Raw genomic sequence first — 72,089 nt, 5'->3', positions numbered from 1 at the left:
AGAGAGAGGCCTGTTGCCATTTCTGTCTTCAGTGAAATTTTTGTCCCCAAGGAAGGCAGGATTATAATTTTTTCCTAACAGATTGAGTTGGTGTAGTGTATTCTTGGCTATCAAAATATTCATGTAGTTTTGGGATTGAGTTGGTGAGTATTCACAGTGTGTGGAAAAGCATGATACAGACCATACGATCTCAGTTACCTAAAATGGATCGTTATGTGTACACAGGATTTAGGACAGTCCAACTGTACTGCTTGTGGCTATGGATGATTTTGTTCTTTGCTTCATGTGTTTGTTTCCTGTAATGCACATGTTAACTTAATAAAGGTTATTTTAAAAAACCTGAAAAAAAAATCCTCTATAAAATATAAGCAAACTTGATTCAGCACAAATTAAAAAGAATGACCCATCATGACCAAGTAAGATTTACCCCAGGAGTATAAGGGTAGTACAACAGGTGATAATCAATCATTGAACTACACCATATTAATAGAATGAAGAAAAAAGTTACATGATCATTCTGATGCAGAAAAACTGAGTCAGGCTAGAGTTAAGGAAAGTTTGGGACTCATAGGAAATATACGACTTAATATTATATTTCAGAATGAATATTTCTCTTTCTCTGAGCCTTCTATTCAATTACACATGTGCATGTAGGTTGTTCACGCCTTGGCTCAGAGATGGCTCAGATCACCCTCACCTGGCCCAGGGACTGTCCATGCCCCTCTCCACTCATTGATTATCAGTTGAGAATCACCAGGTTCCGCCTTCCCATAGGTTAGCAGAAGTTTTAAAAAGCACTGGAAAGGGCAGGCATGTGCTTTCCCTGCTTCCAGCTTCTACCTGGGCCCACTGTGGTCCCTTTTGTAATTCTTTTCCCTAACATTTAATAAATTCCATTTAACCCACATGTCCTGCCATGGATTCTTCTACCTAGGACACAAAGAATTTGGAAATCTTCTGATCAGACACTGCACCATTGCCATTAGCAAAATCACTTCACAAAAAATGCAACACATTTTTATTGTAAAAACACCCAGACTAGGAACAGAAGGGCATATATTAAGATATTTCCTGTTAGGAGTTGGCTTACACAATTGTGGAGATGGTTAAGGAAGTATGAAACTGTTAAAGCAATCTGGAAACCTGAGCAGAAACCGAAACTGAATCCATAGGCAGAATTTCTTCTTCAAAAACTCTGTTAGCTTTATACAGCCAACGCCTACTCAAAATTTTCTATGCATCCACCATCGCCATTCTTTTTTTCAGTATCTATGCAATTGTATCTAAGACTACATCCCCTTTCTACCTGAATAATTCACTTAAATATTTCCTTTAGTGTGTATGTGTCACTAAGAAAGTCTTAGCTTTGCTTGTAAATGCCTTTATTTCACCTGTTTGAAGGATATTTTTGCTGGGTATACAATTCTAGTTTGGCAGTTATTTTCGGAACTTTGAAAATATTTTCATCTTTTGGCTTCCACTATTTTCTGTTGGAATTAGTTCTCACTTTTATGGTTGTTCCTTTGAAGATAGTATATTTTTCCTATGGTTACTTTTAGGATTTTTTTTGTATTTAAATACAGCTTTTTAACTCTTCTCAAATCCAGTCAAGAAGGGTGGTACACATCTATAATCCCACCTACTCAAGAGGTGGGGATTGGGAAGTTCACAGTTCAAGGCCAGCCCAGGCAAGAAAGCTAGCAAAACCCCATCTCAATAAACAAGCCAAGCATGGTGCTTCACATCTGTAATTCCTACAATGGAGGTATAGATAAAAGGATCATGGTATAAGACCTTCCACAGGCCAAAACCACAAGACCCTATATGGAAAATAACTAAAGCAAAAAAGGGGGCTGAGAATGTGGCTCAAGAGATGGAGCACTTGCTTAGCAAGTGCCAGGCCCTAAGTTCAAACCCCACTACCACTAAAAAAAAATCTGTCTTGGTGTCTTTTATTAGATTTCAAAAAGTAGAGTCACTACCTATTCAAATATTGCATCTATCCCATTTTTTTCTCTAACTTGAGCCTCTGTAAATCCCATTTCACATATGTAAGAACTTTTCTCAACCCTCCCTTTTATCTCTAATACTCTCATATGTATTTTTCATTCTTTTTCTATCTCTACTTAACCCTAAATATTATGTTTAGATCTACCATTTAATACTCTTTAACTCTAATGTAGTTATACCCATCTCATGAGATCTTAATTTTTGTTTTTGAATGTTTTTCATTCTGGAATTTTCATGTGCTCTTTATGCTTCTCAGTCTTTATGCTTTTCATCAAAATGAAATTCCCTATTTTTTATTTCCTTTAAAACATTAAATATTTATTTTAAAATACAAAAAAAAAAAAGAATTTCTCCTTCATCAGGGAAACCTCACATTTGCATGTCAGCTTTTTTAACTTGGATTAGGCATATTCAGATTATCATGGATAATCTCTGTAGAATTAATAGATTGAAGATATTAACCAAATTTGCAAAATAACCTCAATGCAACACAAAAATATTGTTGATTGAATTACCAGGTACTGTAGCCCAGCCAAGGAGGCACATAAACCTAACCATCACAGACCACCCCTGAACAACTGGCACCATACCCATCTCCTTAAATACTATTTACTCTACAAATAAAGATTTAAAGCACTTCTAACATGACATAACCATTATAAAAACAACTCTAAACATTCTAACACTTCTTCTAGAAAAATATCAAATTTCTTGGGTGGTACTTGTTTTTTTTTCCGTTTGTCCTGTAATTTAAATAGTATAACACAAAGTTAACTATTATTAATACATCTTGTAATGAGGATATATGATACAGAACACTGTATACATATGTGTGTGTAATATACACACATATGTGTACATAAACATTCACAACAAATTAAGGATGAAATACTAATAATTATTATAGTCCTCCTTTCTACAACTGGTCACAAAGTCATAGCTGATTATTTTCTTTTTTTGATGCTTGGAATTAAGCCCAGGGCCTCATGCATGTTAAACATGGTGCTCTGTCAGTGAGTTACATCCCCAGACCATAGTCAATCTTTAAATATTATAGTTTTAATTATTTTAATTTAACATAAATTTTATGTATTTACGGTATATAATGTGATGTTTAGATATACACACACATAATGAACTGAATAGTTGAGTCAAGCCAATTAAAACATCTCTTCCCACAATTACCATTTATGTGCTTGTAGTGAGTACACTTAAGATGTACTCTCAGAATATTTCAAGTATACAATATATTATTACTAACTGTAGCCACTACACTGTAGAACTTTCTATAGAACCTATTCATCCAACATCACCAATTTTGTACCCTTTCATCACCTAATTCCCCCAACCACTCAGTAACCACCATTCTATTTTATGAGTTAGACTGTTTTAGATTGCGCATATAAGCAAGATTATATAGTGGTTTTTTTTCTGGGTCTAATAAGATACTCAGTATAATGTCCTCTGGGTTCATCCACATTGTCACAAATGGCAGGATTTCCTTCTTTTGAAAGGCTGAATAATATTCTGTGACGTGTGTGCATGTGTGTATGGGTATCTCAATTTCATTACCCATTTAACCACTGACAGACACATAGGTTGTTTCCATTTCTTGGTTATTGTGCATATTACTTCTATTTACATGGGGGTAGAGACACCCCTGTGAGGTACTGATTTCATTTCCTTTGGATATATGCCAAAAGAAAGATTGCTACATTACATGGTAGTTCTATTTTTAAATTTCTGAGGAAACACCATATTGTTTTCCATTATGCTTATACCAATTTACCTTTCCTCTAACAGTGAATAAGATAGTGGGAGTGGGGAGGGTGAATGAAGGAGATTAAGGTGAGGGTATATGGTTGTTGAACTTCCTATACTTATATGAAATAGAACAAAGAAATCTCTTGCAATTGCTTTAAGTGGGGATGGAGGGGGGTTGAGAGCAAGAGATGATGGAGGTGATCTAACCAATGTCTAATACAAGCCTAACCAGAATTGTCACTATGAATTCCACCCGTATAATGAATATATTCTAATAAAAAATTTATAATAAAAAACAGTGAAAAAAAGTTCCCTTTTCTTCGCATCCTGTCGAACACTTGCTACCTTTTTATCTTTTTGATAATAGCCATTCTAACAGAAGCAAAGTGATATCTCATTGTTGCTTTCATTTGCATTTCCATGAAAATCGGTGATGTTAAGCACCTTTTTATGCCATCTATTGGCTACATCTAAGTCTTGTTTAGATAAATATTTATTCAGTTCATTGGGTAATTGGGTTTTGGGTTTAAATTGGGTAATTCTGTTTTTGCGCTGTTGAATTTTATGAGTTCCTTATATAGTTTGGGTAGTAACTCCTTATAAGATATATTTACAAATATATCTTCTAATCCAATCCATCAGTTGTCACTTTATTCCGTTGCTTGTTTCCTTTACTGTACAGAAGGGTTTGTTTTGATGTAGCTGCACTTGTTTAATTTTGCTATTGTAGCTGTGCTTTTGATGTCATATCCAAAAAAAATCATTGCCAAAATCAACATTAAGAAGCTTTTCCCTTGTTTTATCTAGAAATATTATGTGTTCAAGCTTACATTTAAGTCTTTGATTCATTTTGAGTCAATTTTTATATGTAATTTGAGGTAAGAGTTCAATTACATTATTTTGCAGGTAGATATACAGAATTTTGCAACACCATTTGTAAAACAAATATCATATATTCTTGGTATCAGTTTGTTTCTGGACTGTCCATTCAGTTCTATAGGTTTATGTGTCTGTTTTTATGAAATAAAAAGTATAATAACCTACAATTTGTTCTTTTTGCTCAAGATATTTTTTAGCTATTCAGAGTCTTTTGTGGTCCCATACAAATTTTAAAATTTTGTTCTATTTATGTGGGGGAAAAGTCATTGAGATTTTGATAATAGAGACTTCTTTTTCTTATTGTTGTGCTGGGTGGAGACATATTGTGGAATTCACAAAAGTTCTTACATATATTCGCCCCTTCCATCATTCTCCTTCATCCCTCCTCTCCCATTCCTGGAATAGTTTCAACAAAAATCATTTTTCCATTTACAAACATGTGTACACAGTATTTGCACCATATTCACACTCCTTTACCATTTCCCCACCTCCTCCACCCTCCCATTGGTACCAACCCCTAGGCAGGACCTGTTTTACCCTCCTGTTCACCAATTTTGTATAAGAAAAGAAGAAGAAAAAAATGACATTTTTGGTTATTTAAGATAGCTACACTGGGAACTTCCTTGTGGCACTTCTATGTTTATATGTATTATAGCCCAATTTCAGCAATTTCACTCCTAGGGATATACCCAAAGGAATGTAAGTCAGGTTATAACAAAGGCACCTGCATACTAATGTTTATTTCTGCATTATTCACAATAGCTAAACTATGGAAATAGCAAAGATGCCCCACTACTGATGAATGGATCAAGAAAATGTGGTATTTGTATACAATGGAATTTTATTCAGCTGCAAAAAAGAATGAAATTTTGTTGTTTGCAGGTAAATGGATGGAACCAGAGAACATCATCTTAAATGAAGTTAGCCAGGTATGGAAGGCCAAAAGTCACATGTTCTCTCCCACACATGGAATATAGACCTAATACAAATACAGCAATACTATGAAAAACAGGTCACACTATGGGAGGTCACATATGAGAGTGGGAGGATAAAAGAAGGAAGTTAAGAAGGTGATTATGCTTGATGTACTCTTTATACAAAAGTGAATATAGCATTTGTAAACCAGTCAAAACCACCATAAGAAAGGGACTAACTTATAAAGAAGAAAAATAGACTAGATAATAGAGACTTCTTTACCACTGAAAACAGAATTGATTTCAGAAAACTCAGAGCCAATTAAGAACATTCATGATTAAGATTCTGTTATAGCTGGGCGTGGTGGTGCACACACATAAATCCTACACTGGGGAGGCTAAAGCTGTGGGATCTCAATTTTGAGGCCACCCTGGGGAACTTAGTGAGAACCTGTCTCAAAAAATAAAAAGACCCTACTATTCTGTTACTTCAGGATCACCCTCAATTCTAAAATCTGCATCAGGATTTTATTAGAGAAGTAGAATAAAAGGGAGATCATGTGTGTGTACACATGAATACATACACCAAGAATATATATGCCAAGAGTATATGGTTTTATTTATATAACAATATATATAATCTCTCATGTGCACAAGCACACATATACAAATACACACATACACATACAAATACAGGTGCCTCTTTGACATTATGAGCAATATAGGTTTGAATTATGCAGCTTCAACTGTACATAGATTTTTTTGAGATTTGAAACCATTTGAAAAAAAACTCAAAGATTAAATTCATTGCACAGAAATATTTTAAAAATTAAGAAAAAAGTATGCCATGAAAGTATAAAATAAGTATAGGTAATCTATTTCATTATTTACTAACAAAATATTCACAAATCTATCACTAAAAGTTTAAAATTATCAAAATATACACAGCATGAGTTTTATATGATGTCATTTGCAGTCAAAAGAAATGCAAAAAAATATAAAGATGCAGTATTAAATCATACCTGCATAAAGTTAACTGCAGTACACACTGTATTATTGTAATAATTTTATATCTACCTCCTGTTAGTACAATGGTGTGACCTCCAGTTTTTCAAATACCTATTTAAAATTTTGTGTGATGCTAATCACCTCCCCATGAGTGATTTAGTTTTTTGCTCTAGTAAATTATGTATGGCAGTACAAAACAATCATTTGTGGTTCTTGTTTATTTTTCAACATCGATAAACCATATAACATACAAAATATGTGTTAACTGTTCATGTTAATGGTAAGGCATTTGAACAACAGCAAGATACTAGTTGTTAAGTTTTTGGAGAGTCAAAAGTTAACCATAGGGCTAAGGGTATAGTTCAATGGCAGAGCTCTTGCCTAACATCATGAAGTCCTGGGTTCAATCCCCAGAAACACAGACACACACACACACAGAGTTACACATGCATTTTTCACTGGTGAAGGTCAGCATCCTTAACTCCTGCCTTGCTCAAGGATCAACTGTACACACATGTAAGTGTGGCTGGTGTGTGTGTGTGTGTGTGTGTGTGTAGGTGTGTGTTGTGTAGAAAGACAGAGATTTATTCCAAGGGATTGGCATATACAACTGTGGTGTCTGGCTAGGCAACAATGAAATCTGTAGGGCAGGTGGGAAGGCTAGAAATTCTCAGAAGCTATTACTACTATTTCTCAGTAGCCCATGAAAATTTCTCAATACTAGATCATATTTTAGGGCATAAAGCAAATCTTCACAAATACAAACAAAACCTGAAATAGCTTCCAGTATTTTATTAGACCACAATGGCACAAAACTAGAAATCAACAGCAAGAGAAACTATACAAACTTTTACATAAAGATAGAATAATACACTTTTGAATGATCACTACACTTCAAAGTATCACTATGCTTCAAAGTAGTAAAAGGGGAAATAAAAAAATTCCTAAAATCAAATGAAAATGAAAACACAATTAACCAGAAGGCAGTATTAAGATGAAAGTTTATACCTGTGATTGTCTACATAAAAAATCAGAGAGAAGCCAGGCATTGTGGCTCATGCTTATAATCCTAGCTACTCAGGAGGGGGAGATCAGGATGATTGTGCTTCAAGGTCAAGCCAGGCAAAAAGTTAGTGAGACCCATTCTTAAACAAATAAACTGGGTATGGTAATACACACCTGTCATCCCAGCTATGCTAGAGGTATAAGTAGAAGGATTATGGTTCAGGCTGTCCCAGGCAAAAACACAAAACCTTATCTATAAAATAATGAAAGCAAAAAAGACTGGGTACATGGCTCAAATGCCTGCTTAGAAATCACAAGGCCCTGAGTTTAAACCCTAGTACCCCCTCAAAAAAACTTCAGAGAAAACTCAAGTAAACAACCTAATGAGGCTCCTCAATCTCTTAGAAAAACAAGAATAAGCCAAACCCCAAATCAATAAATGGAAATAAATAATAAAGGTCAGGGAAGAAATTAATATACTGGACACTAAAGAGCCATACATAGAATCAATGAAAAAAAGTATTGGTTCTTTGAAAAGATAAACATGATTGACAAATCTGTAGCCAAGTTAAGCAAAAGGAAAAAGAAGAACAACTAGATGAAAAAAGAAATATCATAATACAAAATGAAATTCAGAGAATCATTATGGAATACTCTAAAAACTTATATTCAGGGATGGGTGAAACGACTTCAAGTGGTAGAGTACCTGTCTAGCAAGTGCAAGGCCCTGAGTTCAACCAACCCCCAATACTGCAAAAAAAATTCTTATATTCCAAATTAACTGGAAAATTTAGAAGAAATGAATAAATTTCTAGACACATATGACCTACAAAAGTTGAGTCAAGAGGACATAAAAAAACAAACATATCTACAATGAGCAATGAGACTGAAGCAGCAACAAAGTTGCCCAACAAAGAAAAGTCCAGGGCTATTGCAATATTCAACTGAGCCCTTTAAAGAAAAACTAACACCAAAGCTGCTCAAACTATTCCATAAAATAGAAAGGGGAGGAACTCTACCAAAATCATTCTTCAAAATCAGTATAATCTTATACCAAAACCAGAAAACAACACAACAAAAAAGGAAAATTATAGACAAATTTTCTGTATGAATATAGACACAAAAATTCTCAATAAACCAAACTGCACACTGAATTCAACAACACATCAAAAATATCATATGCCATGATCAAGTTGGTTTCATTCCAGGGATACAAGTATTGTTCGACATATGCAAATCAATAAATGGAACACAGCATGTAAAGAGAATAAAGGACAAAAATCGCATGTTAATCTCCATAGATGCATAAAAAGCCTTTGACAAAATTCATCCCTTCATAATAAAAGCCCTGAAGAAACTATGTACAAAAAGAATGTGCCTCAACATAATAAAGCACAATAAAACATAATGACACAATAAACCTATAGCCAACATTATACTAAACAAGGAAAAACTGAAAGCATTTTCTCTGAAGTCAGGAGTGAGTCAGGAGAGAGTGTCTACTCTCTCCACTCTTATTTAATACAGTACTTGAATTTTTAACCAGAACAATAAGGCAAGGGAAAAAAATAAGAGGGAGAGAAATGGAAAAGAAAACATCAAATTCTCCCTATTTGTAGATGATATATTTAAAAGACCCTAAAGATGCCAATAAAAAGATTCTGAGATCTGATAATATTTTCAGCAAAGTAGCAGGATGCATAATCCATATACAAAAACCAGTAGTTTTTCCATATGCAAATAAGAAATAAGGTGAAAAGACATCAGGAAAACAATCCCATTTATAATAGCCTTAAAAAATAAAACAGGAATAAACTTAACTAAGAAATGAAAACTATAAAACATTAAAGAAAAAATTGAAGATACTAGAAGATAAAAAGACCTCCCATGTCCATGGAGCTGCACAATTAATCTTGTGAAAATTGCTATACTACTGAAAGCAATCTACAGATTCAATGCAATCTACATTGACATTCTAATGTCATTCGTCACAGAAATAAAAAAACCCTAAAATACATATGGAGCCACAAAAGACCCCTAAATACCAAAGCAAAAAAGGAGCAGTACTTGAGGTATTATAATACCTGACTTCAAAGTATACTATATAGAGTAAACTATAAGTATACTACAGAGGCCTAGTAACAAAAATATCATGGTAACAGCACAAAAACAGACATAAAGACAAATGGGATAGAATAGAAAATTCAAAAATAAACCAATACAACTACAGACATCTGATTTTTGACAAAGGATCCAAACACATACATTGGAGAAATACAGCTTTTTAACAAATGTTACTGGGAAAATTGGATGTTCACATGTAGAAGACTGAAACTAGATCTCTGTCTCTCGTTCTGTATGAAAATCTATTCAAAATGGATGAAAGACCTTAATGTAAGACATGAAGCTTTGAAACTATTATAAGAAAACACTTGAAAATATAGGCATAGGCAACAACTTTCTAAACAGGACTCCAATAGCTCAGGAAATAAGAGCAAGAATTGACAAAAGGAAATGTGTCAAATTTAAAAGCTTCTGCACAGCAAAAGAAACAATCAACAATGTGAAGAGAAAGCCTACAAAATAGGAGAAAATCTTTGCCAGCTATTTATCCAATAGGAGATTAATATTCAGAATATATAAAGAACACAAAATACTCAACAACAAAACAAATAATCCAATTAATAAATGGCCAAAGGAGCTGAACAGATATTTTTCAAAGGCAGAAGTACAAATAAAAAAAAGTGCTCAACGTTGTTAGTGATCAGGGAAATGCAAATCAAAACTACACTGAAATTCCATCTCATCCAAGTCAGAATAGCTCTCATAAGGAAAACAAAAAAACAACAAATATTGGTGAAGATGTGGGGGAAAAAAAGGAACTCTTATTCAGTGCTGGTAGAAATGTAAATTCATCCAGCCACTATGGAAATCACTATGGAAGATTCTTCAAAAAATTAAAAAATAGATCTCTCATGTGATTAAACTATAATTCTTGTGAGTATTTACCCAAAAGAATCAAAGTCAGCTTACTATAGAGATACCTACATACCCACGTTATTGTTTCACTATTGGAAATAGCCAAGTTATGGAATCAGATTGGGTGTCCATCCAGTGATGAGTGGATAAGGACAATCATATACATGTGATATAAAGTATATCACATATGTGTAACCATATACATATATAATACACACAAAAAACATAGTATTACTTAGCCATAAAGAAGAATAAAATTATGTTGCTTGCAGGGAGATGGGATAGAATTTGAGATTCATGTTAAGTGAAATAAGCCAGTCTCATAAAGGCAAGCATCACATGTTTTCTCTCATACGTTGAATATAAGGTGGAAGAAGACATGAGAGTAAAAGGGGAACTATTAGCCATGTGGAAGGGACCAAGTGAGAGGGGAGGGGGATAAAAAAAGGTAATATCATACATTATATGTGTGTATGGAAATATAATAATTAAATCCCTTACTTTTTACAATAAATATATACTAAAAAGACACAATCAGAATTGCCACCATGAATCCCCTCTGTATGAAGAATATATCCTAATAAAAACTGAAAAAAAATAAAAAGACACAAATACAATCAGTATGTCAGAGGATAGGATTAGTGAACATGAGAACAGTTCCAGAGAATTTAACTACTCTGAATAATATAAAATACACTAAGAATATAATGACCAGAACTCAAGGGTCTGTGGGAAAATAACAATTGATCAAATTGTATCACTAGAGTTCTGAAAGGAAAAGAGAAAGAGAGTAAGACCTAAATCATATTCAAAGAAGTAATGACTGAATAATTCCCATTATTGACAAAAAATATAAACCTACAAATTCAAGAGACTGGGTGAACTCCAAATGAAATAAACCAAGCAATTCCACATGAAGTCATAGTAAACATTTGAAAAATAAATGTAAGTAGAATACCCTGAAAGCAGCCAGAGAAATAATGACACATTACCAAAAGGAAAACAGTATTTAAAAATTTTTTCCCACATTTTTATTAGCATATAATAATTGTACAAGAGGATACATTGTGATATTTACATATGTGCTTACAATACATCTTAGATTCACACACCCCCTCCACCTTTCTCCTTCATCTCCCCACACCCCTTCTTGGAACAATTTCAACAGGTTACATTTTTCTATTTTTATATATGAATACAAAATACATCCACCATATTCACACTCATTCTCACTTTCCTAATGCCCACCCCTTTTCCACTGGTACCCATCCCTAGAAAATACCTGTTTTTTACCCTCCTGTCCTTCATTCACAAATATATTTTTAAATGAATTAGTGAGCCTAATAAGTTTGCTCAAAACAATTTATATTTATACAAAAAGTTAGAATATAAAATTTTGTAACCAATACCTTTTACCATGGCGTCACAAATTATTACATATATCCAAATAAATCTAATGGAATGAGTGTATTATGTATATAATAAGGAAAACACCATTTTGAATGACATCTCAAAGCATGAAGGTTGGAAGGAAGTGGCACATTTTTCAAGTAGAGACAGTAAAATTTATCAACTGTCAATTTTATATGTGGCAAACCTTTTTTTCAAGAAGATAGAGGAAATACAAATTTTCATTATAAGGTAAGTGTTTAAAATTTCTGTCATTCTTAGATCTACCATTAAAGAATAAAGAAAGTTCTCAAAATAGAAAATTATCAAAGAAGTAATCTTGAAACATCTGGAAAGAGTTTTAAAATGAAAAAGAGCACAAATATGGGTAAGTATAATAAATTATTCTCATAATTTTTGAAGTGATATTGTATGATTGAGACAAAATTATAACACTATATAATACTGTTGATAGTGGCATTTAAAAGTTGGGAAGTAAAGGTGTATAAACAGAAGCCTCTCTCATTTTTTTTGAGGCAAAGTCTGACTATGGAGTACAGGTTAGTAAACAGAAGTCTTTTCAATAATTCATTCAAAGTGGTTGATTCCAGCACAGTGTGCTGTCTGTCAAAGCCACAAACTATCACTATTGAAACAAGACAAAACTGGCATCCTGAATATTCTATTATCATTACAGAATTTGAATTTGCAATTTAGAGGCTTCTCAAAACAAATCTCCAACTCAATTGTATCAACACAGAATTCACCCAAAAATATAAAGAAGAATTAAGATCAGTTTTATACAACATCTTTCAGAACATGCAAGAAGAAAGAAAACTTCCAGACTCAATTTGTGAGATCAATATTATCATGATGCTAAAATCAGGCAAAGACAATATAATAGAGAAAATATTTCTCAGTATCTTTCACGAACTTCAAAACAACATTCCTTAATAAAATATTAACTAACTAAATTGGGTTTAAATAATTATGCACCATGAGCAAGTGAGATTTATTTCATGTTTAAGGAAGAAAAAGCATGGTCATATCAAATGACACAAAGATATTTGACAAAATTCAGCACACATGCATGATAAAAAAAATGCACAGCAAACTAGCAATAGCAGAGATATTCCTCAACTTAATGAAGAGAATCTATAAAAAGTCTACAGCTAACAATATACTTCATTGTTAAAGAGTAAATGCTTTATCTTTAAGATTGGGAATAATTAAAGGTATCTGTTCTCACCATTCATGGAACCATATTACTGGGAGTTCTGGCCAGTGTAACAAAGTATGAAAGAATTTAAAGCATACTTTTAGGAAAGGGAAAAATTTAAAATTTCCCTATTTCTTTTCTTTTCTTTTTTTTGATGGAACTGGGCTTTGAACTCAGGGCTTCATACTTGCAAAGCAGGCACTCTGCTGCTTGAGCCACATCTCCAACCCACTTCACTATTTCTGAATGATGTAATTGTCTATGCAGAAAATCTCATAGTCTACCAAAACTAACTAGTAAATGATGTCAGCAATATCACAGAATATGAGATAATTACCAAAATAAAAATCACATATCTATATACTGACAATGAACATGTGGAAGCTGAAATTAAGAGCACGGTATCAGAAGTCCATAACATAAAATAAAATACTTAGGTGAGCACTTAACAATATGCAGTGTACAGAATCTAAATGCAGAAAATTACAAAATGCTAATGAAAAATCGAAAAGCTAAATAAATGGACAAAAATAATGAGTTCATGGATTCGAAGAGTAAACACAGTAAAGAAATCAAACTTCCCTTTATTGATCTATTGGTTTAATAAAATGCCTATCAAACATCCACCTATTGCATGGTGGCCCATGCCTATAATCAAATACTTGGGAGGCAGAGATCAGAATGACTGCAGTTCAAGGCCAGGTCAGGCAAAATGTTAGCAAGACCACCATCTCAGCAAATAAGCTGGGTGTGGTGGTGCATGCCTGTGGTCCCAGTAACCCAGGAAGTACAGGTAAGAAGATCAGGGTCCAATGCTAGCCAAAAACACAAGACCCTATCTGAAATATAACAAACAAAAAGGGCTGGGACATGGCTCAAGTGTAAGAATGCCAGGCCCTGAGTTCAAACTCTAGCACCACAAAAAAAAAAAAACCCAAACTCCAATGTTTTTTATATGTAAACAAGTTTATTCTAATATTTACAGGGAAATTCACATGCCCTAGAACATCAACCTGGAAAAATACTGGGAAAAAATTGCATAAAGATATGTCTTAGTCAAACTGGAGAATACCAAAGTGAAAAAACTGAAAGAATACAAATTTAAAGGCACCTCATGTACAGAAAAACAAAGGAACAAATTACAGCACATTTCTCATCAGAAACCACGTAAGCAAAAAGACTACCAAAGTAATTCTTTAAAATGTTGAAAAGAAAATCTACAAACCTAGAATTCTATGTCTAGAAAGAATTATCTTTCAAAAGTGAAAGACAGAGTGTTCTGAATAAATACAAATTGAGGTAATTCATTACTAGATGACCTGCTGTGCAAGAAATTTTTACAAGAAGTTCATCAATTGAAAGAAAATCTGTCAGGCCAAAAACTTGAATCTATATAAAAATTAAATGTATAAGAAAATAAATTACAAAGACAAAATAAATTCTTTACTTTTCTCTTTTAGGGGAGGGTCTGTTTTTGGCAGTATTAGAGTTTGAACTCAGGACTTTGCACTTGCTGGACAAGCACTTTACCACTTGAACCATGCCTCCAGCCCTTTTTGGCTTTTAGTTATTTTTAGATAGGGTCTCACCATTTGCCCCTAGGCCAGCCTCAAACAGTGATCCTCTTACCTATTCCTCCTGCATAGCTGGGATTACAGGTGTATACCACCAGGCCGGGATTGTTATTTGCTATAGCATCTCTCTAACCTGGGATGGCCTTAAGCTATGATCCTCCTTTCTCTGCCTCCCAAGTAGCTAGGATTACAGACATGAGCCACTGTGCCTAGCTTGTTGAGAGGCGCTTTTTTGATATAGGTTCTGTGTAACCAAGTAGCCCGGGCTGTCCTCAAATTCATGATCCTCCAGATTCAGACTCCCAAGTCCTGGGATTACAGGCATGCATCACCACTCATGACTTTATTTGTCTTATTCTTAATTGACCTAAACTATAACTATTATTTTAAACAATAATAGTATTAAGGTATTGGATAAATTGAGAATACTCTTGTTAAAATGCATTTGCACTATCTATGAAGTAATTTAGTGTTGTGTGAAAGTGTAGTTCAATTACTTAAAATGGATATTGTAAATCCCAAGGCAACCACTAAAAAATTTTAAAAAACAGCATAAATGTTACTGAAATCTTATAACAAGCTCAAATAATCCAAAAATAAGGAAGGAAAGAAAAATAAAGAAACAATGCAATAAATAAAAGATTTTTTAAATGTTTGTATTCAACTAAACAAATATTTGCTTTATTTATTTGTTTGTTTTTTACTAGCTAGCCATTCTTTTAGGTGGGGTACTAGTACTATGTCTTAAACCCAGCATGAGAAAGTATGAATTGTCTCACTGCCACTCCTGTCCACTTTGCCTTCTCTCTCTAATTCTCTTCACCCCATCTCAGATAGCCACAGAGGATAGACTCACCAGTCCACTACATGAGTAGACATTTGTCTAGGGAATTAGATATCCATCTCTCCTTGTAAAAAGCACACCAATTTCTAAGGGAGCCTCAACTAGCTCCTTCCTTGCTTGGTATTTGTGGTGAGGAAGCAACACTCCTATTTTGAGGGAGAAGAAAGAAAAGATATGGTCTTATCCATTTCAGGTCAAAGACTCTTGAATGTATGGCTTCTTCTCTTGCCCCTCCCTATACTTTTTTATTATTCTAAATATTCACTTTAAATGTGAATAGTCAAACACACTAGTTTTAAAAAGATATTGTCAGACAGAATAAAAAGTAAAGTGATTGAGGAGCATATACCATCCCAGTACAAAACTGGAGTAGCTATGTTAATTTCAGATTAAGAATGTTGTAAAATAAAAAAGATTACCAGTGCCAGATGTGGTGGTTCACATCTATAATCCCAGCACTTGGGAGGCCAAGACAGAAGGATCATGAGCTTGAGGTCAGCATGGGCTACATGTGAGATGGTGTCTCAAAAAACCAAGGGTTTGGGGTGTTGTTCAGTGGTACATCACTTGTACAGCAAGCAAAAGTCCCTCTTGCTTGCCTACAGCTGACCCCACAACTGTGCACATGCAAACAGCCAGCCCCCATTGCAACAAGTGTGCCTGCATTTGGTCACAGCCTCTTCCTCTGATTTAAGCTCTCACCATGGTTTGTGAACCTACAGGTCATCTCTGCTGCCATGAACATACTTGCAGCCAGCCTCCACACCACTGGCTCTGGCTTCCAACATTGCCATCCCTACTCCCAAGCCACTAAATGCAAAGCATACCTAAGGACTCCAACAGCCCTTGCAACCTATATGAGCCTCCCACAATTCATGCCACCGAGGACCCATACAAGTGCCAATGTCACAGACTTCAGTTGCTTGATATGAGATTCATCATCCCCCTCAGACATGGAACCACCACATACCACCACATTTGCTGTCTTGCCCACTAGACCCAGTGCCATATTACTCCCCAATGTGCCTCATTCCTTCCGTCACCTCTCTCATTCAAGTGAAGATCTTTACTTACCAAAGTCAGTCCATAAAGTCTAGAAGAAGTGACTGCGCAGAAACCTTTGTAAGGATAGCATAAGAATTAGGGAAGCATGACCCCACCAAAGAAACACAATAACCTTCCAGTAACTGACCGGAAGAATTGGAAATAAATTAACTCCTTGACAAAGAATTTAAAATAATTGTTCTAAATGAACTTGGAAAATTATAAGAAAACATAGATAAATAATTTAATAAAATGAGGGATTATAAGAACAAAATGAGAAGCTGAACAATGAGATAGAAAACATTTTTTAAAATCAAACAGAAATTTTGGAGTTGAAGAATACAGTGACTAACGTGAAAAATACAAGAGAACTTCAATAGTAGACTAGACCAAAAAAGAATAAGCAAACTCAAAATCAGATCATTTGAAATCATCCAATCAAAGAACAAAAAAAGAATAAAAAGAATGAAGAAAAACTATAGGATCTTTGGAATATTCTCAGGAGCGCTAAAATTTACAGAAAGAGAAAAAAGAGAGTTGTACAGAAATCTTACTTAAGGAGATAATGTCCACACCTAAAACTGCTCCAAAAAAGTCTTTTAAAAGTTTGTACATCAGAGAACATTATCAAGAGAACCTAAAAATGGGAGAAGATATTCACAAATCATGTAATTCATAAATGCCTGGTATCCAGATTATGTAAAGAACTATTGCAACTCAACAATCAAAAAGCAAATGACTGAAGAGAGGCACCAAACATGTACGTATGCAGAGGAAAGAGTACATGAGGACCCAAGAAGAAGGCAGCCACTTGCAAACCACAAAGGCCTCATAAGAAACCAAACCTCCTGACACCTTGATCTTGGACTTTCAGATTCCAGACTTACAGGGAAATAAATTTCTTTTGTTTAAGCCTTAAAAGAACAACTTATCCTATTTAAAATTGGGCAAATTGTGTCTACAAGATGACAAACTTTGACAGGGCATAAAGTCGCATCTAGTGTCATTATCGCCAGTGTGCCCCTCTCCTTCAGTGTTGGCCCCAAGCCTTCCTTTCCTTTTGAGTTCGGGGAGGGGCATAGTAGCAGCCAGCCTGGGCAAATAGTTTGCAAAACCCTATGCCAAAAAACACCCATCACAAAAAAGGGCTGGTGGAGTGGCTGAAGGTCAGTTTGCTGAAAGCAAACCCCAGTACCACAAAAAGAAAAAAAAAGAGAGAGATACCACTGCACACTTATAATAAGGATCATATATAAGATCCCTATAATGAAAAATGTAAAAACAGCAAGACATACAACACAACTACTGGTAAGGAAATTGAAAAAGTGTATTCTTCATATATTGCTGGTGAAAAAATAAAATGATGCAGCCATTGTAGGAAAGTTTCATTGTTCCTCAAAAAGTTAAACATAGATTTTTCATATAACCCCACAAATCTATTCCAGGTGTTACACTAAAGAGAACTGAAAATACATGTTCATAAATACCTACATAGAATATTCATACCAGCATTGTTCAGGATATTCATATTACTTTGATTCATATCCATAATTGGCAAAAGTAGAAACAATCTAAATATCAAATGATGAATGAATAACAAAATATGGTTTATCCATAAATGGACTATTATTCAGCTATAAAAGGAACAAAGTACCATTAAGTGTCATACATTCCTATCTGAAAACATTATGCCAAACAAAACAAAACAAACACCACACGTTGTGTCATTCTATCTTTATGAAATGCCCAGAGTACATAAATCCATATTGTAGATTATTTGTTGCCAGTGACTGGAAGAACGGAGTAATTGGGAGTAGCCATTAATGAGATGATGAAAACATTCTGAAATTAGACATTGTGATGATTTCAGAACTTTGTGAAAACACTAAAAATCAGTAAATTGTACACTTTAAAATAGTGCTCTTTATGGTATATTAGATATCTTTAAAAAATCAAAGATTTCACTTTGGCAAAAAATAAAGGCATCATAATTTTCTGTATTCCTCTCCTTTAGCACAACTGTAAGTCCTGGATATTATGTATAAGTCAAATATAAAAAGACTGAAATGTAGAGAGAAAAAAAGATGAGCTGGGGACATTGGGACCTAAGGAATAATATGGTGGTGAGTTCTCTGGGATTTTTTTTTTTTGCCTCATATATCCCAGACTTGGAGATGAAGAAGCCAGAATAGCAGAAACACTAACTAGTACAGATAGAAAAAGTTACCCCAAAAGCCTGTTCTTTCTAGCTGAGGAACAGAAAAGGGGCAGCCTGGCTAAATAGGAGACTTTTAGACAATAACCTATATACTAAGGACAAGCACTAAGAAAAAAAAAAAACCAAAAAACCTGAAGCTACACCCCCAACTACACCAGAAAAGCCAAGTTTGGAGCTTATAGTCCCATACTCCTGAAATTGTAAAGAAATTATGTAAAAGGACAATCAAGACTTTTCATCTTCACTCATCAGTAAAAAGGCCTTTTTATCTATAGGATCAGAGAAAATGACATGAGACGCCAAAACTCTTTCTTTATTCAACAGTAATAAGAGACCCTATTGGGTGCCAATAAGGCCTTGACTTTATCTACAACTCCCTTAAGGAAGCAATGTCAGCAGAAAAGTTCAAAAAAAAGGTTTAACTAACATCTATAATCTAATGATCTAATATGAGAATGTCTAAATTTTAATTGAAAATGACTCATCATACCAAACACAGAAATACCTCAAACTGAATGATAAAAGACAATCAATATATGCCAACAATCAGATAACAAAAATGTTAGACTTATGTGACAAAAATTTTAAAACAGCCATCATAAAAATGCTTCAATGAACAACCAGGAACACACTTAAAACAAATGGCAAAATAGAAAGTTTCAAAAAGGAAAAAAGAGAATATGAAAAAGTATCAATTGTAAAGTTTAGCACTGATAAAATGCAAGACCCAAAATTTAAAAATTCAGTAAATGGGCTCTACAATAGAATGGAGGAGACTGAGGAAGAAATCAGTGAACAGAAAAATAGAATGATGCAAATAACCAAATCTGAACAAAGAGAAAAATATACTGAAAAGAATGGCAATATGCTGAAAAACCATGGAATTATAAAATTCACATAATCATAGTGACTGAGTGTAATTACATGCCTGTAATTCTAGCTACTCAGGAGACAGAGATCAGGAGGATTGAGGTTGGAAGTCAGCCCTCGGCAAATACTTTGTGTGACCCTATCTCAAAAAAAAATCACAAAGAAAGGGCTGGCAGAGTGACTCAAGTGGTAAGGAGGAAAAAGGAGAAGGAGGAGGAGGAGGCAGAAGAAGAAGAAGGAGGAGGAGGAGGAGGAAGGAGAAGAAGAAAGAGAAGAAGAACTACACGAAGTTCTCTAAACGGAAAACAAAAAAAATCTAAGATCTAGAAATATCAGTAACAAAGAGTAAGCAAACTATGCATGAGTATAATAGACTTTCTTCTCCTCTTCATATTTATAAATTGTATTTGGTGGTTAAATTGTTCCACATACATTGATTAAAAGACAGAGAGAACAGCTATAATAAAGAAGACAGACATGAACAAGAATTGGAGAGGATGTGGAGAAAATGGAACCCTCTTAACATTGCTCATGCGAATGTCAACTAATGGACCTACTTCAGAAAACCAGTTTTGCAGCTTCTTAAATTCAACATAGTCTTAACCATATGACCAATCATAGATATCTACTCAAGAGAAATTGAAGCATATTTTTATACAAAGACATGTATGTGAAAGCTCATAGCAGCATTTTCACAAATATACAAAAGGTGAGAGCAATCCAAATGTCATAAACAGACAGGTGAGTGGATGAACAAAATGTGATATACTGCAACAATGGAATACTACTTATCAATCAAAAGGAATGAAATATTAACACACAGTATAACATGAACTAACGTCAAAAACATGCTAAGCAAAAGATGACAGACATCAAAGGCCACATATTTTATGATCCAATTTATTTGAAATGTCCATTAAAGAAATACAGAGACCAAAAGCAGACTAATGGTACCCAGTGCTGAGGATGAGAGTGGGGAGTGATTGAAAATGGGACAAAGTATTCTTCTGAGGCAATGGAAATGTTCTAAAATTAGTTTGTGGTGATTGTTGACAACTTTGTAAATTTACTAAAATCAGTGAATAATATGGTTTAATAAATAAATAATACAAAATTATCTTTTAAAAGTTACAATTTTTTTCAGCTATCTCAAGACTGACAACTTCTCACTAAAGCAGATACCTCAAAGCAACTGAGGCCAATAGGAAAAGGGGAACAGGTACTAGAGAAAAGGTTAGATCAAAAAGAATTAACCTAGAAGGTAACACCCACGCACAGGAAATCAATGTGAGTCAATGCCCTGTATAGCTATCCTTATCTCAACCAGCAAAAACTCTTGTTCCTTCCTATTATTGCTTATACTCTCTCTACAACAAGATTAGAAATAAGGGCAAAATAGTTTCTGCTGGGTATTGGGGGGGGAGAGGGAGGGGGCGGAGTGGGTGGTAAGGGAGGGGGTGGGGGCAGTGGGGAGAAATGAACCAATCCTTGTATGCACATATGAATAATAAAAGAAAAATGAAAAAAAAAAAAGACTGACAACTTCTCAGATCATTAAACTGTGACTGTGCCTCAGGTCCCCATCAAGTAGATGGAAGAATTATACCTATGCCTTCCTTAGCACATCAGCTAGAAAGCTGTATGTCCTGCTTTCCTCTCTATCCATTCCTCGGTTTCCTATTTTCAATGCTAAAATATCATTTAGAAACAAACCGTGGTATTTCTTGTGTTTGCTGTCAATGGATAAATAAAATGTGTTTTTCCTCACCTTGCCCAATTCCAAATTCTCCTATAGTTTGGTAAAACAAATTACCTTTGGAATCACACGTGTCTCTTCAATACAATGAATATGCAAGAAAACAGATGAGCTGATTTACTTGTACATTTTGCCCTTTTGGCATCTAACTAAACGTCAGGGATCTCTTTCCATTTTGACAGTGGAACTTCCCTCTTCCTCTTCTTTTCTCCTTCCTTACTATCCTCCATAGTCACAATTTCTTTACTTTTATGAGAGTTCCCGTATTTTATTTGCACTTGTCACAAAATCCATCCCCTTACCCTTTCCCTTTCTCTCCTTCAAATATCCCTAATGGCCTAATCTTGAGTGGTAAAATCAGAAAATGCCATTAAAGAAGTAATCAGCAAATTATTTTTCTCTGTAAACAATCACTTAGTGGGCCTTTACAGATAATACAAAATGTTCAGAAAATGTTTTAGTTTTTTTCTTCTTGAAAGGGAAGAACTGATGCAGAGTACTGAGTTAGATCTTAAGTCTAAAGTAGTTTACTTCCATAGTTAATATGCACATTTATTAACATTCAAAAAAATCAAAGATATGTATATGTCTTGCTAGAAGGTTATGATGAAATATTTTAAAGGTTGGGGGCATGGCTCAAATGGTGTAGTGCAAAGCCCTGAGTTCAAACCTTAGTACCACTAAAAAAAGAGAAATATTTTAAGATTCTTTTATTATAATTTCTGGCTAGTATATAAAGTTCTTACACTACAAAAAGCTAGCTTTTGTTGCTTATCAATAGTGTTACAAATTATTTTTAAAGCTCCTAAATAGTCAAGCTATTGAATATGATGGAAAAATTTTCACATTAGTAACATAAGTTTCTTAATAATAACAATGATTTGCTTCATCCCTCTTATAAAACTAATTACTTCCTCTCTTGTACACTCATTGTTTACAGTGTTTATATTGCTGTATTGCTAATACAATGCTAAATTTAAATTCAAGTGTGTTTATGTCTCTTTTCTCATTCTCACCATCTAATTGAAATGCAGCTGTACCATGTACCAGAAAGAGCGTGATGCTGGTATTAGAATACCTGGATTACAGCATCTGTTCTGTTACTTAACAGCTGTGTGACCTTACTGTCTTAATGACATAGATTTTGTGCTACTGCCAAGTATGAACCAGTTTCTTACTTTCTTTCAAAAGTCAAAATATGTGATCTCTATTATTTTAGTGGTGTGAAGAAGATAGAACATTTAAGATGGAAAAAATTGGACAAAATGTCAGTATAGACTTGAACAAATCACTTAAACTCCCTGAGATTTAGTTTTGTCATCTATAACAAAAATAAAATTATGCTTACCTCACAAGATTGTTTGGGTTAACTGAGATACTGTATGTGAAAGAGGATAGCCCAGTGTCTGGAACTGGGTGATGTTAATGTTACCGTAAATTGGAATGCTCTGTATAGTTCCTCCATCTTCACACACACACACACACACAAAACTCAAAATTCAAACCTACCTCTTCTTATTCATATTTTTGAGAAGCAGCTCAAAAGGCACCACTCTCCAATACCTTTCCAAACAACTTCAGTCAGCATAGATCTTTGGAGAAGAGACTTTCAAATTTAAAACCACATCTGCCATTCAGTACGTCTGTGACCTTGGACAAGTTACTTAGTCTCTCTGCATTTAGATTTCCCATCTCTAATGAGATTATCACAGTACACACGTGAGAGGGTTGTGTAGGAGTAGATGAGAGATGCACATAGAGCACTTAGCACAGTCCCGCCATAATTACTGCATAGAAGTGGTAAAAGAAAGTTTCCTCCTTAATAAAATGCTAATAAAAATGCTCATGCAGTCTCCCACCGTTATGACAAAAATCTAAAGCAAAAGTCTCTTCAACTGTAATACTGAACAAACATAGGGATTGGCATCTGCGAACACTGAGGTATTTTGGGTAAAGTTCTAAGTACACTTTTATAGAATATGCTTTCCTTTGACCGCCTGCACTGGAGGGAATAAAACCCAGCATTACTTAATAGGAAATAAAATCAGAAGGTACAGAAGCAGCTCACGCCCAAAGCGCCGCGTTAACTTCAGCACCCGCAAACCGGACCTCGATAATTCCCTGGAGTTCACCTCTAACGCCCCCCTCCCCTTGGAGCCGCGCAAGCGTACACTGAATTTACTCCTTGGTCCCTCATGCCCCCGCCTCCAACAACCCCCCTCGTCTGCCCAATACGCAGGCGCGTCTCCTCAAGTCCTATCCCTGCCCCCCTCCTCTTTCTCTTCATTTGGTTCCCCCTCCTCTTCCAGCAGCTCCGCAGGTTCAAACTCGTCTCTGTGAGAGTGGCTGTGATCGCGAGGTCACGTGATGAGCATCCTGCTGCCCAACATGGCGGAGTTCGACACCATCTCAGAACTGGAGGAGGAGGAAGAAGAAGCGGCAACGTCGTCGTCGTCGCCGTCGTCGTCGTCGGTATCTGGGCCTGACGATGACGAGGAAGATGAGGAGGAGGAAGAGGAGGAGGAGGAGGAAGATGAGGAGGAGGAGGAGGAGGAAGCGCCGCCCCCGCCTCGAGTAGTGAGCGAGGAGCATCTGCGGAGATATGCCCCCGACCCTGTATTGGTGCGGGGCGCCGGCCACATCACTGTGTAAGTGAGAGGGGGCCATGGGGTTTGAAAAGGCCGAGATTTGGCGACAGAGAAATGAGAAGGTGATCGAAGGGCCTGTGGATTGGGTGGGGGGAGGGAGCTAACTGAGGCGTACACTTAGGAAAGGACAACTGGTGTAAATGGAGAAACTGAGGGCAAATAGGTGTAAAGGAAGTGAGGAGAATGTGCGATGCACCAAAACCAAGTAAAAAATGAGTATAGGACATGGTAGTTAGGGGCTTGAGACCAGAGGCACTGGAATATGTATGTGTGCTGCCAAGTGAATAGTCTTCTAACCTGCAGGATGTACTAGAGGCCAAGATTGGTGTTTAGTGGAAAACAGCGAGTGCTGTGATATGTGAAAAAGAAGTAGGCTTGGATGCTTCAAAACAGAAATGTGATATGTTTTGTGAATAATGTTATAAATATCCGTCCACCCACATATTCATCCATCCATTCTTCCTATCTAATCCTTAAATGAATGAATACCATCCTTTCCTTGTTTAGAGCACTACTCACTCTGACGTTCCTTAAATGTATCATTAGATAATCAAGCAGCTATTGCAATGGATTGAGAGTCAGGGGTCTTGGTTGCTAGTCCCAGGTTTGCGTCTTACTGGCTCTGTGACCTTGGTTGGTTGCATCTTATTTCTGGGCCTTGATTTCTGTACCTGTAAAATGAAGGGTGTAGAGTACCTGGTATCAGCTCAGATAATTTAAGATACCTACAGGGGATTTTGTATACCCAAATACTAAATATACAAACATTAAATATATATATGGAAATTAGTCCTCCAGGAGCTGAGAATGGTTTCTTGAAAACTCATCTATGGTGACTTTTTTGAAAATTAAAATCTTGGATCATTTTGAGAAAATAAAATGGGGAAGGACTTCATAACATTGGTTGCAAAGCAAAAAAAGAAAAAAAATTGATGGTTTTCTGGGCTTTGAAGAGTGCTTCCTCATTTTTATTTGCCTGGATTGTAAATACTTGGAAATTTGAATATTGTGTTATGTTCATTCTTTTAACTATGTTTTTTCTGCAGTTTCAAAGGAGGCCTATTCTTTCCTATCATATGCTGTCTCTAATTTTGTTAAGTCTTACCTAACTAACCCCTTTGACTCAACCGATTTCATATTATATGAAATCACATAATGTGTACTAGCTCCTCCATCATATTAGCTTTTAATTTTTTAACATGTTGAGTATTTTGACTATAATACACTTTTGTAATCTTTGCATGAAAATGTATTAACAAAGATTCTGAAATTTTGGAAGAGTTTAGGGAGGTTTTTAGACCTGCTTTTTGATTAGGCATTTTTAAGGCAATTTTCCTTGGTCCAACAGTTTTGCAGATAGCCTACAGTGTTCAGATGCCAGCTTACTGCGCTGTTTTACTTCCATTCCTTTCCTCACAAGGCCGACAGTTTATTACTCAGACTAATTATAATTCTGGCACCAAGAATTCCTTTCATGCAGATTATTTTACATGACTAAAAGAGAGAAAAGTTATCTTATTCCAGTCCATACTTTTATACTTCAACATCCCTCCCCCATTATTTTTTAAAATTCAGACAATGAGCAAAGAATAAGGAAACTTGCTAAGCTCCATAAAACTTATTCATGGATCCATTCCTACTCTTCACACAACCATGGTGAAGTGCTTACCAACCTATTCGCTTCATTGAAAGCAGAGCACTGACACTTGGCCATGCCAAGGCCCATGTAATAGATGTAATGTCCCTCCTGGTTTAAAAATACAGGAGTTAGGAGTGTGAATGAGGTGTGCATCACTAAACAATGGTATAAAGTTTGGTAGTGTATTTATTTTTATTGTACACATGCTCTCGCCTAGAAAGCACATTTGATGTAAAATGGGATTTGAAAAAGAACCAAATGTTTAGGAGAAATTTTTTCTGGATCTGAGAAACAGGCTATAGTAATAAAGCCTTCCTTGTATCAAGTGAAGTAAAACTCTTAGAAAATAGTTAATCTTGGACTGAAGTATGGCTCAAGTAGTAGAGTGCTGCCTAGCAAATGCAAGGCCCTGAGTTTAAACTCCAGTTTGCAGAGAGGGAGAGAGAAGAAAATAGTTATTCTGATATATCTAAAATATCAGACTCTGTTTTTTCTTGCATAGGAATATCCAAGATACCTTAAACTATATGCCCTGTTTTGGTTTTTGTAATGCTGGGGATCAAATCCAGGGCTTTTTGCTTGCTATGCAGGTGCTCTACCACTGAGCCATCTTCCCAGCCTTATGCCCTCCCTGTCTGAATGATATATTTTTTATTCTCTCTCACCCTGAACTTTTTCCCTTCTCTGCACAGTCTTCATTCTATAGAAGACTTTGCTTCCTTTCAAAGTTTAAAATTTGAGAGCTATCACCTTCAACTGTCTACTTCAAAAAGTTCAAAGTATTTTGGAGTTTTTCATCATGAAAAAGTGATAAATGTTTAAGAAGATAGGTATGATAAACCTGATTCAAATTATGTATAGCTTAAACCCAACATTTTTTTCTTCCCTACATTGACCACATTTCCAGTTGCCCTGTTTCTGACCCCAATACCACCATTCTAATCTCCCAGGATGTTATTTAAAATCTTTGAGTCATTTTGGCTCTTCCTTCTCCTTGAATTGCCCTTTGCCACTCTTTCCCAGAATTATGTCATCATAGCTTTAAAATGTCTCTTAGATTTTTCATTTTCTCCGTTCCTATTTGGCACTACTCTACTTTGGGTTGCCATCATCCCCTGCTTGAATTATTGCCATAGTCTGATGCCTCTCCCCACTCCAATCCATCCTGCATGCTTATGCCAAACTAATTTTCATAAAACACAGTCTAATCATTTCACTTTCTTGCTGCAAACCTGCACTGGATCTTAATTAGATCTGAGTTCCTACAACTTCAAATTCAAGAAGACCCTCCACTTACCCAAAACTCATCCCTTCTCTTCTGCCCTCCATACACTTCTCTTCCAGCTGCCTCCTAGATCTTGCTCCATTGGCAACCCCTGACTCCAATGTTACCTCTCTAGGACTCTCTGTTAGTTTATCCTGTAGTCATATTCAGTTCCTCTGATTTTTTTCTCTTTTTTCTCCTCCACATTTCTTTCTTTCTTTTGTGGTACTGGGATTAGAACTCAGGATTTTGTGCTTGTGAAACAGGCACTCTATCACTTGAGCCATTCCTCCAGCCCTCCAAATTTCTTAAGAGTAGATACCTTCACCATATTTGTTTTCTCTGATCTGAATTCTGGTACCTCAACCACAGAGGATCTTACCTCAGTTAAAATCACCATGATCAGTTGGCTGAAGGTGTAATTCAGTGGTAGAGCCTTTCCATAGTGTTCTCAAGGCCCTGGGTTTGATCTCTAGTACCAGAAAAAAAAAGTTGTTGAGTTCAAGTCTATCCTGGGCTACATAGTGAAACAGTGTCTCAAAAAAAACCAAACAAAAATCACCATGACCCTCTTGTTGCTAAATCAGTGGACATCTTCCATTCTCTGTCTTCCTCTCCTCCCTGCTACATTTGACACTTATGATGACTCCCTCTTTCTTAGAGTCTTCTACTCAAGGATCACAAACACAAAGGCCTTCAGAAACAAGGCAGGTCACAGAAGATGGTATAGCATAGGTAGTGATAGGCCTAGGTGAACTGGAAAGTATATGTTTTTCTTAAAGGTTTTCAAATTCTGACTTAGAAGAAAACACTTTTGCCAGCCAAACAAAACTGGAAACTCCTTGACCACTTCTCTCTCCAGATTTTCTTCGTATTTTTCAGGCCATTCCTTTACCATCTCATTTACTGGCTCCTCTTCCTCTCTTGCCTATTATATACCAATGATCACCAGAGTTTTGTGCTAAGCTCTCTATTCTTATTTCTACTCTTTCATCTTACTTCTCCTGGTTTCAATTATCAATCAGATATCTCTCAGATATGTACCTCTGTACTAGACTCTGTTGAGGTTCTTACCTAGGCTATTTTTTGCTTAATAGTACACTGCCATCTTTAATTTAATATATTCAAACAGAACTCATTTTTCTATACCCCCAAACTCTCAAAAATGCCTTCTATTTTTATATTCTCCATTTCATTTAGATGCACCTCTATCTTTCCCATTACCCATCCTTGTTTCTCCTTCCCATTCATACTTCTCACAACTAAGCAACCAGCAGTTAATAATAATATATAACCTAAAAATTGCATCTTTTCTTCCTTACCACCACTTTCCTGATTCAGGCCCCTTTTATCACCCTATCTAGTTTTCTTGCCTTCATCTTTGTCACTCTGACATCTATCTCCAAGCCTGCTGCTAGATTAAGATATCAAAAGTATAGATCTAACTAATCTTAAATTTCCTGCTTAAGATTATTCTGTGGTTACCTCTTACAGAATAGAGTCTAAGCTCTATTACATGGCATATAGAACTGGACCCAACCTATCTATCAGCATCATCTGCCATTTCCTATACTGTTTCCCTTACTGCATGTATGTTTCTGTTCACAGCATACTGTTTATCTTACTGCCTCTGTTCAAGGTGGGGCCTTTATCTAAAATACAAATACCCACCTCCCTAGATTTCTGTATGTTACCACCTCCTGTAAGTCTTATTTGCCCCCACTAAATTGTAAGCTGCAATAGAAAGAACAATTTCTCATTGCCTCTGAATCCTCAGAGCATAGCACAACACCTGGCATAAAGTGACTGGAATGAATATTGGTTCATTTTAATAACTCTCAATATGCCCATTGTAGTGCAAGCTGCACTACATGCCCTCAACAAACACTAGTTACTTGAATCATGCTGTGAAGGGGACTTTTTTTCATCATAGATATGTAATAAATACAGTATTCCTAGTCTTGGTGGAATTTATGGCACAGCCTTACCTCTGAAATCTTTGTTAAGCTAGCCTGTATGTGTCAGAGAATCCCTTTCTACTTGTATCATCTTAATATTTTGGCTTCTCAGTTATTTTGACAAAATATTAGCCTTTTAACATGCATAATTTCATAAGAAGTAGAATCACTTAACCACCCTGATTGTAATTCCAAATCTGAAATGTGGGTCATAAATGGATATTTGGGGCTCCTTTTCAAAATTTTAAAAATATAGCTAACTCCCACAGGTTTGAGATTTTAGAAACAAAAGTAATGAGCTGTCTATTTGAAATACTAAATGTTTTAGAAATACTACATATCTGAGTGGTATATCAGTGTGTGTATCAGTTTTTCTTCCTGATTTTTTTTATTTTATCATTTTCTTCCTGATATTTTTAATATAAATATTTGGGTTCATTTTACTGAAATACAGAAAAAATTGCAACTCATGAGATTTTTTTTCCTTATTTATTGACATTTCCGTACTTTATATTACTTCAAATGTATGGATATTTACCCTTGATAGTACATCTGTATAGCAGTTAGTAGAGATGATAGATTACCAATTCTCAGGGACTCATAAAATTGTCTCATTAAAATTAATCTAAAAAAGCTTAAGTTATTACATGTAGAATTTAAAAAGATGACTAAATTTGCCTAGCAGTACATTTCTGCAGCAACTTTGCATTCATTCTCAAATCAGAGAATGGCATGCCTTTTCTCACAGCTGTCTTTGAGAAATTACAATGTTACATAGTTAATTGATGTTTATATAAGGTGAATATAAGGTTTCAGGCTTTCAGAATACTGAAGTTACTTATGGTGACTTGCCATTGTACAGTGTGGTAAGACGATTATTTCCATAAGAAAGATTAAAGAGCTCTAACCAGCGTCTTTTTTTAAAAAGTCTTTGTATTATATGGCACAGACTTTCCTTTTCCTTGGCATAATAAATAGAGTTCAGTGCATGTGTTTCAGAATCACTATTACTACTGAGTGCATAGTTTTCTAACAAAATTGTGTTTCTTGTAGGCAGGATTTCATTATACTGTTTGCTTAAATAACATGAGCATGAGCTTTAATTTGTGCAAGATTTCAAAAAGCTGATACACAATTTCAAAAAGTGAGAGGTGTGGGGATGTAGGGAAGAGCAACTAAAATAACCCATTCTTCTTTGCCACAATTACCTCTGTGCTAAAGAATTGTTCCAAGAAATTAAAATTTGGGGCATTGAAGACACTTAACAAAGAAAATGCAATAATTGTAAACCACCAGTCGGTCAACTTCAAACACATAATAGATTCTATATTTAATTAAGTCAATGAAATAACAGTGTGAGCAGTTCCCAAGTGCCTGTTTGTCTAATGCTGAAGAGCCCCATGGCTTGGCTAATGTCTGTTGCTTATGAGTAGTGAGTAGAAGAGCTTGTCAACTTCTGTGGATTCATAGTTCTTAACTCAATGGTTTGTTTATGAAACAGAGCTAAGGTGTTTATTTAGCAGCAACCATTTCAACTTTATCCTTGTAGCTACTAAGTGAAACTCTTGGGCCTAAGGTTATTTGAGATAAGTATTCCTTTTATGTGCTTATTCTTTTAAGAAGAAAGTTTAACAAAGAAATCCCAAGGGCTGATGGAGTGATTCAAGTGGTAGAGTGCCTGCCTAGCAAGCATGAGGCCCCAGTACCTCCAGAAAAAAACCAAGAAAGAAATCCCTGGTAGGCAAGAACAGGATAGCTACTGCCTATTAGCCAAAATTATGGAGAATATTGGACCTGGTTTGCTTTTCTTCATCCTTTTTTGAAGTTTGATTTTGAGATAGGATCTCCCTATCTAGTGTAGGCTGGCCTCAAACTCATGATCCTCCTGCCTCAGTTTCCTGAGTACTGGAATTATTGGTATGCACCACCATGCCTGACTTCTTCATACTTGTTGAGGTGAATATACATTTAGCCTTCTGTATCAGTAGGTTCTGCATCCACAGATTCAACCAAACTGTAGGCCTATACTGAACACATAAAGGCTTTTTCCTTCATCATTATTCCCTAGACAATACAGCGTAACAACTATTTATATAGCATTTGTGTTGTATTAGTTATTACAGGTAATCTAGAGATTATTTAAAAGGTACAGGAGTATATAGGTTATATACAAATACTATGCCATTTTCATATAAGAGACTTGAACATCCAAGGATTTTGATACACAAGTTAGAGCCTGGAACCCATGTACCACAGATACTGAGGTCTATGCGTAGGTGATAGAGGAATATTTTAAGGAGTAAAACGGTACTTTTCTACCACTTCTAATATATTTTTGATGTTTTAGAAGAAAATTTTATATTAAAAATAAATAATGTTAATACAGAAAATTATTTCTTGAGAACTTGAGTACTAGAACCAAGTACTGTGAAGACTATAGAAAAAACAAAGTATAAAACTTGCTAACAGGAAAATTGCCTTTAAGATACTGATTTGGAGCAGCAGAGAATAAAAGACAATATTTTATATTAATATAGTTAATAGTATATAATATCTAGCATAATAATATATCAATATTTAATTGTATAGTACAGATTAGAAGTGGCTGTGAAAGTGTTCAGAGAAAAGAGAAGCCATAAAGGCTTGAACATTCAAGGTTATTACCATGGGAGTTGGAACTTGGCTTGAACCTTGAAGGCTATTTAGAATTTAAATTAGGGAGAGGAAGCACGTGAACCATGGAAGCAAAAAAAGAGCCAAAATGGCAATGAAGTGAAAGAATCACTATGAGGATGATTTCAAAGGAGCAAATGGTAAGACTGAGGGACCATCTGGTTTTAAGCAAGGTGCAAAAAATAGGAGAGAAAGGTACAAAGATTATATTAAGGTCTAGGTTAAAGAAGAAAGTAATGTACATTGCCAGAGATGAAGAGTTTTAAGGGAAGAACTGGTTACAAGAAAGGATAATGATAATTTTAGACATTTCATTTGAAATTGTATTATTTTGTGGCAAGATACATAAATGGAAGCTTTCAGTATGCAGTTAGACATATACATATTTTCAAACATGCTCTAGTCTTATTAGAGATAATGGATCTAATGGTCATCAGAGTAAGACGTATTGTCAAAGCTACTAAATACAGATGAATTGTTAGAGTTCCTTTAGAAAGAGAAGCAGATAAACTAAAGCTAGTTGCTGAATGCAGAGTCTTTGAGCCCTATACTAGAGTTTTAATAATTGGATTCTTAACATTTCTGTAAAGTGACCCAAAGCCCATAGTGTCCTAAATCAGATGTATCAAACTGTACAGTAGCTTATTATTTAGCAAACTTTTATTAAACACTTACTAGATTTCATTATGCTCTTAGGTATAATGGAAAACAGCAAAATAAATAGTCTGCAATTTCTCAAGAAGTTTAATACAGGACAGAAAGGACTTAGGGGTCAGCATTTGAATTTTAGTTCCTCCCACTTCTTAACTAGGTGGATACATGACTTTGGTCCAGTCATTTAATTAATTTCTTTTTAAATTTTTTTTCTAAATGTCAGCCTCCTTGTCCGAAAAATGGGGATGACAATACTTCTCTCGAAGGCCTTTAAAGTTTCGAAGTAATGTAGTACTAAGTAACTACATTACTTAGCACAGTGTCTAGCTTGGTAAGTACATAGTTATTGGTAGCTGTTATTGTTATTGCCTTCCTCGCATGGAGTTCTCAGTAAATGTTTTTTCCTTTTTGTTTATAACCTGTCTATCATCCACTAACATAAAATTGTAGTCACTAAGATACGATATCTATTGAGGGGTATTAAGGTCTCCCACTATCACTGTTAGCGAGGTTAGCCAGACTCAGAAGACCAAAAATCGTATGTTCTCCCTCATATGCGGTCTTTGGATCTAGGGCAAATACAGCAGTGTTGTAGGACTTGGGTCACATGACAAGGGGAGAACATATACGGGAGGTATGGGGTTAGATAGAAAACCGAAAACATGAAAGCATTTGATGTCCCCACTCTAGAAGAATTAATACAGAAACTTTAAAGCGACAGAGGTCAACACGAGAAGGGAACAGGAACCAGTGTAAAGATCAGTTGGAGATGAATCAACCTGGGTTATAACACATTTGTACGTGAAAGCAATGCTAGGAATCTCTCTGTATAGTTATCCTTATCTCAACTAGCAAAACCGCTTTTTCTTTCTTATTGCTTATTTCTACTCTTCAACGGAGCAGAACAGATTCTGCCTGGAAGTGAGGGGAGAGGGAGAGAGGGGGGTGGAGGCGGGGCGGGGGGTGGCAGGAGGGAGAAATGACCCAAACAGTGTATGCACATGTGAATAAATGAGTAAAAAAGATATGATATTATCCAGCATTCAGAAAGTGACTGTTGTCCCTGCTGAAGTCAAAAAGTAGGTGAGCAAAGGCTCATAAAATTCATTTTGAGACCAGAGGCATGGCTCAAGCAGTAGAACACCTGCTTTGCAAGCATGAAGCCCTGAGTTCAAACTCTAGTCCCACCAAAAACATAAAATTCTTTTTGACTTCTTATTACAGATTTTAGTGAGCATACTGGAAGAAAAAGTCTTAGAGACTGGGATCTCTTCTCAACATTGGTTGAGCACATGAAAGCCATTCATAAAGATGAACCCTTGAATATCTGAAGAGTAACTGGTCATGAAGTTATCAAACTATAGTTCCACAGGTTACATCATGGGGGAGGGGGTACTTTTTATTAGGAATATTCTCATACATGCACAAACGTAGAAAGAATAGTATAATGCATTCTCACATACTACCACACATAATCCAGCTCCAGTGGTTATCAACTAAAGTAGGTTTTAACAAAGAAACATTGTAGTCAAAAGTTACATCATTTCCAGCTCTATTATAAAATTTGTTTCTTAAATTTACTGGTTTTTAATCCTGTATCATGGGTGCAGTAAGAATCCCACTTTAACATTTGCTCTTGTTAAGCTTCTTTTACTATATCATATAAAATTTTATTCTGGATATGTATTTTCAATTTAATGTTATTTTTAGGATTTCTGTATCTGTTTTTTAAATTAAGTTTTGTTTTTAACTGTACATAAAACATAAAAAACATACATATTCAGGACATATTTTTAAATCAAAAGGTAAAAAGAAAAGTGCATGGGTTTGTAATGTGTTTTTAAGAAAAGAAAATGGTCAAATATACTGGATAGAAAACATTTTGTTCTCTTTGTTTTTAAGGTTTGGCTTGAGCAACAAGTTTGATACTGAATTTCCCTCAGTTCTAACAGGGAAGGTAAGTGAGAGTTTGCTTTGAACTTTCCAATTCTAATGCACTATTTTATGACTTACTCAGTGTTATGACAAATGCTTTGACTCAGTGGTAATAAAGTCAAATAACAGGTGACCTCCATACTTGAAAGGTGTGTTTGTCTCCATGACTACCAACCTCTGACCAGTTATTATGTCTATTGTTCATTAATGCTGGCCATTATTTATTTATCTGTCCAGCTTTTCCAGTTTTGCCTTTTTCCCCAGTATCTATAATTGTTTTCATTTAAGTCAGTATTTTTCAGTGTTTTGTTACCAAAGTGATTTTAACTGTATCATTCTATTACTTTTAAATAACATAGTATAGTTTGTTTTACAGGAACAGCATCAAATTTTGGTTAGACATTTTCTGTCTTTTAAATAATTTTGAGTTTCTAAATTGGACTTACAGCAATAAATCACTACCTTTCTATTTCCTGGTTCTTCTACATTCAGTAGTGTATTCTGTTATTCAACATTGAGGCTCAAAATTCATACTTCCCAGGATTCAGAACTGTAACTCTAGAGACAGTAATGATTATACATAATACCACTGTCTTATATGCTAGAAATTTGCTCTAAGTGAGTAGATTTCAGGTTCTGTTAACACAAAAGAAAAGGTAACTATGTAAGGATACTCATATGTTAATGTACTTGACAATGGTAATCATTTCACCGTGTATATCAATATCAAAACATTATGTTGAGCCTCTCATGGTGGAGCAGGTCTGTAATCCCAACTGAAATAGGAGAAGCATGAGTTCTAGGCCAGCCTCGGATACATAGTGAGTATGAGACACTGTCTCAAAAAAAATTCCATTCCCTAAAGGGCTTTTATACTATTTTGGTGTTAATTTTTTGCATATCACTAGAAAATCAAGATACAAATCATTGGAAATAGTATTTATAAGAAATGGTAGAGATAAGCACATTGATAATTATATTTTGCCTAAAACAATTCTACAAATATATATATATATATATATATATGTATATATATAATTATTGCCTTTAATAGAAAAGGAGAATGAGATGGATGAGGCTGTTTCTGGATATTTTTTAGTCTTCTTTTAATTTTGAACTATGTGACTGAATTACCTTTTGAACCTTAATTTCCTTTTAATTTGTTCTCTCTCATTGGAAAGTCTTTGAGAATGGGATAACATATTTCTACTCATATCACCTCTTTTTTATCAATGATGTATTTTCCTGCCATTTACTGCCCTTACTTTTGGCCTAACTCCAGTCTTCCCACCAGCCACTTGAGGGGTTGAGGAAAAAGAAAAAAATAATAATAATTAGCAGACTTACTTCTTTTTTCAAGAAGTATCTCTGAGATCATAAGAAATTCTATTTAATTTAACTCTGAAAGGTAATTTATACTTTGTTTGCCTCATTTTCCCCTTGAAAAATGGGAGCCAGTTTGACACAGAATAGAGTAGTTAAATAAGATTTGTAGTCAAATCTGGATTACAATCCAAGTTCTGTCACTTACTGGCTATGTGGTCACTTTTGAGCCTTGGTTCTTACGTGAAAAATAGAGGTGATGCTCACTTCTTGTTTTAAGATCACATGAGAGAGTATATATGCAGTCCTAGTGCATTCTCAGATACTTGTTAACTTCCCCATGTTATTCTTCTCAGTGTCTCCCAGTTTCAACTTGATTGCTTTTCCAGTTTACTCACTAGCTCTCTGTTTTTAATTGTTTTACTTCTTTTTCTTTATCTGAGTAATGATTTATTCTCTGGTCCCACTGCTAATTTGTTCTGTTCACTGGTGACCCTTTCTCTGTCTTCTGAGGTATAATGTCAATTTTTTCCATAGAAAATTAAACAAAGTTAGCATTTGAAAATATGTGGCCATTTAATTTTTTAGCATACAAAAAAAAAACCCTTTGGTGTGAAACTTTGGCCTCAGTTTCTAGTATATTGTACCTTCCTATCCTGAAGTATTCTAAATACTTCATCAGTTGAAGCAGTAGCTTAGAATTAGATTCATTTTATATAAATTAGTCAAAAATATTTTCTCAAAATGCATAAAATAGTGATGGAAATATCTCTTGAATAATAACATTAGTTAAAAAAAGATGGTAACTTTAATACTAAGATTAAAGAGAATGTAATATCGCTAATAGAACGTATATTCTTTATATTTCCTTTGATGCTACTACCGTGTGTTGTCTGGAAAGTTACATTGAGCTTTAGAATTGGCTTGGGTTTTTAAAATTTTGAATTATAGGTCCAAGAAATTCTAGAATAACTTTAAAAATATCAGTGAATATAGTTCCCGACATAATCCATTTTTTAAGTTAGTCTGTTTTATGTGCTCAGGTAATGTTTGGAATATCTTTTCACACATCCTCATTTCTTTCCAAGCTTTCTAGAACTAAAAATTTCACTGACCCAAAAGATAGTAAAATTTTTAAAACTGGAGGAGTAAGAGTGGTAAGCTGCTTTTGGTGTGCATTCACACAACCTAAATGATCTACATAGGAGCTGTTCTTAAAGACATCCATTCTTTTCAGGTGACCATCTTTATAGCACATATAATGATGTATGATATTTATTCAAGTGTGTATTACTTATTATACAAATTTTATCATGTATTGGATAATGAATAAATGACACTGATGTTTTTCTTGGTGTATATTTGGTAATGAGAAAAACACTAAGAAAATGCTAAAAGTCTGATATTTACTTATTTTGGTACTGGGGATCAAACCCAGGGTCTTAAGCATGATAAGCATGCACTCTACAACTGAGCCGCATCTCTAGCCCCTGAAGGTCTGATTTTTTAAAGTTAGCTGGTTATAACATTAGTTTCATTCATTTTTTTCTTTAATAAGAAAATCTTTCTTAAGTAGGTACTGTTTCATTTGTGTAGTTAATTTGAATTATCAAAAAGCTTCTCTAGTAACTGGGGAGAAAATACCTTAAGAGTGTGAAAAAATTAAAATAAAAAAGGTCTGAATCCCAGACTTAATATTCCTGTGTTAAACTATTTAGAAATGAGTAAGTGCAGCATCTAAAATAGAAAAAAAACTTCCCTTTGTAAAATCAGTCTTCCAGCATGAATTAGATTCTACTAGCTTTTAGCCTCCCTAAGGTAAGCAAAATTGCATGAATTCCCAAAACCTAAAAGGTCCTTTTGACAAGACTTGTGGCTCAGTATTGTTTTTTGCTTCTTTTATGTTAATGCTTACAATGCAAAAACTAAGGTAATCTTTTATAAAGTGCAGAAAAGACTGCTTTCCCTGTTTCACTAAAGATAAGTCCTCCTATCATGATAGGACATACCAAGCAGGTATATGCTCACAGATTCTGGTGACCAGAAAATTAGACAACCACAGAACTTTAGAAAAGAAATTAAAGCTTCCAGCCCTCAGCTTGAAATAATTAAATGGTGTTATGAGGAGATTAGTGTTCAGTGTTGGGAGTCACAAGTCATAAAAATTGACCTTTCCTATTGTGATCCAATATGACAAGTGATTGATAGGGTTGTGTTCCCCACAACTGAAGGAGGCAAATCAGTCCTGCTGGGGTTTGCTTAGATTTTCTTCTGTTTGCAGAGCCTCCTGCATCCTGTTATAAAATATTATGACCCTTTCCCCCACCTTTATGATGTGGTTTTCTTTTTTCTTTCCAAGAGAGTCAAAAGGAATGAAATGTTTCTTTACAACCAACGGTTCAGCTAGAAAGTAAGGGGCTTCCACCTAGCCTTCATTACTAGAGATACTCAATTATATGGAAGTGAATGAGTAAAATGTTATTAACTCTGTTTCTACACAGTTAACTAAACATTTCTTTGACATTGTTTAAAATTGAGAGTTAACTAGTTCTCATTTCCTATGCCTTTATCTCTGTTTTATGACTTTCACTGTTATTCAAATACAGGGTTGGGTTTTTTTTCAAAGACAATCCTGGCCTCTTTTTAAAGTCAAAATGTAGATTTTACTTTGTTGTTTGAAATTCCACTAAAACTTTCTTTTCAGTATCTTTGTCTTATGATCAAGCATTTGAATTCTCATTTTTAGTAACTTGAATATTTTAGTTTTTAGTTTGTTGATGGTAAGAGACTATAAAATGAGATTATTTGTTAAAAGTGGAAGGTGTTGGTGGGAAAGAAGGAAAAGTGCCAAATTTAAAGAATGTTATTATTTTTACTTCCAGGAAGACAAGTTTTATAACTACTTTTATATACCTTGGAATAAAGCATTCACAGTGTTTTAAATCAAAAGCCTCTTTCCATTCATTCTCTAGCTTTAGTCTCTCGGCCACCCATTCATCCCTAATAGAAGCAGAAGCAAAATTTTAATTGTAAGCCTCCTTATAAACATATTTTTCTTTTACACTGACTCATTTGCACATTTAGCCTCACCCTTCACTTTTAATTTCTCATCTCTGCTTATGTACTCACTTTTAAATAAAATTTTCTGATTACAAGCTCTTAAACTTGTTAATGGGCAGAGTTAATAATTTTAGGACTCACATGAGTTTATCTCATAATTTGCCATATTTTGAAATGTGTTATTGATTCTGGATGCACAACTTAAAGAAATTTGATAGTAATGTTGTGTTACAGATTAAAGCTAAACATATTTTTCTTTATTTTAAATTCTATTTTGTTACTCAGTGATTCCCTAGGAAAAAAGAAGTTGAATATTGCTGTTTTGGAGAGGAAAATCTTTTTTTTTTGGCAGTACTTGAGTTTGAACTCAGGCTTTTGCACTTGCTAGGCAGGGGCTCTACCACTTGAGCCACACCTCCAGCCCTTTTTGCTCTTACTATTTTTGAGAGAGAGTCTCACATTGATGCCTGGGATCACGATCCTCCTATTTACACTTCCTGCTGTAGCTGGGATGATAGGCACAGGTCACCACTCTCAGCCTGATCTGTTGGGCTCCCAAACCTTTTTTTCTTTTTGGCTGGGGCTGGCCTGGAACTACAATTCTCCTAATCTCTGCCTCCGAGTAGCTAGAATTACAAGCCTGAGCCACCAGTGCCCACCTGGAGAGGTAAATCTTTAGATTATAACTTGACACCTTGTTTTTTAGAAGAACTTCTACAGGTTTGGGCTGTATCTCAGTGGCAGGACATTTGTTTAACATAGGCAAGGCCCTGGGTTCAGTCCCCAGCACAGAGAAGAGAAGAGAGGGGAGTGAAGGAAGAGAGGAGGAAAGGGGAAGGCTGGGAAGAGGAGGGGAGGATAGGATCTCAAAAGAATTGAAAAACTGAAGAGCATTTAATCTACATTCCAAATGTAGCAGATTATCTTTTTTTGGTTTTTTTTGTTTATAATATAATATATAGCAAGAATTGTATATTAATAATTACCCCTTGCCTTCGGATGAGAATCCACGCAAAAGAGAGCATTTCTTGTCTTTCTCCAAATCTACTCTGAGACATGATTTACAAACTTCCCTTTCCAAAGTATTCCAGTCAGGATGTTCTTTCTAAGGTATAATTTCCATTCCCAGTGAGTATATAAAACAAAGATTATTATTCCATTTTATAGGAAACTGAAACTTAGAAAAACTCAATCATTTTTCCTGGGATTTTTCAGTTAGTAAGAACTAGAATCCAGATCGCTAGATTTATTATGTAAGAGTCTAGCTTGTTAGTATCTTCTATTTTCAGTTATGAGGCATGATTCTCTGAACTTATTTTCATATTTACCCCGGATATTTTGTCACTTAGCTGGAATTCTTTGTGCAGACTGACAGTCATTGTACAATGTACATGGAGAAATAAAATTAGTTTGTCTTATGTAAACAAAGTTTTTGAGCCTCACAATTTCACAATTGTTGATTGTTAGGACAAAAATTACATTCATGGGCTAAGCAATTAACCTTATTTAGTGACACAGACAATTCTAATAATACTTATATATAGTTAATATTTTAATCATGATAGTGCTAAATTCTGTTGTGTAATAGTATCTGCTAATAGGTATGTTTTGTAGTGTTAATGTAATAAATTGATTCCACTAGTACAATTTTTTAAGAGTAAAGTGCTATATTTGTGATACTTAACAGATTAATGGGGCTTTTATTTTACAACAGCTTACTTTTCCTAACAATAACATACTTACTGCTTTTACAGCCAAATACTGAAAATTTTCCCATAAATTTTATAGTGTGAAGATTTCTAAATAAAGGGGAATCATTTTTTAATCTAGGAATGTTATTTCACTGAAAACAAACTATTTTAGTACTCCTTTTAATATAACATTCAGGCTGAATTTTTGTATAAATGTAATTATGCAGGTCATGCTCAGGCCTTTGAACTTGACTTTGTCATTGTTTATAGAGGGACACAAACAGCCACTTTCAGGAACAGAGATAGTAACTAAAAATATTAAATTTGTTTATTTAATGACCTTTCAACTTTCAGAACTTACAGCAGTTATGATTCCAATTTGTGCTGAATATTAAGATAGCTTTGAATATAATTACCAAGCATTGTCTTTTGTAAGTATATTTACCTGCAAACAATGACAAACCTTAAATTGTTTTATTGCAATTTTTCCAGGGAGAAAAAGTTTAAGAATTGCCTTTTAAAAAGTAATCTAGGAGTATTTCCAAAATCTAATTTTAATTCCATTTCCTCTGGTAGTACTTGGATCTTTATTCTTGACTTATGAGTCTAACCTTATTCTACTTGAAGTCAGAGTGCCTGAAGTCTAAGAGCAATATTGACTTAATGACAATATTTAGTAAAGAAACTGTTTGGTGGATATCCATACCATCAGTTTTATTGCTGACATTTTATTGTTGGTCATTTCAGAAGACTTTGTGAATATTAAGCTATGTTCTGTGAATATGAAATTATATTGTTTTACTTTCTAATGTCGTCAAAGAATGTATAATATATTTATGGGGGATGGGAAAGAAATATATTGAGACATTTGTAATTCCTTAAGACATTTTCTTCAGGGTTAAAGGTAAATAGTGGGAGACTGCCCACAAACTGTTAAAAGATAGTACCCTTGTTGTAGGTGGCTCCAGAAGAATTTAAGACCAGCATTGGCCGTGTGAATGCATGTTTGAAAAAGGCTCTCCCAGTCAATGTGAAATGGCTCCTGTGTGGATGTCTCTGCTGTTGTTGCACACTGGGTTGCAGCCTGTGGCCCGTTATTTGTCTCAACAAAAGAGTGAGTATAACCACTCTATTGTAAAGCTATAATAAGAGCTGACACTTACTGTACACTTACTGTGTGCTAGAACTCTTTTTGTGTACTTCACATGATTTATTTAATTCCCATAATAATGCTAAACTTATTTTAGAGATAAAGACACTCGGGGGAGAGAAATTAAGTCATATGTCCCATCTTTATATACTTTATCACTTAATATGAGTTTCTATCACTTAATATGAGTTTCCATCATTTTAAATAAATGCAATGAAACTGAAGTGCTTAAGTAAATATGATTGTAGGTAGACAATTTTTTCTTTTTATAAAACCTGAAGCTATGACTTAAAGTATTTCCAAGCTATAGGTATATGTGAGAGCTTATGATTTGAAGGCAGAAGACAGAGTAACCTACAAAGTGGGGAGGAAGGAGATTCTTTTTTTGAACATATTACAATAACATTATAACATAACATTAGTTATGTCATGAATTTAAGGCTACTGTCTTAACCTTGTCTTCTTTAAAATTTCATTTTGTCTCCAGAAAGTTTCCCTACCCTCAGTGGAAAGACATCTTTAAAATTGTGATTGAAGCCAATGAGTAAAACTAATTCACTTCACCCAAAGTTCTATTCCCAGTACCACATTAATGATTTCACTTAAACTTTTAAATAATGATTAGCCTGTTCGATTTAAAATTGCTGTACCTTGTGGAAGAATAATTAGTGGTACAGTTGTTTCATTAAGGTCAAAAATATTCCCAAGAAACACTCATTATTTTTCCTCTCCATTTTACTCCTATTTTCTTCTGTGTGTACTTTAAAAAGACAAATAATAAAATACTGCCAACCTTATGACTTTTTGAATAGAAAAATTAAGCATTTTATTCATTCCCTTGGTAACGACCATTAGGTCAGAACTTTACTTTAAATATAGCTTAATTTGTTTGTCAAAGCATGTACATTATTCTTAACTGGCTTTCTGTAAGATAAAAAAAGCTGACAGCATAAATTTCTTTTCTTAATTGTCATGTCTTTTAAAAGTTATAATCAATAACTCCTACCCATCTCCACTATTTTAAAAGCCTCAGTGTGAATTAATCATGATTTGGATTTCCCATCATGTAAGTATAGCCAATCTCAATTACTTAAAAACAGATTTTTTGGTTTTAATATTATCCAGAATCTTTCTTCTTTGATGACCTATGTATGCTTTGCCTCTTCCTCAATACCTCTACCAGAGGACCTGAAATAAGGAGAAGGATTTTTTTCAATCATTTGATTTTACAATAAGCACTTCTAATAGAATATTTAAGGGAAAATAAGGTAATACTGTTATGTTATGATTTCTTCCTGTCTTCTATTACTTTGGTTAATTAAGAATTTATACCAAAGTTGAAGTATTAGTGTATTCTCTTTCACTAATCTTTTAATTTAGAAAAGGTAATTCAGTGCAGATTTGCAAACTGTTGTCCAAGAAGCCAAATCCAGCCCACTCTGTTTTTAAACATTTGAATCAGCTGAACACCCGTGGCTCATGCCTGTAATCCTAGGCAAATAGTCCACAAGACTCTATCTCGAAAAAGCCCATCACAAAAAAGACTTGTGGAGTAGCTCAAGTTGTAGGTCCTGAATTTAAGCCTCAGTACCACAAAAAAAATTTTTTTTGAATCAGTTGTCAGCATTAAAAATCAGAATATTGGGGCTGAGGTATAGCTCAGTGGTAGAGCACTTGCCTGTCATGTGCACATTCCTTAGGTTCTATCCCCAGAACCAAACACAAAAAAACCCATAAAATAATAAAATAAAATGAATATTTAAAATAAAATTTATGATACCCTGCCACTCATAAAATCCAAAGGTCTGGCAGTACTGGATCCACACACCTGTCAACGATAGGTTCTAGCTGAGTGGAGGCTGCCCCCTTTAAGTAGAACGTACAGTTTCCAGTTCACCACAAAATCTTCCAGCATTTACATTATCTGCCTTTCCCTGTAGGCATTGTAGTTCACTGCCCCTGACTTTGTACTTACCATGTTGTCAACACTACACTTGATAATGAAACATGAAGCATATCCTAGTAACCTTGTGCAAGGCACACCCTTCTGAAGCCTCAGTTTTCTCACCTATAAAATTAGGGTGGTACTTAATTTTAAGGTGGTTGTGATGATGATGATATTTAAAGCACCTCAAAATCATCTTAAAATGCAATTTAAGAATTTTTATGTCTTCATTATTGCTATAAATTATATGTTTAATTGGAAAGATGATTAGTATTCATAAAGCCCAAATCCCTTATTTTGCAGGTGTGGAAACAGATCAAGAGAGGGGAAGTGACTTTCCCAGGGCCACATAGCAAATGGCATAGCCATACAAATAATGCTTGTTTTGTTTTTTTCTCTCTAACACTGTATTCTCTCCCTAACGCTGTGTTCTTATCATGTTTCTTTGTCAAATTTCCTATTCCTGAAACAGGAAAACCCACTGGGTTTTAATTATCCAGTAACAATCAGAAATCATTTTCATAAACAGCCAGTTAGTAAATATTTTAGTCTTTGTGGCCCAGGGTTCTTTGTTGCATCTATTTAAGTATGAAGTGCTGTGTTCCCATAAAACTTTACTTACAAAAATAGGCAGCAGAACAGATTTGGCCTAGGGGTTATAGTTTGCTATCCTGCTCTAGCCATCTTTAATTGAGAATCTAGCTCTATTGAAGTCATGTCTGTTTAGCCACAAAATAAAATAGAAATAATATGATTACTCTGTCCTATGTCATAAAGTTGCTATGTAAACCAATTATAAAATGCTTCCAAGAAAAGAAATAATCTTCTTTGTGAGCTATTTTTAATCAGCAAAATTCATAGACATTTTCGCTAATGAGTTAGGTTGAGCTCCCCAAATAACCCTTAGCTCTGGTGGTCCGGAATTCCATAGCAACATAATATGTGAAATTAGGGTTTTCATTTATCTGTTCTTAAATCTACCATTGAAACAACTGTGATATCATAGTCAATTTTTAGGCCTAGTCATGCCACCACCCTTAAGTTTGAAATTATTTTTAACCTTTCCTTTTTTTAGTTTAATATTTGGTAAATAAGAGGAATATTCAGAAGGAAGGGACTATTCTTTGTCTTACAATATGAATATGATTTTGTTTTAGGAGATAGAACTTACAGTTCACTGTTTTATTTGATTCCATGTTTTTGTACCTGATTTTAAAAAGAAGGAAACATAAATGTTAGAAACAAAAGCCTCATCCATACATTATGCCATATGGAAAAGAAAATCAGTCACTGTAATAGGGGACAAATAGTTCTGCTAAGAGTTATACAAATTACATGTAATCTCTATTTAGGTCTTTTATTCACAAAATACATTCTGTGCTCTTGAGTAAAGATAACATGCATAAAGCTGATGCATAACTTGGTCACAGCCTGCCTTTACCATACAGTCTTTGAACCTTTTAATTTTTGTAACAAACTTGAGTCATTTGACTGAATGATAGTGTTTATAACACATAAATACTAAAGACTGGATAAGCTCGCTTCCTTTGTTTTTGTTTTTTTGGTATTTTTTGTCAGTTTTACTGGCCAACAGCTGTACTGCATATAGGATTTTATCCGCTCTACTAAATACAGTGATCAATACAGAGCTAACTGTGATACTTTCCTAGTCAGTTTGACAGTCACTAATCTACATTTAAAAAAAATTTTTTATTCATTTATTCACATGTGCATACATTGTTTGGGCCATTTCTCCCCACTACTCCGGCCCCCTCACTCTCCCCCTACCACCTCGCTTCCAGACAGAACCTTTTCTGCTCTTATCACTAATTTTGTTGAAGAGAAGACATAAGCAATAATAAGAAAGACATCGTTTTTGCTAGTTGAGATAAGGGTAGCTATACAGAGATTCCTAGCATTGCTTCCATGTATAAATGTGTTACAACCCGAATTGATTCTTCTCTACCTGACCTTTTCACTAGTTCCTGATCCCCTTCCCATATTGACCTCTGTCGCGTCCTCTGCAGTGGGGACATCAAACACTTTCAAGTTTTGGGTTTCCTACCTATCCCCATACCTCCTGTATGTGCTCTCCCCTTAGCATGTGACCCAAGTCCAACAACATTGCTGTATTTTCCCTAGACCTAAAGTCCTCATATGAGGGAGAAAATACGATTTTTGGTCTTCTGAGCCTGGCTAACCCGCTCAGAATGATGTTCTGCAAAAAACTGAAACTAGATCCATGTTTATCACCCTTTATTAGTATCAACTCAGAATGGATCAAGGACCTTAATATCAGACCCGAAACTCTGAAGTTAGTACAGGAAAGAGCAGGGAATACTCTGGAAGTAATAGGTATAGGCAAGGACTTCCTCAACAGAACCCCAGCAGTTCAGCAACTAAGAGAAAGGATAAACAAATGGGATGTCATAAAATTAAAAAGCTTCTGCACAACAAAAGAAATGGTCTCTAAACTGAAGAGATCACCCAGACAGTGGGAGAAAATATTTGCCAGCTATACATCAAAGGACTAATAACTAAAATCTACATTTTTAATACTTTATTGACAAATAATTTACATACCACAGACTTCATTCATATTAAGAGGACAATTCATTCAATTTTATTATACTTACAAGCAGTGATGGTATAACCATCACTGCACTCTACTGTTAGAATATTTGTATCATCCTGTAAAGGAAACCTTATGACCATTTGTAGTCACTCATTGTTTCCTCCTCAGTCCTCCCTAAACAACCACTAATCTACTTTCTTTCTTTTATTTCCTTTCTTGGACATTTCATATATTCCATCCATTTAATATATATTCTTTCATGATTAGCTTTGAAACTGAGAATGATTTTTATTTCAGAAAAATACACATAACAAAATTTGCCAGGTAAACCATTTTAAAGTGAACATTTCAGTGGCATTAAGTAGATTGACAGTCTCTATACATGTATGTTATGTATATGTGATATTTTATAATTCAGAATATTATCAAAATTAATTTGTTAAGAGTTTTATTCAATTGGGTTAAAAAATAAGTGCTTTTAAGTCAAGCATGGTGGTACATGCCTGTAATCCCAGCACTCCAGAGGCTGTGGAAAGAGAATTGTGAGTTTAAGGACAAGTTGGACTATAGTGAAACACTGCCTCAAAAAAAAGTACTTTTATAAATTAAATATTCCTAAAGCTCCCAGAAAAATAGAAACTGACCCAAATGCCTTTCAAGTTTACATACCTTGGGTAAACTTTGGTAAGAATACTGTTGGTTCCAAGAGGGAAAAGATGTCTTCAGAATTGCCTGCATTGACTAAGAGAGTCACACAACTTTCTGTATCTAGGTTTACTAACAAAACAAACTCATGTTATCTCTGTTGGAATAAAAGTAGATCCACAATGTTATGCAACCATCACTATGTAGTTTCAGAAGAGTTTAAGAAAGATTGATATTAATTTGTCTTTAAATATTTTGGGAATTTACTTAGTAAAGCCATCTGGTTCTGGAATTTTTTTCTTAGTAGGTTTTTAATTACTCAGACTCTTTACTTATTACAAGCTTATTCAGATTTTTTATTTCTACTGAGTCGGTTCTAGGAATTTGTCCATTTCATCTAGATTGCCTAGTTTGTCAATCTACAATTATTTAGTATTCTCTTATAATCTTTTTAATTTCTGTGAAACTGATAATAATGTTTCTGATTTTAGTCTTTTTTTTGTTCTTTTTCTTTTCTCTTAATCCATGTAGAAGGTTTGTCAAATTTGAGTCATTTCAATGAACCAACATTTAGTTTTGTTCATTTTTTCTACTGCTGTTCTTTTTTATAGCAGTACTGGAGTTTGAACTCAGGGCCTTGCTCTTGCTAGGCAGATACTTTACTACTTGAGCCACTCTGCCAGCCCTTTTGGGTGGCTTACCTTTAAGATAAGTCTTACTTTATGTCTGGGCCAGCCTGGACTATGATCCTCCTAATTTGTGCTTCCCCATGATTGGTTGAGATGGCCTCGCTGGCTTCCAATCACAACCCTCCCCAATCTTCACCTCTGGAGTAGCTAGGATTATAGGGTTGAGCCCAGCCCTGTTTTTCTATTCTTTTTCTCTACTCTTGTTTTTTCTTTCTTCTGTTATCCTTGGATTTAATTTGCTCTCTTTTTTCTAGTTCCTTAAGGTAGAAAATTAGGCTATTGATTTGAGATCTTTCCTTTTTTCTTTTTTCTCCAGTACTGGAGTTTGAATTCAGGACTTCATACTTGCTGGACAGGTGCTCTAACCACTTGAGCCATGACTTCAGCCCTTCTTTCTTTCTTAATGTAGTCTTGTGCAACTCTCCACTTCCTTCTAAACACTGTTTTAGTTACATCCCATACGTTTTGGTGTGTTTTATTTTTGTTTTTATTTATTATTTTCAGATTCCCCTGGCAAGTTTTTTGACCCATTAGTTTCTTCAGAGTATGGTATTTATTTTCTACAATTGTGAATTTTCCAGTTTTCTTCTCTTATGATTTCTAGTGTTATTCCATTTATTAGAAAATGTACTTTATATTATTTTAATTTTTTTAAATTCACTGAGACTTGTTTTAACATATGGCTTGTTCCAAAGAATCTTCCATGTACACATGGAGGCATTTGTATTCTATTGTTGTAGGTAGAGTGTTCTATATGTCTGTTAGGTCTAATTGGCTGATAATATTGTTCAAGTTCTGAATTTCATTATTGATCTTCTGCACAGTTGTTTTATCCATTATTGAAAGTGGGATATTGGCATCTCTATTATTGTAAAACTATTTCTCGCTTCAGTTTTGTCAATTCTTTTTCACATACTTTTGCATGTGTGTTTATAATTGTTTCTTCTTTATGGATTTGTCCTTTTATCAGCATATACTGTTATGGACTGAGTTTTTATACCCCTCTTCAAATTCATTCTGTTGAAACCCTAACCACCAATATGATAGTATTGGGGCCTTTGGGAGGTAATTAGACTTAGATAAATTCATGAGGGTGGGGTTCTTATGATGAGATTAATGTCCTCAAAAATGAAAAGACTGGAAAGCTCTCTCCCCTCTTGTCCTTCTTCCTTCCTCTCTTCTCCCCCTCTCCTCCATCACTGCCTTTCTCACTGCCATGTGAGGATGCAGCAAGAAGGCAGCTGTCTACAAGCCAGGAATCCAACCATGCTGACTTCCTGATCTCAGGTTTCTCAGAACTGTGAAAAGGAATTTTATTTTTTAAACCAGTCATTCTATAAATTTTCTTATAGCAATCTGAACAGACCAGTGTGTGTGTGTGTGTGTGTGTGTGTGTGTGTGTGTGTACACTTTCCCTTTTTATTATTTTTTGAACACAGGGTTTCATACTTGCTAAGCAGGCACTCTACCAATTGAGCCATACTCATACCTTTTTGCTTTAGTCATTTATCAGTTGGAACCTCTCGTTTTTGCCCAAGGCTGGCCTCAGAGCACAATCTTCCTACCTATACTCTGGGGTAGCTGGGATTACAAGCATGTGACACCATGCTGAGCTTGAGATAGGGTTTTGCTGACTTTTTGCCCAGGCTGACCTTGAACCCCAATCCTCCTATCTCTACCTCCCAAGTAGCTGGGATTATAGGCATGAACCACTGTGTCTAGCCTTTTTCTTTTGTATTTGTTTTACCTTAAGTCTGTTTTATCAGATATTGACATAGGTACCAGAGTTGGAGTTTTTTGGTTACTGTTTTCATGGAAGGTCTTTTCTTGTCCTTTTACTTTCAATGTATTTGTGTCTCTAAATCTAAAATTGAGTCTCATTGAGACAACAGATCTCTGCCTTTTGAATGTTTATTCTATTTACATTTAAGGTGAAAGATGATAATGGATTACTTTGCTAATGCTTCTGTGACAAAGTACCACAGACTAGGTGGCTTAAACAACAGAAGCGTATTTTTTCTCACAGTTCTGGAGGCTTGAAGTCCAAGATCAAGATGTTTTCAGGAAGCTTTACTTTTCTAAGTCTTTTGGCTTATACATGGCCATTTTCTTCCTGTATCTTCACGTGGTCTTCTCTCTATACATGTTTGTGTCTTAATCTCCTCTTCTTATAAGAATACCAGTCATTAGATTAGGGCATAACCAAAAGACCTCTTTTTCATTTAATTACTTCTTTAAAGATCCTGTTTCCAGGACCCCTTACACACTGTTGGTAGGAATGTAAATTAGTACAACCATTATGGAAAGCAGTATGGAGATTCCTCAAAAAGCTAAAGATAGAACTGTCATATGTGATACCACTCCTGGGCATCTACCCAAAGAAATGTAAGTCAGGATACAATAGAGACACTAGCACACTGATGTTTATTGCAGCACTGTTCACAATAGCCAAGCTATGGAAACAACCCAGATGGCCCTACAATGATGAATGGATTAAGAAAATGTGATATAGTTAGATACACACACACACACACAAATGAAGTTTTATTCAGCCATAAGGAAGATGACACCATGTTGTTTGAAGGTAAATGGAGGCAATTGGAGGACATCATGTTAAATGAAGTAAGTCAGGTTTAGAAAGACATGTTTTCTTTCATAAGTGGAAGATAGATCCAAAAGATAAATATATACAAAAAACCCATGAATATATACACATTTGTAGGTAGAACGTGTTTGTAATAGTGGAACTACTCTATGGAACTTGGGGGAAGAGGAAAAAGAAAAGAGAATGATAAAGAGTCAGCAATACTGAAATACATCACATCTGTGCAGGTAGAAGACCTAACAATATGTATTGAAAGCTGTTGAATAATGGGGGCTGGGGTAGAAGGGAACCCATCCCCCAAACTGACCAAAGTTATGTATAATCACAACCAAGATACATTAGGAAACCCCTTTGAACATCGACTTTGGAGTTAAAAATTAAAGATGGGACTATAAAATAGGTGTGTGTGGGGTATTTGTGAGATGGGGAGGATGAATGGAAGAGATGAAGGTGAGGGAATATGGTTGATGGGCCTCATATACACACATGAAATGGAACTTGAAACCTCTTGCAATTGCTTTAAGTGGGGCAGGGAAGGGGTTACAGGGGAAATGGTGGGTCAATCTAACCAATGTACAGTGTAAGGCTATTCAGAATTGGCACAGTGAATCCCCCCTGTACAATGAATATATGCTAATAAAAATGAAAAATAAATAAATATCCTGTTTCCAAGTAAAGTGAAATTTGAGGTGCAGGGGTTGAGATTTCAACATAGGAATTTTGAGGAAATAGAATTCAGTCCATAACATAAGGAAAGGCTTGCTTCTTCTATTTTGTTATTTATTTTCTATCTGTCATAACTTTATTGTTCCTCAGTTCTGCCATTACCTCCTTATTTTATGTTTAACTGATTTTGTAGTGGACCATGTAGTTTCTCATTTCCTTTTTGTATATTTTTTGTTATTTTCCTATTTTCACACTAGTTTGGATTAATACCACTTTAACTTCAATAGTGTACAAAGCATGCTTCTGTTTATCTCTACTTCCCCATTTTGTGTTATTGTTACAGATAATAAAATATCATGGGTCCATTAATGTAAATACATTCTTTTCAATTTTTTTGCTTTGTCTTGTAAATAATGAAGGAAGAAGAAAGTTCCAAAACAAAAATGCAACATTATTGGCTTTTTTGTATATTCATGTACTTTTGCTAATGTTATTTACTTCATCATATAAGTTACTGTGTAGTGTCCTTTCATTTCAGTCTGAAAGACTCCCTTTAGAATTTCTTATACCAGTTTTAATAGCAGTAAACTCCCTCATCCCTTGTCTGTCTGTGAATTTCTTAATTTCTCCTTTTTTCAAAGGATAATTTTGCTAGTATAGAATTCATGGTTGGCAGTTTTTCTTTGAATACCTTAAGATATGTCATCCTACTGCTTCTGACTTTCATGGTTTCCAGTGTGAAATTAGCATTGACCTTGTTGAGGATTCCTTATAAAAAGTTGCTCTTTCTTACTGCTTTTAGGATTTCTGTTTTAGACTTTTAATAGTTTAATTATACTTTTTCTTCATATGGCTCACTTTGAGTTTTTACTACTTGGAATTTATTTGGCTTCTTGGAGTTTTCTTTTTCTCTCTGTGTAAATTAAAATTAATGTCCAATATCACTTGGCTTCAGCCTGAAAAGCATCGTGTAGTATGTTTTATAACATACTACATATAAAGGCATGCCTTTATTTCATGTTTTTATATGTAATTTTTAGTCCATAGATTTCTTACAATTTTAGGTTTACAGAATAAAATGAGTAAAAGTACAGAGTCCCATAAGCCCCTACCATTCAGTGCCTTACTATTAACATCTTGAGTTAGTGTGGTGTAGTTGCTATAACTGATAAACCAATATTGATACACTATAATTAACTAAAGCTCATAGTTTATATTAGAGTTCATTTTTGTATTGTGTATATTGGGACAAATATTTAATGACATTTATCCATCATCTTAGTATCACAAAGATTAGTAGTTTCACCACCCCAAAAACCTATTGTACTATATCTACTCATCCCTCCCTCCTACTTCCAAATCCCAAACAGTAGTTGAACTTTTTGTCTCCATAGTTTGCTTTTTCTGCAATGTCATGTAGTTAGAATTATACAAGGGATAGTCTTTTCATGTTGCCACCTTTTACTTGCCAATATGCTTTTAAAGGTTCCTCTATGTCTTTTTCTGGCTTAGTAGCTCATTTCTTTTTATCACTAAATAGTATTCCATTGTTTAGATATACCATGATTGTTTCACCAATAGGTGAAATGATAGGACATTGAAATGAAGGACATCTTGGTTGCTTCCAAGGTTTGGCAGTCATAAAGAAAATGAGTCAGCAGTTTTCAACACATTTGGGTAAATACCAAGACGTGTGATTGTTAGGTCATATGGTAGGAATATATTTAGTTTTGTAAGAAACTGACAAACTGCCTTCCTTAATAACTATACTGTTTTACATTCCTAACAGCAATGAATAAGACACAAAGTCCACATTATCACCAGCATTTGGGTGTTGTCAGTGTTTTGGATTTGGGCCATTCTAAGGAACTTAGTATATAGTGGTAACTCACTATTATTTTAATTTCCAATTTTTCAAAGTTATATGATAATTGAGCACCTATTATGTGCTTATTTGCCATCTTTATATCTTTTTGAAGAGGTTTCTGTTCAGATCTATGCTCTTACTTTTAATGGCAGAGGTGTGAGATGCTTTCAGAAGGAAAAGAGGCCTTACCCACCTATTTCTGGAAGAAACTCTAACAGGGCAGAGACCAAAGTGCCTATGCCCACTTTTAAATTGTGTTGTTTCTTTTATTGTTGTTGGTTTTTAAAGTTATTCATATACTTTAGGTACCAGTACTCCACATGACAAGTGTTTTCTCCCAGTCTATTGCATGTCTTTTTGTTTTCTTAGCAGTGTCTTTTGTATAGCAGAAATTTTTAATTTCATTGACTTCCAACTAAACCAACTTTTTAATGTATCATGTCTTTTATCATTGTATATAAGAATTCATTGCCAAACCTAAAGTGACCTAGATTTTGTTTCATATTATATTCTAAGAATTTTATAGTTTTGCATTTTACATTTAGGTAGGTCTGTAATCCATACTGAGTAATTTTCTGTAAAAGTGTAAGGTCTTTGAATAGATTCATTTTTTACATATGAATGTCCAGTTGTACCAGTATCATTTGTTGAAAAGACTCCTTTCTCCATAAAATTGTCTTTGATCACTTGTCAAAGATCAGATGGCTATATTTATGTAGATCTATTTCTGGCCTCCCTATTGTCTCTCATTGGTCATTTAATCAGTTCTTTCACCAATAACATACTATCCTGATTACTGTAACTTTATATTAAGTATTGAGGTCAGGTAATGGCCAAACTTTTCTCCTTAAATACTTTGTTGACTAATCTGGCTCTTTTGCCTTTCCTAATAATCATTAGAATCAGTTTGTTAATACCAACATGATAATTTACTGGTATTTTGATTGGGATTTCATGAATCTAAGGATTAAGTGGGAAATATCAGATACCTTGACATATTGACTCTTTTTCCTATCCATGTTTGTGAACTATCTCTCCACTTTTTTTAGGCCTTTTATTTCTTTCATCAGAATTTTGTAGTTTTCCTCATACAGATCCTGCACAAATTTTGTTTACATTTTCCAAAAATTCATGTATTGAAATCTCATCACCAGTGTGATAATATTAAGAGGTGGGATTTGGGGAAGGTGGTTACCTCATGAAGGCAGAGCCCTCATGAATAGGATTAGTGCCCTTTTTATAAAAGAGATCCTAGAGAGCTCCCTCACCCTTCTGCCAAGTGATGACATAGCAAGAAAATGGCTATCTGTGAACCAAGAATTGGTCCCTTACACAACGTTGAATCTACTGGCAACATGATCTTGGACTTCCCAACCTCCATAACTGTGAGAAATAAATTTCTTTGTAGCCCATTTAGTCTATGCTATTCTTTCATAACAGACTGAACAGACTAAGACACACTCCTGTCTACCTTTAATTTCTTTCTTATCTTACTACATTAGCTATGACAGCCACTGTGACTTTGAATAGGAATAGTGAAAGTGGACCTCATTTGCCTTATAACTGATTTTAGCAGAAAAGCATCTAGTTTCTCACCTTTAAGTATGATGTTAACTTTAGATTTTTTTATAGATGTTTTTGTAGATCTAGTTAAAGAAATTCCTTTTTATTCCTACTTTTCTGAGAGTTTTTATTATGGATGAGTGGTTTATTTTTGTCGACTGCCTCTCCATCTATTGATATGATCACATGATTTGTCCTCTTTAAGCTTATTGATGTGATAGATTACATTAATTGATTTTCAAATGTTGAACCAGCCTTAGAAACCTGGAATAAACCCACTTGATTGTGATACATACATTGTTGTATTTGATTTGCTAATATTTTGTTAGGATTATTACATCTTTGTTTATGAGAAATACTAGGCTGCAGTTTTGCTTTTGTGTAATATCTTCATCTCGTTTTAGTATTAATACTAACCTTTTAGAATGAGTTAGGAGGTATTCTCTGTGTTTCTGCTTTCTGGCTGATATTGCAAAGAATCAGTATAATTTCTTTTTAAAAAAATATTTTTTATTGTTGTGCTGGGAGTACATTGTGGCATTTACAAAAGTTTTTACCAAATATAAAATGTATCATACTTGAGTTCACCCCTTCCATCATTCTCCTTTATCCTTCCTCCCCCATTCCTGGAATAGTTTCAACTGGTCTCATTTTTCCGTTTACATACATGTGTACACAGTATTTGTATCATATTCCTACACCCTTTCCCCACATCTTCCCCCCTCCCATTGCACAACTCACCCCCCCCCAGACAGGACCCTCCTGTTTTCTGATTTTGTTTAAAAAAAGTGACGTTTTTGTTTGTTTAAGATAGCTCTACAGGGAGTTTCCTTGTGGCATTTCCATGTATATGTGTATTATAACCTCTCTTACTCACATATTTGGTAGAATTCACCAGTGAATCCATCTAGACCAGATGATTTCTGTTTTGGAGGTTATTAATTATTGATTAAATTTCTTTAATAGGTATAGGCCTATTCAGATTGTTTCTTTCTTCTTGTATGAGTTTTGTCTCCTTCGAGTAATTTGCCTATGTCATTTAAATTACCAAATTCATGGGCAAAGAGTTGCTAATATTCCTTTACTATCCTTTTAATGTCCATGGGATCAAAATGATGGTCTGTATTTCATTTCTGTTACTAGTAACTTTTATCTACTCTCTTTTCTTCTTCATTTATCTGCCTAACAGTTTATAAACTTTACTAATCTTTTTAAGGAGCTAGCTTTTGATTTTTGATTTTCTCTATTGATATCCTGTTTTCAATTTTACTGATTTTTTTACTCTTTTTATTATTTTTTACTCTGTTTTTTAAACCTTTTTATTAGTATATAATAGTTGTACAGTGGAGTTTGTTGTGACATTTCCATATGTAATGTACCCCGGGTTGGTTTATTCCCTCTATTATTTTCCCTCTTCCCTTTCCCCCTTCTAAAAATGTCTTCACCGGGTTTCAGTGTTCCATATTGATACATCTTCAACTTTGGTTTTAATGTGTTCTTTCTAGTTGCTTAAGTTGAAAGCTTAGATTATATATTTTAGATAAGTTTTTCTAATATATGCATTTATTGCTGTAATTTTCCTTTAAACCCTATTGTAACTGTATCCCACAAATTTTAATTAGTTGTACTTTCATTTTCACTTAGTTCAAAATATTAAAAAACTTCACTTGAGCTAGATGCCAGTGGCTCATGCCCATAATCCTGGCTACTCGGGAGGCAGAGATCAGGAGGATTGTGGTTCGAAGCCAGCCAGCCCTGGGCAAATAGTTCACAAGACCCTATCTGGAAAAAAAATCACCAAAAAAAAGGGGGCTGGCAGCTCAAGCAGTAAGAGCGTCTGCCTAACAAATGTGAGGCCCTGAGTTCAAAATCTGATGCCGCCAAAAACAAAACAAAACAACCTCTCTTGAGACTGACTCTCATAATTATTTGGAAGTGTGTTTAATTGCCAAACATTTGGGGGGGAGGGGTCCAGCTGTCTCTCCATTTTTTATTTCCAGTTTTATTCATTGGGATCTGAAAGCATAATTTTATTATTTTTATTCCTTAAAATTGATAAGGTGTGTTTTATAACCCAGAATACAGTCTGTCCTCATGAATGTTCCACATTAGCTTGGAAATTAAGTGTATTCTTCTGTTGTTTGATGATTGGGTATGCTGTTCAGTTCACCTGTATCTTTATTACTTTTCTGTCTGCTAGTTCTGGCAATTACCAATATTGGGGTGTTGGCAGCTCCAGCTATATAATAGACTCATCAATTTCTCTTATTAGTCATATCAGTTTTATTGTCTTATATTTGATATTTTGTTGTGTGCATGTACATTAAGGATTGTTACGTCTTCTTAGAGAAATGACATTTTTATCATTATGTATGACTTCTTTATCTTTGATGATTTTTCCTTACTCTGAAGTCACCTTTGGTTGGAATTACTAAACTGCCTCCACCTTTCCTTTAAAATTAATATTGGTATGGTAGGTACATCTTTCTCCATCACTTTATACTAAGTCTACATTTGTTTTTATTTAATGTCAGTTTCTTGTAGAAGATATTTAAATTTTGTTTTTTCATATACTCTGACAATCTGTCTTTTAATTGATGTATTTGGACAATTGATGTTTAAAGTGTTTATTGATATAGTTGAATTACTATCCACCACACTTGTTACTATTTTCTATCCATTGCCTTGTTTGTGTTTCTTTTGTCTTCCACTCTTTTTCTACCTTCTTCTGAGTATTGTGTATGATGCATTTAAATTGATGTGTTTAGAGTTTTAGCTCTTACGTTTACTTCTCTAATGGATTTTGGGTTAATTTTTATATATGATGTAAGATAAGGCTCTAATTTTATTCTTACACATGTGAATATCCAGTTTTCCCAACAGCATTTATTGAAAAGACTACTTTCCCATTTGAAAATGGATACCCTTGTTGAAAATCAGTTGACCATGTACTCAAGTTTTTTTCTGGACCCTTTACAACATTGGTTTATATGTCTGTATTTATACCAGGACCACACTTTTTTGATGACTGTACCTTTTATAGTAATTTATTTTATCAGTGTGAGTCTTTGAGCTTTGTCTCTCACTTTCAAGATTTTTTTTTTTTTTTGGCTAATAGGGATGTCTTGAGAGTCCATATGGATTTTTTTTTTCTATTAAAAAAGTCATTGGGATTCTGACAGAGATTGTATTGAATCTGTAGTTTGTTTTGGCTAATATTATCATCTTAACAATTCAAAGCCTTCCAGTCCATGAACACAAAATGTCTTTACATTTATATAAGTCTTCTGTAACTTTTTTGGCAATGTCATATAGTTTCTGTGTGTGTGTTTTGCCTCCATAGTTAAATTTAATCCTAAGTATTTTTCTGCTATTATAATTGTTTTCTTAATTTCCATCAGATTGTTAATTGTTACTTATATACAATTGATTTTTGCATACTAAATTTGTATCCTGATTTGGGGAGTCGTTTTTCCTTTTACTTTATTTAGTTAGTTAGTTCATAATTTTATTACATTTTGAATTAGCACACATTAATATGAGGGGGGGTCTCATTGTGTATGGAAATACATATATACAGTGTACTTTGAATAAGTTTGCCCCCTCCATTATATTCCATTTCCTTCTTCTCCCCCTTTTATCAGTGTTTGGTAGGTTTCATTATGCTATCTTCATATACATGTCTTACCATGTAGCCTAGGCTGGCCTTGAATTTACAATCCTCCTGCCTTAGCCTCCCAAGTGTTGGGATTACAGACATATTCTACCATACCCCAGCTGCAACTATACCTTACCTGAATTCATTTATCAGTTCTAACAGTTTTTTTGGTTGAGTCTTTAGGGTTTTCCATATAGAGAATCATGTCCTCAGCAGAGACAATTTCACTTCTTCCTTTCTGATGTTGGTGACTTTTATTTATTTTTCTTGCCTTACTGTTTTAGTTAGGACTTCTAGTTCTATGGTGAATACTAGTGCTGAGAATGGTTCCTGATCTTAGAGGAAAAGCTTTCAATTTTGTAACATTGACAATGATATTAGTTGTGGACTTGTCATATATGGTCTTTATTGTCATGAGAATATTCCTTCTTTAATCAACTTTTTTAGATTTTTGGCATGAAAATGTTGGATTTTATCAACTGCATTTTCTGTGTCTATTGTGATCTTCATATGGTTTTTTTGTCCTTTCTTCTGGTGATGTGTTGTTTCATTATTATTGAATTGCATATGTTGAACTTCTTTGCATTCCAATAATAAACCCCACTTTATTATGATGAATGATGCTTTTAATATGCTTTTGTATTCAGTTTGCTGCAATGTTGCTGAGGACTTTTTGCATCTGTGTTCATTAGGGATATTGTAATTTTCCTGTAGTGTTCTTCTCTGGGTTTGGTATCAGTGTGATGTTGGCCTCATAAAATGAGTTTAAAGTGTTCCCTCCTCTTCAGTTTTTTAGAAGAATTTGAGAAAGATTGCTATTAGTTCTTTAAATGTTTGTGGAATTCAGCTAAGAAGCCATCTGGTCCTCTGCTTTTCTTTGATGGGAGACTTTTTATTACTGATTCAATTTCCTTACTCATTATCAGTCAGGTCAGATTTTCTATTTCTTCATGATTCAGTCTTGGTAAATTGTGTGTTTCTAGGAATTTTATCTATTTCATCTGGGTTAGTCAATTTGTTGATATATAATTGTCTACAATATTCTTTTATGACCCTTTGTACCTCTGTGATATCAGTTGTAATATCTTCTCTCTCCTTTCTGAATTTTTCTTATTGAAGTTATCTCCTTTTTTCTTAGTGTTAAGCATTTGTCGAGTTTTTTGAAAAAAACCTTAATTCTTAGTTATGTTGATCTTTTCTGTTGTTTTTTTCTGCTGCAGTTTTTATTTCCTTCTTCTATAAAAGTTGAGCTTAGTTTGTTCTTCTTCTAGTTCTTTAAAATATAACATTCGGTTATTTGAGATCTCTTTTTTGATACAGATTTTTTTCCATAAATTTCACTCTTGAACTACTTTTTTTAAATCTTATTAGTTTTGGTATGTGTCTCCATTTTCATTTGTCTCAAGTTTTTGTTTGTTTTTTGGGTTTTTTTTTTTTTTGCAGTACTAGGGTTTGAATTCAGGGCCTATGACTCTACCAGCCCTTTTTTGTGATGGATTTTTTTCAAGATAGGGTCTCACAAACTTTTGCCCACACTGGCTTCAAACTGCGATCCTCCTGATCTCTTGTCTCCTGAGTAACTAGGATTACAGGTGTGAGTCACCAGCACCTGGCTCAAGATATTTTTTATTTACCTTTTATTTTCTTCTTTACCCTATTGGTTGTTCATGTCCATATTGTTAAATTTTCACACACACTTGTGAATTTTCCAAAGTTCCTTTTATTAATGGCTTATCATCTCATACCGTTGTTGTTGGAAAAGACATATAATATGATTTCAGTCTTCTTAAATTTGCTAAGATGTGTTCTGTGATCTAACATATGATCTATCCTAGAGAATGCTCCATGTTCATTGCCATCTTAGTGTGAAATCTTCTGATTCATGAAAGTGGGATATTTTCCATCTATTTATCACTTCTTTACCTTTAACCCTTGTTTTACTTTTTTGTGGTAGTTGGAATTGAACCCAGTACCTCAGGCATTCTAGGCAAGTGCTAAATCACTGATACAGCCCCTTTAGTTATTGGTTTACTCTGATGTAGGAAAATTCCATAAAGTTAGTGGGATAGAAAACATTCATGTTACTTTCACAGTCAAAAGTCTGGACACAACCTGGCTCAACTGGGTACTCTTATTTGTGTCTCATGACGCCAAAGTCTTGGGACAGGTGTTTTCCTTTCTGGAGATTCTCATGAAATAATTTGCTTCCAATCCCATTCAGATTTTGGCAAAGTTCATTTCATTCTTGAGCTTTCTTTGTGGTCCTTTCCATCTTAAAGCCAAGAATGGTGGGTTGAATCCCTCTTTTATTTCAAAAATTTCCTCCCATTAGCTAGAAAAGTTTCTCTGCTTTTAAGAGCTCAGGTGGTTATATTGACTCTACTCCACAAAAAGCCAGTTGGTCTGTAATTTTAATTTTATCTGCACCCTCCTTTTTACCACATAACATTATTCATGGGTGTAATGTCAGGTGCTGAAGATCACAGGAACCAGAATTGTACCTTCCATAATCTTATATCCACTTGTTGAACAGCTTAGCAGCTCTAGTCATATTTTAGTGGTTTGCTGGGGGTTTTCTAATTTCCCTGGCTAAAATTTCCAATACAGTGTTGGGAAAAGTGGTGAGTGGAAACCACCCTAAATTCCCAATCTTACGGGGAAAACATTTAGTTTCTCTCCATAAAGTATGATGGTAGTTGTAGACTTTCCTTAGATGTCTTTTATTAGGGTAAGAAAATTCCCTTCTAGTCCTAGTTATTTTAGGGTTTTTATCACGAATGTTATTGGATTTTGTCCAGTGTTCTTTCCAGATCTATTAAGATAAACGTGTCGTGGTGCATGTGTGTAATCCCAGCACTGGAGAAATAGAGGCAGGAAAATCATGAGTTCAATGCCACCCTGAGCAACACAGCAAGACCAGGCCACCCTGGACTACACAGTGAGACCTCAAAAAAAACCAAAAAAAAGATAATCATGTGTGCTTTTTCCCTTTATTCTATTAATATAATGTATGACATTAGTTTATTTTTGTATTCCTAGGGGAGATTAATTTGTAAATTATTCAGTTCGATAGTATAGTTGAGAATATTTTGTTTATATTAATGAGGGTTGTTGATCTGTAGCTTTCTTTTTGGTATTTGATGTCTTTGGCTTTGGTATCAGTAATATTAGGACGTATTCCCTCTATTTTCTGGAAGAATTTGTGAAGGATTGGTATTACTTCTTAAAATATTTGGTAGAATTGAAGTCATCTGATGCTGAGTTTTTCTTTGTGGAAAGACATTTTTTTTCCCAGCAGTACTGGAGTTTAAACTTAGGGCCTCACACCTGCTAGGCAGGCACTCTACCACTTGAGCTACCCCACCAGCCCTTTTTGTGTTGGATATTTTCAATATAGGTCTTGTGAACTATTTGCCCAGGCTGTCTTTGAACCGTGATCCTCCAGATCTCTGCCTCCTGAGTAGCTAGGATTATAGGTGTGAGCCTCTGGCACCTGGCTTTGGAAAGACTTTCAGTAACTAATTCAGTCTATTTGTTATCCATCTGATTTTTGTCTAGATTCTGTCAAGTATAATGACCCCAAAATATACTTTTAACATTTTTGCTGATGTAGTCAATTGTAAATGGCTAGGGTTTATTTCAAACTAAGTTGTCATGGATTATTAACTTGCATAGTTGAATGGGTAGAATAGTTTCTTATCAACATAAGAAAGTACCAACATAAAGTTGGTACTTTATAAACTGTTTCAGATGTTGTCTGGCTTGTAAATCATTTAATTTTATCAGCAACCTTATAGTACCCTTCCCTATAATATTCTTCCAGTAAGAATAAAAATGCCTATAATCTTTTAATGTCCTCATAGGCTTTGCAAACTATTTTTACTCTCTAGAAAATGCATGCATTCTGAATGGAGAAACTCAGCCTGTGCCCATTTGTTATATTGCCATTTCTCTTACTTACATTTTTCCTTCTAAATGTAAGTGCTCCTGCTGACTGTTTCTAACATGTTCTTTTCAGTGGAAATCCTAGGCTTGTATTATTCAGCTTGTAGACCTTGACTGACTGCTAGGTGTTATGCTAGGAACTCTGATAGGAAAACTTTCTCTGAGGAATCAGATTATCTTAGCATATTAGATGTTTATTTAAAAAGTAATCCTAAGGACTGGAAGTGTGGCTCAAGTGATAGAGCACCTGCCTAGCAAGTACAAGGTCCTGAGTTCAAACCCCAGTGCCACCAAAATAAAAAAAAAAAGAAGAAGAGAAGGAAAAAGTACTCCTATGAAAATCTAGATTAGATCTGTAGATGGTATTATTTTAGCAGTGTTGGTAAGGTTTTCATAGTAGTCCAGTAAATGGCCACATAACACAAAGAAATTTATATATATTTCATTGTGAAAAGCATAAATTAAAATATGATAATTATCTTATTATAACTACATAGTAATCATCTAAAGTATTACTCTTCTCTGGGTAGTTTCTGTCAAGTACATTGCTTTTTCTCTGGTTTCTAAGAGAAAAACAACAGGAGAAAGTTAATAAGATATTACAAGTAAGCAGAAAAACATAGATACAGGAAGTTTACCAAGTTCTTCAGTTTTATCTTGTAACAGAGTCTTGATCCTTTTTCTTAGACCAGAAGATCAATTCAGAAGTTATTAGAATGGGAAAATAACAGATTATATCACAAGGTAAGAAATTTTAAGCAAATAAGTATCCCTTTCACATATTTGCACTGTTAAATTGAAAAAATAAGTACTAAATGGGAATTTTTCAGGCCACAAAGGAATGAATTAGAGAATCAACACTTAATTTTAATATATATACTTTATAAGGTATAAGTGTTACACCTTGTATCTTATGCCTGGATTGTTTTCAGTGACTTATTCAGATGTACAGGTTGTAATTAATTTAAGCTGATTTAAAAATTCTTAACAAAATTCTATTTTCTTAGCTTGCTTTGCACTGGAAGTTGACTAAAAGGAAATGTGAAACTAGCAATATGATGGAGTATGTAAGTATGAAGTTGTTTTAATACATTTTTGGATTTCATCCTAAATGTAACATTTTACACTATTTATCACCTGTCAACTGCCTTTCTTCTTCTTAGCTTAAACTTTTGTCAGTTGGAATGTGGAGGTTTTCTTTAGATTTGTAGCCAAACTAAAATACCTTGAAAGCTAACAATTATTTAAATCTTCAAAAAGTCTCAGCAAGTATGCTCAGATGAAAACATCGTGCAGTCTTGAGTTCTTTTTAAATAGACACGAACCTTAGTATATGATAGTGAGACACCTGCTGTTGAACAAAATATTTAATCTTGACAAAACTTTCATAAAGTAGGAACTGACTTCTGAATTCATATTCTTGGCTTTTTTTCTTGGCTGACATCTTAACTTTTAGTGAAGAAACTATGTAGTTTTTAATATAGGTTCAGTATTTTAATTGAAAGGAATGCAGTCTTAATCATAAAACATAAATTCACATGTAACCACTATGATAAATTCAGCATCATTAATGTTCAAAAGAACATTAAACTTGCCCAAGCTACAAGTTGTTAATAGGTAATATAAATTTAATAATAAACATTCCGTTTGTATCTCATAAGCTAGGATTATTATGGTATCTCTTTCTGTTTTGAATAGTTGTGGAGAAAATGTGTAAATGATCTAAAATCTATTACAGATAAAACGTTAAAAATATCTTAGGTTTTTATTTTTGTATTTGTAACCTTTCTGCAGTTAAATTGTTTTGGTCAATTTGTTTGGGCACTTTTATTTTTCACAAATGACTTGTAAAGCATAGTAATCCTCAACTAATCAGCTGCTTTAATTAAAACATATGTAAGCATAATAAAGAGGGTTTTTTCTAATTTATGTAGCATAGTTTAAATCTCTTCCACTTTGCTGAAATAAAAAATGGGGAGAGGAAATGAAATGTAAAAGAGTTTGCTATTCTTACGCTAAACAAATAGTTACCGTAAACCAGGTAATAATAGCTATTAGCTACAGAAGTTAGTTTTGTTTGCTGGTTTAATTGTAAATTGCCAGTCTAATCATAACTTGTAGTAAGTTCTTTACATAACTCAGTTTCGTGTAGTTTGCTTACTTACAGTAAAGGATCAAAATAAAGTCCTGTGAAAATTGACGATAGGCTTTCTGAGTTACATGTTATATTAAGTCAAAAATACTTTGTCAATATATTCTTGTCTGTTTTTATTTTACAGGTAATACTAATAGAATTCCTACCAAAATATCCCATATTCCGACCTGACTGAGGAGTTTTATTCAGTCACTTTTGTGTTTCCTGTCATTTCCTACCCTTAGTGCCTTGTAGATGATTTTTGGAATGAAGATGGTCTCCTTTGCTGTGTTCAACTTATTCTTTATAATGGTTAGAATATTCTCCTCGCTCTTTTATTTGTGTTGGTTTAAGAAAATTTGCACATCTTTTTTGTTATTAAATGAGGCTTGTGTTTTGCACTCTCAATTTTTAAATAAATACACACATACATACATACATACATACATATATATACATATATATATTTGCCACTAAAAATGAAACATCAGTGCTGGTGTTTAGAAAACAACCTTGTTCTGAGCATGCTGCCTTATAATTTTCATACTCACTGTTTCTAAATATACATCATTTTTCTAGGCTATTTAATGCTCTGTAATCCCTTACTGGACACACTTAAATAAAGCTTTTGGTAGCTTTTAGAAATGGTTTTACTCTGCTTTTAAAGGACACGCTTTTAAAGGAAATGTAATTAATAGCACTGGTTTTGTCCTGCACTTTGCTAAATTATCACTTATGTTAGTGGATAAAATATTTAAACTCCTAAGGACTTGTAAATATTGTCTCTTTGCATAATGTAAAATGTGGTATGCCATGGTTTACAGAATGTAATATTACTCTTACTGTATTGCCAACAATTCTGCATAGATTTTAATATGAATGATGTTTGCAAGCATCCTTTTGAATGTAGAGACCATTAACATACTGTGTTATGGCAAAGCTATAACAAGTATGTTAAGTTTTCAGGTGTAGGGCAGGGTTGCCCTTTGTAAGAAGTGGATTAAAATTAAAATCATTGTCTCAGATATTGTGCATTATACCTGCAACCAGAAACCTTATTTTTTCCATTTAATTCAGTATTTCCCATTTTGTCCTCCACCCCACCCCAAAAAGAATTTATTTGACATTTGGCACATTTCATAGCCTCACTATCCCTCATTTATTTCTCTCTATGTATCCTTGCCTCCTCTGAAAATATACACAATTATGACCTTTAAGAAGTATTTTGAGATTTCATGTCTTGGGAGGCATCTAGACCCCCATGAAAGCCACTGGTAATCCTTTTCTAGAGTTCAGATATTCTACTTTGGGAAAGAGAGATAACTGAGAAACTATACCTAAAGACTATATAGTGACCAAATCATACTTGATAAAATATTCTTAATCCTTTTCTTGAGGCTCTTTTTTAAACATTTGGAAATTATTGATGAGAGACAAGTATTTAGGCAAAAATGTTTTCAAATTCACCACACATGAAGTCATTTGACTGGTATGTGCATATTTCTCTATTTTTTTCCACACTCCAGTTCTACTAGAATTTGAAAATGTAGCATAATGAAAGCTTTTTATCACATTAATTCAACTGCAAATATAAGCCTGAATGTGCAGGCATTGTTTGTAATTAAAACAACTAAAAATAAACTTGAAAGGACTGGGACTGAATTATATTCTACTTGTCATTTTACTCCACTGCTTTTAGTAAGCTTTTTAGGCAAGCATTCATCCCAGTAAAATGAGCAATTATTTCTTCATACCAAGGTCAAGACTTTAACCCACTTTTAAAATTTATGCCTAATTTGAAATCCATACTCCTTGGCAAGTAGGAGAGAGAAGAAAGACACACTATTTGATATTTGCTTTTAATTGTTTGTACAAACACTACCACCTCCCTCTGTGGAACCTCACCCACGCTACCCAATCACCCAAAATCTCTTAAGTTTTAATATATTGTGTATGCCTGCAAATATCATGTGTCTGTCTGCTACAAAATTGAAGGTGTATTTTTATAGACAAGATGGAAACCTTTGAAAATGCATATCCAGTGTCTTGTTTTATAGCTAAGGTCATGGAAAAATTGTATCTGTGGTTTATGTTCCAGCTAATGTTGTCATCAAGTTTATGCTTCAAACTGTGACATTTTAATATCAAAATTGATTTTCATCATAATACAATTTTTTTTAGAATTCTCATTAATAGTATAATTGCTTCTAAGTGTCAATCCTTAAATTTTTTCTTTTTTTTCTGTAACCTTAGAATTTGACCATATGGTAATTACATTAACTTTTTCTGCCATGTACAAATCACACTTGGTTTTGCTCAAAGAACAGCAGGAAATGTAGTGAATTGTTTCCATGAAACAAATATTAAGATGAGTATTAGTTGAAGTTACAGTAGTATTTGCGATAAAGAAATTTCCAGCATTTGTAACGTAATTTTAACTACTCAGCCTTAAATTTGTTATTTTATTGTTCATTATGCTCCTTGATTAACCTTAGTGCTTGAACCATCCAAAATACAAGTAATTTTCTTCTTTTCTTTTTCTTTTTTTTTTTTTCCTTTCTTGTGTGACTGCTTTTTCAAACAGTTTTCCCTTGTAGGAAGCTGATTATAAGTTGGGTGTTTTTGGAGTATGTTGGGGAGGGATTATTTTCTTTTCATTGAAATTGGCAGCAGCAAATGCTGAAATGACAGAGTACACTGTGGCAATTAATTTCTCCCCCATGGAGCCCTTTTTCTATCATCCTCAGGATAGACCATGCTTGTATTTTTCCATTGGGTTAGTAAAGTATTTTTGTGAAAGTTGTTTTCAGATTGAAGAAATTAGTTTTGAATTTCTTTGTTACATAGTATTCCTTTATGAAATCTGTCATTATATAGGTTCCAGAGAAACATAATGTGTATTTGCCAAAGTATATAAATCTCACTAGGCTTTGCAGTTATGAGTTAAAAGAATTCTTTAAAAGTCACGTTCCAGTGCTTCTCATTTGGCCCAGGATTCTGGCTTAATAGATTTATTCAATTTAACATTTTTAAGCTCATCCAAAAGGCCAATGGTATGTGTGTTATTAATAACAAATATGAGAAGTGTCATTTGCAGATTTATTTAACTCCATCCCTCCTATACCCTTGTTAATTTAGGAAAGAGACCATTGTAGTCAAATTTTAGAAGTAGATGGAGAAGTGCCTTGTCTTTTTTGAACAAAGATAACATGCAGAAGGAAGCAGAATGAATGAACGGGTAGATCATTAGATTAGAGATCATCCTTTTCAACTAGGTATAAGAATATTTCCCTAGAGGGTTGTGTTTCTTTTACTTATTATACAAAGCTTGTTTCCTAGTTATCCTTCAATCATGATTTTTTTTTTAATTCAGGGCTTTGCACTTGCAAAGGCAGGTGCTCTGCCACTTGAGCCACACCTACAGTCCATTTTTCTCTGGTTGTTTTGGAGAAGGGGGTCTCATGAACTGTTTGCCTGGGCTGGCCTCAAACCACTATCCTCCCAATCTCAGCCTCCCAAGTAGCTAGGATTACAGGTGTGAGCCACCAGCACCCGGCTCAGACATGATAAAATGATAAAATATTTCAGGAAAGGAATATGCATCACTTAAAAATTAGTGTGATTTTAATGCTCATGAACATGTAATTTAACATGGTTCTGGGACAATGGTCTTTGACTGAAATCCTACAAAAATCCACTGAAGTATTTAATGCCCATGCTATTCATATTACTATGACCTGTAAACACTAATGCCTGAGAAATTAAGCTGTGTTAATACTTATCACGCTACCATTTTTAATGAAATTTATCCTTTTTTAATTATTTGTGTAAAATTCAAGTCCAATAACATTTGTAAGCCTTTGAACAAAGTGTTTTTTTAAATGTATGAGAGCTTTAAACATCATTAGCATTTTTATTTTTTTACAGATAAGCTACCACTTTAAAAAAAAATCAAACCTTGCTACTTGAACTTAAAGTCCCAAAATAATATTTCATTAAAATTTGGTATCCTAGAAGGCTATAGAAATTATATATTCCTCTCATTAATTGGAGTAGCTTTGCATAGTGGAAATACTTCTTGCTAGTTCTATTGGAACTTCTCAAATTTATGACAAAGGAATGAGTTTTATTAATAACTGTTCATGTAGTCTCTCTCTCTCTCTCTCTCTCTCTCTCTCTCTCTCTCTATATATATATATATATATATATATATATATATCCCAAATTTCCCTTACCTGATTCTGAGCCAACCTTTTAATTTTGATGATAGCAGCCTGGGAGTGTGTTCTATTTTCTATGGACTTTGTCAAATTCATACTATATGAAGAAATGATCTAATATTGTGGGCCCCAGGCAAGTCACTTAAATTGCATGTCAGTCTTTTCATCTGTGAAATTATGGGGTTGAACTTAGAGCTGGACATAAAATTGGAGATTACCTAACATTCTGTGTTTCTAGGAATCCTTAGGAAATTTCTCTACATAATCGTAGATTAATTATTCTCAGATCTACTACCCTTGGTGGAAACTCTTGTAGTGCCTTGCACACAGTAAAAGTTCGATTTGCTGTCTGGCTGCTAGTTGTGTGTTAATGTCACACAGACTCAAAGAACCAGGTGGCTGCTGGACCTTAGTTCCCCATGATGATAAAATTGAATGTAGTCCCTAGGAACTGAGGACTAAGGTCTCTGTGCTTTGCCTGTGTGGAATCTGACTATGCAGTTGGTATCCAAGCAAGAATTATAGCTGTGACAACAATGGAGATATAGGATGATCCACTTTGACTATTGAAGAGTTTCATATCCTATTCAACATCTTTTCCAGTGTCTTTTCAAGTTCCATACCCTCAAAAACATCTGCTGGAACAAATTGATAAAACAAGGTGGAAACAAAAATGGTGTGAAATACAAACCAAACCCAAGTCACTTCTGGTTTAATTCTTAGCTCTGCTGCTTAATTCCTCTGTACCTCATGTCCTCATTGCTGAAGTGGAGACAATAATCTGGACCTACCTCACAGGGGAATTGAGGATTTTTTTTCATATATTAGTGTGCTTTGAGATTGACTGAGAGATATACTGGATCTCATAATTGTATAACTTCTAAATAGATTCCTTTAAATCCATATTGTTATGCTTTCTTTCTGAGTAAGACCCTACAGAATGAGTGTCATATTTAAACTATCTTTTCAGTAGTAAATTTTGTTATTAATCCCTGTTTGTTAAACATAAGTAATTGTATTATGTTAATACTTGATTTAGGGGGAAAAGCAGATGGATATAAACCAGTGGTTCCCAACTTGGGGCAGATGAAGACAGCAGTGGGCAATATTCTTGAGCCTTTCTTATTATTTCAAAAACTACACTAGAAACTATACATTGACCTGTTATATTCCTTCTACACAAGCCAACTAAGACATGGAATTTCCATGCATTTTCCTTATATTCTTTCAATTCTGTCTGCTAGCACTGCTTATCAACACTGATCAGAAGCCGTGAATGGCTGTATGCTTTTGATTAATGAAAAGGAGAAGGAAGCTTGACAAAGTCCATATGGTGAAAATGTTGGGAGCCACTTTTATAAAAAGTTTATTTGGTTCTCCCCACAAATTGCTTATCTAGTCCCTAAGAAATGAAATGCTAGGGTTTGTATGTGTGTTTGGTTAGGCTGGGTTATAAATATTCAGGTTAGAATTTTGCTTTCAGTTTTTTTTCTGTTTCAGGATTATATAACTGAGCTAATTTATTGACGTGTGTACATATACACACATAATAGGATTGCAAATGTAAGACGTGTTATAATGTCATGTTCTAGAATTGGACTAAATATTGATTTCGGAGTTGTAAAATAGTTCTGTGTATAAGCTCTACATGATCAAGGCAATAATTTCACAAATGTTCTGTTCATTCCTGCTTATTTTATTTGCTTTTATCTTGGCTTAATTTTCTTAATTTTTTTGTTTTTCTTGTAAGCAAATAGTATAAAATTGTTTTAATGCCTGGACTTTGGGACAAGTTACAAATGTTTGAAATTATATAATCTACAAGCTAGTTTGTCATCCTTGGACTAATCACATACAAATATGAATCTCAGCTGCAAGAACAGGACATCCAGATAGCTAGAAAGCTGCCAATGATCAAAATATCTGGCTGGAAAGCCTATGATCTCTACATTTTGGCAAAGAATTCCTGTTGGGACAGCCTTACCAGAAGAGAATAATAGTGGATGTGTCCATTTAAACCAAGAACTTCTGTGCATCTTGTAGTGTTACATAGCCTGTGGAATGAATTCATTTTTCTCCCTTGAGTCCAGGAGTGACTCCCCTGGAAGAATTCAACCTATTCAGCTGTGCCAAAATGAAGGCTACCTGCCTCTCTGAAACTTTCACTGCTGCTTCTGTCGTGTTCACTTGTCAGATAAAATTTTATTCTCAGGATGCAAAATTAAAATAAAGTGCAAATCTATGTTAGTAAGTTGAATTGTGATTTTTGATGCATCTTCCTTTCTTCCTTTCCCTATGTTTTCATCATTATAATTTCTTGAGGCTTCCTTTTGAAGATTGCATTTTTGTATATTTCCCCTTCCCACATTGGTTAGTGTTATGTCTGAGTCTATAAGTAATTTATGCCATATTTTGGCTTAAGGAGTCTGTGTTGTGCCCAGTTTTGACATATGGCTAAGTAGAAAGTTATTTCTGAATGACTTTGCATTTGCCCTAAATGTCTTTCCATGAACTACAAAATTAAAAGTGAAAGTACAAATACAGTTCTACCTTACTAAGCATAAGTGTTTAATGCAAGAAACGTGGAAATGTGAAGCTATTTGAAAAAGTTTTGACTATTATCAGCAAATTGTAGAAATTAAGGTCTTAATATCTTCTACTTGAATTAGCACCCAGCTAATTAATATTAGCTTTTTCTAAACTTGTGTATGATTTTTGCAAATTCATCAAAAGCAGCAAAATACAGTATAATAAGAAAAAATGCTTCCCAGCATCTTTGGTAATTTTACTGAATATTTTTAAAAGATTATGAGTTAGAAAAGGTAAGGCAGACATGGTATGCTTAAACCTATGCAGAAGTTTCATTATGTTTTCTTTTAAATTATTTTTATGCTAGGGATTAAACACAGGGCCTTGCACATGCTGAGGGTGTCCTCTACCACTGAGTTACATCCCCAGCCCTTAAAATTCTTTTTTGAAACTTATGGATACTGCAAAAATCATACTTTTTATTGATGACTTCTTAAATATGAACTAGGATGTGCTGTGTAGGAAAATTTTTTTACATATTTTAAGGAAGAAGTACATGCCTTTAAATCTACCATTAAGTAATACTTAATACTTGATAGCATATTTCACTTAAACACGTGTAGGAAATTCTCTGGAGGATACTAGAATTCTTCAGTTGTAATTGCCAAGAAGTTTGAGATGTAGTCCACTAGCAAAAATCAGGACACTCAGCCCGATTTTGTCCCTTACATCCAAGGTAGGAGGTTGAATTAGTTGAGGTTGTAAACAAGCATATCTAGCCCTCAGACATGTCTTTTTGACCTGTAATTTTTTCACTCTTTTTAAAGTAGTTAAAATTAAATCACTTAAAATTAACAGACTTTCTATAGAAATCCAGATTTCTGGCTTGCTTTTCATGAGATATCCCACATATAAACAATCAGATAAAGCCATGTAGCAGCCTGACCCTCTTAGATTTGTCTTTTTTTCCCATGGTCACCACTATTCCCTGTCTCCATGAAATTTGGTTTATATTATTTTTCTTATGGTGTAATTAAAAGGAAAGTAAAACACTTCTTAAATCCATGTCTTTCTAATTTGAGGGAAAAATGCAGACTCTGATAGCTATACACACACACACATACATACACATTCTTTTTTAAAATGAAGGGGTAGAGAGACAGCATGCATGTGTGTGATGGCAGGGTTTTAAGTATGACCTACTTCATTCTTTGATGTTACCTGATCGTTATGTGTACTTCATGAAACCAGAGCCAATCCCTGAGGTCCTTCAGAAATAAAAGCCTCATTTAATTCTAGTATTCTAAGTTTCCATGAGATGATTCTTATAACTGTTGTATTTGGAATCATTTGCCTTCAAAAGCATTGTGAAAGCAAGGAAGACCACATTATTTAAAAGTGGTCTTTACTTCATACCTTTAACACGTTTGATCTGCCACCCAAAGCAGCACTGGCCTAGTTACTTCCCAAAGGTGATATTGCCCACAATGATACCAACATGATAAGAACTCTTCATGGAAATCTTAAAAACCTACTTTTTGTTTTGTTTGGGTAGGACTACTGTCTCTCTTGTCTCATAC

At 34.4% G+C, this 72,089-nt stretch overlaps 1 protein-coding gene across 1 annotated transcript; it reads left to right on the top strand.

Annotated features, from left to right (window-relative positions):
* Positions 1 to 23,703: 23,703 nt before the first annotated feature.
* Chic1 (cysteine rich hydrophobic domain 1) lies at positions 23,704 to 70,227 on the top strand. The gene is made up of 6 exons (XM_020152128.2): positions 23,704 to 24,121; positions 34,212 to 34,266; positions 41,277 to 41,432; positions 62,314 to 62,370; positions 62,634 to 62,693; positions 63,906 to 70,227. Exons 1-6 carry the CDS (start codon positions 23,841 to 23,843, stop codon positions 63,954 to 63,956), a joined length of 660 nt encoding a protein of 219 aa, XP_020007717.1. The 5' UTR covers positions 23,704 to 23,840; the 3' UTR covers positions 63,957 to 70,227.
* Positions 70,228 to 72,089: the final 1,862 nt, after the last annotated feature.

This window comes from Castor canadensis, chromosome X (genome assembly GCF_047511655.1).
Source record: "Castor canadensis chromosome X, mCasCan1.hap1v2, whole genome shotgun sequence".
Classification (NCBI taxonomy): Eukaryota; Metazoa; Chordata; class Mammalia; order Rodentia; family Castoridae; genus Castor; species Castor canadensis.
The sequence above is the reverse complement of the archived record's forward strand: the minus strand, read 5'-3'. Positions and strand labels throughout refer to the sequence as shown.

What these genes read in the sequence shown, in the direction of transcription:
- Chic1 (XM_020152128.2), top strand. Translation starts at nt 23,841, where the DNA reads ATGAGCATCCTGCTGCCCAACATGGCGGAGTTCGACACCATCTCAGAA. An exon ending in GGCGCCGGCCACATCACTGT is followed by an intron (nt 24,122 to 34,211) that starts GTAAGTGAGAGG and finishes TTTGTTTTTAAG; the next exon opens with GTTTGGCTTGAGCAACAAGT. An exon ending in CCTCAGTTCTAACAGGGAAG is followed by an intron (nt 34,267 to 41,276) that starts GTAAGTGAGAGT and finishes CCCTTGTTGTAG; the next exon opens with GTGGCTCCAGAAGAATTTAA.